This window comes from Humulus lupulus, chromosome 2 (assembly GCF_963169125.1).
Source record: "Humulus lupulus chromosome 2, drHumLupu1.1, whole genome shotgun sequence".
NCBI classification, from domain to species: domain Eukaryota; kingdom Viridiplantae; phylum Streptophyta; class Magnoliopsida; order Rosales; family Cannabaceae; genus Humulus; species Humulus lupulus.
In genome coordinates, this window is record NC_084794.1 from 18,034,720 (window position 1) to 18,106,808 (window position 72,089).

A 72,089-nucleotide genomic window follows, 5' to 3' on the forward strand; every position below is an offset into this window, starting at 1 on the left:
TACGAAAATATAATTAATCAACAACTTCACTAAATTAGGAAACCATTAATATAATACATCTTTTAGTTTCTTATTATTTGAATTTGAATGAATTAAGTGTAATTGAAACTGAGTAGGAAATTGATTTAACCACTATAAATAGTGGTATCATGATGTATTATGAACGACACAATTTTAGTATGCATATTCACACTATTGAAATTTGTATCAGAGAGAAAGCATATTATAAAACATTTTAGTAGATGTAGGCTAATTAACTTGCACAAGGCCAAGCCTCTATGTGATGTACGTCATTTAAACAAGAAGTGTCACGACCCGAGCCTTAGACTGTGGCAGATTTGTAATATCCATAACTTGGGTAGTCAAATGTCAAACTTTGACCCTTGTTGGAAAATAGTCTTTATAAATGATCCTTTAGTTTATATTAAACAGTACTATAATTATAAGTCAAAACAATGGATAACTCCTATAATTATATAAAAAAAATATTAGTGATAAAAGCAAGATCATTTATCATTATACATAGAACAATAATATCCCCACAGTTATGTAGTCACCAAACAATTAAATTTAATAAGTCATAAAACACCCAAAATAATACTTAACATCCATCATTCCTCATTCATAACTATTACATAGCTAATTTAGATATACAAACCATTAGGTTCCAAATTAAATACATATGTAATGTTCAAAAGATAGGACTCTGGCACTAAATAGAACTAGGTTAAACACATTGGCTCCATCAATAATTCATCTTATCCACATTCCCGTCACTAGGTTCTTGGAATGGGAGAGATATTGGGGGTGAGCTTATAAAGCTCAATAGGAAAGCAACTAATATCATAGGGCCCAAAAAGTTTAATAAAACCCTGCATGGTTAGCTTTGAAAACAAAGCATATATCATCATGTATAAACCAAAATAGAGAGAAACCAAAATAATCATAAGAGCATATCTACAAGTGCACATCACATCGTCCACTAGATCCATAATTCCTGTTGCCCACCATAAAAAAACCAACATCCTAAACTGGGTAGTCGGACCTGATAACCACCACAAGGGGGAGGCTCATAACACTTCCTGTATACAGATGCTAGGTTTTTACACCTACAGGTGACTGGACACCTGATCTACCTATGATGACACAAAGACTAGGTGGTGAAACAACAACATCCACAAATCATGATCACTATGGCTCTCATCGGTATAACCAAATGCAGGTAAACATGAAAAGAAATAAACATATTCCCTTTATATTTTAGAAAATTGGGTAGCATAACAGCTCCATTTGAATAAAATCCAAAAATCATAACCTGTATAAATAAGTGAACAAAAATATATTTGGCACTCATTGCCCTTAGAACAGATCAGAAAACATGCAGATTAAGTTTTTAATTTTTTAAACATTTTATAAATATCAAAATTGGAATATTTTTAATGCAATTCAATATGAGTAAAATAAGTCCAATAGTCAAGTTGAGTCCCTACCTCCTTAGAATTTTCAAACCGAGCCCAAAGCGACGCTCCCAAGCTTAGTGATGATCCTAGAATGATTTAGTCCAATTTTAATATCATGCTTTTCCTACATGCACCAAATGAGAAAATGATTATCATCATTGCATTCCTTATTCAAAATCATGTCCAACGACATATAATATGACCATATTTAAAATTTCAAGTTCCGGAACCTCACCCAAGCGGTGCACAGTAGCGGTTGGTGGCGGTAGTGAGCGGTGTACCGGAAACATCGATGAATATATGCATGGCATATATCAAATGATCCATTCAATGAGTACATCAAAATATATGCAACTCATTAGCCCAAACAATTGTCGGTGTCGCCAGACAACGTTTCCAAAGAGGCGGAGATACCCAAAATCTCGCTGGAGAAAAATGACGAGTTGACCGGAATGACTTAGTGGGCGATGGTCCTCTCGCGACGCTGATTCCAACGGTGCCACCCACTCGCCGAACGGTGGTCGGAGTTCGCCGGAAAGTCACCTCAAAGTTTCAACGGCAAAACTTCGGAGTGGACGTATGGGCACGTCCTTGCTCTGATGGTCACCAAATTTTGGGGTTCCTATCTCGCCGGTCAGAGAAGTTGTAGCTCCGGCGCGTGTCAAAAATGGAGCTCCGACGGTGGTCCGACTGGGTTGTGGTCGTGGCTGGTTTGGAGAGAAAACAAAACGAAGAAAAGAAAAAGAAAAAAAAGAGAGAGAGAGAGAAGAAGAAGAAGATTCAGGGAGAGAGAAGGGGAAAAGGGAAAAAAAAAAGAGTCATTTGACTCTATTGACTCAGGTGGGTCCACTTTAAAAAAAATTAAATAATATATTTTTTTCTGAGTCTTTGCAAGAAGAGTTTTGACATTTTCTAAATAGTTTTTTTTTTTTTGGAAATCAAGCGTCAACATATGGGTTTTTCTTAGTTAAATTTATCAAGATTAGTATAATGGAATCTCAATTTTTTTCTAGCAACTCAGTCCTTAAATTTATAAATATCAGCAATTAACCCTACATTGTTAATTTTTTTTGATAATTTAACCCTTTTAATTAATCATTTTTTTTTAGAAATCTACTTTATTTTTTATAAAATATTTTCAAATTTTTTAAATTTTCTTTTGTATTCTGAATTTTAATATGGGGTATCTGTAGAAAAAATAACTAATATTTATCAATGTAGCATTTAACCACTCAAATTTTTTTCACCAGAAAAATACCCCTCTTCGCTACATAAACAGTTAAAAAAATAATATAAAATAATTGTAAAATATATTAAAAAATAACCTAAATTAATTCAAAATAAAATAATTTTTTATTTTAGAATTAATTTAGGTTATTTCTTACTCTCTCAAACTGATTTTCCCTCAAACTGATTTTCTTCTTATGTGAGCATAGAATTTCTTATTTTGGTCAAATGCCACTTATACCCTCTTTTTTTTTTTTTTGGGATAAATGGCTCTTCCAAGCTCTGGGACGAGAGCAACATGCAATAAAGAAAAACAAACCCAATAATAACAAATTGTTTTGCTAAACGCATTTAAACTAGAAAAATGGACAGAAAAAACTCGGAGGGCAGACCACCCACCAAAAAACAAAACAACACAAAAAACAAGAGACAAACAAAAGTTAATAAGAAATTGTAACTGCAAAACAAAGAAAATGGGTCTTCCATAGAGAGTTCACTGCCATTCTAAGCCATCAACAAAGACTCCTTCTCACAGTTAGAAAATTTGGATAGGATCAGTGATGTTTAATCGCAGTACCCACTTAGCGAGGTTGTGAGTGGCGTAGTTCCACCTCCTGTCAATTCAAGAGATTCCCCAGCAGAGTAGATCCTTGACATGGTTGTGGAAGGAGCCCCTAGCCGAAGTCAGCTCAGCAGGGATCTTATGTAAAAGAAGATCTAGAAAATCTTGAGCAACTGTTGTTGAGTCGGTTTGAAACCATTCACTCTTCCACCATTCAGATGTTACAAGTAGTTCAATAGTTTTTGCCACGGCCAAACGCTTTGGCCACTACCGGTTTAGTTTTGGTAGTCCATTCCGACCATCAACCTGCGGCCTGGGCCTTGTGGTCCCTTGTGATAATTGCCAACATTGATCTAGTTTCCTGGATTGCTACATTAGTATTGATTGTATTCCATCCCTCTAGTGAAGGTTTCCAGCCATCCTCTTCATGTTATTGCATTCCCTCATTCTGGTAGTGACACTACTACAAAAAAGGGTTTTTAGGACTCGTGGGACACGAACCCTCTATTTGAGAGCCTTAAAAAGTAAGGATTTTTAAGACACGCGTTGCTAGCCCTAAAAGAATATTTTTAGGGCTCGCATTGCGAGTCTTAAAAAGTTTTATTTTTAATTTTTTAAAAATTAATTGGTAGCCAAAGTTCCTGCCAGAGCTCCGATGATGACAATGGTGTCACTACCCCACGGTGGTGGTTCAGAAAATGATGACTGGGTTTCGAAGCCCAAAGCTCGAAGAATGTCATGGTGGTGGCAATTTATCTTGGAAAGGCCTAGAATGGCTGGATTAGAGCCATGAATTCTCGAATCTCCATGGATTTCGACGAACGTTGATTCCAATTCTGACAACCATTGAGTGTGATCCTTTAGTGGGTTTTGAAGCCCAAAGCACAAGGAATGTAGTGGTGGTGGTCATTTGGCTCGGGGTGGCTCGAGGTGGTCGAAAAATGCCCAAAAATCTTCGGAAACCCACATAGTCACCGAACTTTGGAGGCTTCGTCGAGAGGGCTGTGGGGCACGTGAGGTTAGGGACTCACAGGACTGGGGGTTTCGGGAGCTAGGGAAGAAGCCTAGGCAGCGCGTGTAGGCAGTGGCCGAAGGGTCATTTGTGGTTGGCAATGAGAGAGAGAGAGAATGGGTTGAGTGTTTTTTCTTTTCTTTTCTAATTTAATTTAATATATAATAAAAATTTTGTTAAAAAAATTATTCAAACTTTTAGGACACACATAAGTTTTTAGGGCTCGCACTGAGTGTCCTAAAAGAAATTATTTAAGGACTCTCAATGAGTGTCCTAAAAAGTCCTAGAACTTTTGTTAAAAAACATTCAAACTTTTAGGACATAAATCAGTTTTTAGGGCTCGCACCACGTGTTCTAAAAGAAATTCTTTATGGACTTTCAATGAGTGTCCTAAAAAGTCCAGGAGCTGTTTTTAGGGCGCACATCTAGGCGAGTGCCCTAAAAAAGTGTCCTAAAAGCTTATTTTTGTAGTAGTGTGATACATTCATAGTACCAAGAATTAATGGAAATGTAGCAGCTATGTCAATCTTACTTTCCCTATGGACCACTTGGTTCCTAGTTTTCCAAATGGTATACACAATAATTGATGCTAATGGTGTGTGAATTTGGATAAAGAAAATAGTGATGATTTGTTGTAGTTTAGAATATTTGATGAGTGGTGGTAGTAGCTAGAGTAAGTATAATGGGTTAGGATATTGTAGTTGATGTTGTTGAGTGGACAAGTGAAGGAGTTTGGGTTTGGAATAGTAAGGTTTGATTTTTAGAGAGTAGAGTATAATAGAAACTAGTAGAGTTTTATTGATAGTTTGTTTTATTTTAGTTACACAATTTGCTACCCATGATGGAGTATTTATAGTAGCTAGCCCACTTTACACACTACAAGAAAAATGACTATTGCCGACGCGTTTCGAAAAGCGCAGGCAAAAGTGACTTTTACATATGTGTTTAGACTTTTAGTGGCGCTTTTCGCGAAAAGCGTCGGGAAAATTACTTATAGTAGCGCATTTCGTGAAATGCACTAGGAATAATACTTTCAGCGGCACATTTTGTGAAATGCGCCGGTAAAAGTGTTTGAAAAATTTATAAACTCGATTTGTAATCATCACCGATCTTATCCTGAGGTAGTAGTTTCTGACAACATTGGCTAATTACGAGATATTTCATATCTAATTAACGGTTTGATTGTGCCCGAAATGTTCCAAGATATACAATTTTACTAATAAAGATCGTTCAAGTTGACTGTTGATGGTTAAAGTTTTGATATCGATGTGAATCATAGTCAATATCACCCGTGACATTAGTTTCTTGCAACCAAAGCACAAATTATGGGGTATTTCAAACCTAATCAACAATCTGATTGCCTGCATGATGTTCCAAGATTAACAATTTTACTAACCAATACTAGTCTTCTTGATTGTTAGTGATCAAAGTTCTGCTATTGGTATGAATCATAGTCGATCTCACCCTGGGGTAGTAGTTTCTTGCAACCCTTGGCTAATTATGAAGTATTTCAGACCTAATAATGGTCTGGTTATGACTGATGTGACTCAAGATTAACAAATACACTAACTAAACAAATTACATTAATAGACTTTTAGTGGCGCATTTCACAAAATGCATCGGGAAAAACACTTTCAGCGGCGCATTTCGTGAAATTCACCGGCAAAAGTGCCTGGAAATTTTATAAATTCAATGTGCAATCATCGTCGTTCTTATCCTGAGGTAGTATTTTTTGACAACCTTGGCTAGTTGTGGGATATTTCTGATCTAATCAACGGTTTGATTACGTCCGGGATGTTCCAAGATACACAGTTTTACTAATAAAGATCGTTCAAGTTGATTGTTGATAGTTAAAGCTCTGCTATAGATGTGAATCATAGTCGATCTCACCTTCGGGCATTAGTTTCTTGCAACCAAAGCACAAATTATGAGGTATTTCAAACCTAATTAACAATCTAGTTGCCTGTTGGATGTTCCTAGATAAACATTTTCACTAACAAGATTGTTCTTATAATGACCCACTAATCTAGACTATTTGGACCATTAACGAATCTATACAAAAAACTTACATTTTTGCGGAAATACCATAATTTTATTGAAACTTGTGGAAACAAAGGTTACTTTCATAAAATAAGTAGGATATGGGTACCCATCGTCTTTAAAACAAAAACAACTTAAAGTAAAAAGGGTTACATAGAAAATGCGGAAAATACATCTAAAACCATAAAAAAAACATAGACAAGACCACATCCTCGAATCGAATAATGCTCGGCCCCTTGACTCCATTCACCATCGATACACATCCTCTAAGCGTCACGAATCTTTCCACCTCTAAAGCTTATTTCCTGCACATAAACAGAAAGGAATGAGCCTAATGCCCAGCAAGGAAAAATCTATTACATAGTCATAAACATAATTTCATAAGAAAACATAAAGACATATCATAACACATAATTCACTTATTATAATGGCCATTATTACTTGGGGTTCCATAGGCTAAACAAGCTTATGCCCATGAGATTAGTGGGGTCCTACCATCTAAATAGGCTTATGCCCACAATCTTTTTGGGGTCTTGTTAGTCAAATAGGGCATAAGCCCAAGCCTACAACATACACATCAATAACATATTCATAACAAAAAATAACACATTAATAACATAAAACATATAGATAACATAAGCACATAACATATTAATTCTAGCCTATTTTCCTTACCAAAGTTACCGAGATTATGGACTGAGTTGGGACTGTTGGAACACTCCTAAAACCATAAGAAAGAGTAAGTCTAAAGAAAGGAGATGAAATGAAAGAGATGGAAAGACTAAACCATAGAAAACATACTTACCGACTTATATGCTTAAAAGCTTGGATTCCCTAACCAAAATAAGAATAAGGTTAGGGGACTGAGTAGAAGGTTTTGAGAAAGGAAATAACATAAAATACAGAAAGGAACTAGAGTTTTGGGTTTACCTCAAAGATTGCAAGATCAATCTAACATCCATCGAAATACTATAGCACTCACTTCCCAAAGTGTTTGATAAGCTTATGATGTTTAATCTTATAGTTTTTCCCCAAACCAAGTGTTTATACTCTCACACCCACTTAACACTAGCAGCCTCTGAACTTAGAGCAAATGGTGAATAATGGCTGGGTACTAGGTCCTATTTATAGAGTTTGGGAATGAAAATATCTTGATTTTACTTGAATAAAAATAATGGCTTTTTAAGTGAAAATCATTTGAATAATCGTTCAACAGAGGCTGAAGACTCGTTCAAAAGATGCTGGACTGTTGAAGGAGTTTGAATGGCTGAAGGGAAAAGAATTCAAAAGAGTTTGAATTCATGCTGAAGGAGGCGATATATCGCCCCCTGTAGGCGATATATCGCCTGGGCCAGTATGCCCGAGGCGACCGTGCATCGTTTCGTGTTTTCCGTATCTACGTGCTGCGACATATCGCCCCCTATAGCTGCGATATATCGGCACTCGCTGAATAATTAAACACGAAATTACACATTTTTAGCTAAGTTTGAATGGAGTAAACAGCCTTGACTAAGCCTTTAACGTATTCAAAGCTGCTGACTGACCCTATATCATTCAAACTTTACCTTTATTTAATTTAATCCTCAAAAATACTTAATCCTTAATTACCATTCATAACATGTGCTTAAAATCCCATTGGTTGATGTCTAAACCTTATAATATAATAATATAATCCTTAATATCAGTCACATTAATCAAACCTTAGGTTATACTTAATATTCTTAAACTATAGGTTAAACTTAGAAAATCTATAAGTAGTACTATGAGTGTCCAAATAATTCCCGGTCTGAACCAAAAATCCACAGTAACAAAGATAATGCTATAAATACTATCATACTATTATCTATCTTAGCTAAGTAAAGTTCTTGGACTCTACAATTCTCCCCTACTAAAAAGAATTTCGTCCTCGAAATTTACTTATCACATAACTCCGGATACCGGCCTTGCATGTCTCCTCCAACTCCCACGTTGCCTCGCGTTCAGAACTATTGCTCCATAGGACTTTGACTATAGGAAGGCTCTTAGACCGTAACTACTTCATCCCTCTATCTAGGATGCTAATCGGTCGTTCCTCGTAACTTAAGTCTTTCTGGAGCGCTATCGTATCGTACTTGAGGACGTGAGATGGGTCTGACACAGATTTGCGTAACATCGAGATGTGGAAGACGTTGTGACTATCGGCTAGTGCTGGCGGTAGGGCTAGTCTATACGCAACTGTTCCCATTTTGTCCAATATCTAAAAGGACCTATGAATCGGGGACTAAGCTTGCTTTTCTTTCCGAACCGCTTGACACTTTCATAGGAGATATCTTCAGGAAGACTTGATCTCCAACTTGGAACTCCACATCGCGTCGCTTGGTATCCGCATAGCTCTTCTGACGGCTTTGAGCAGCAAGCATACGCTGTCTAATAAGCGTTTCTGCTTCTTGAGCTTGTCTAACAGCTTCGAGCCTTAGAAGCTGCCTTTCTCCTACCTCGTCCTAGTGCAACGGTGATCGGTACCTTCGTCCATATAGCAACTCATAAGGTGATATTCCGATCGTTGACTGGTAGCTGTTGTTGTACGAGAACTCGATCAGTGGTAAGTACTTGTTCCACGATCCTCCGAAATCAAGTATACACGCGCGTAGCATATCCTCTAAGATCTGAATCGTACGCTTAGACTGCCCATCTGTCTAAGGATGGAAAGTTGTACTAAGGCTTAACTTAGTACCCATAGCTTGCTGTGAGCTTCTCCAAAATCTTGACGTAAATACTGATCCTCTATCTGACACTAACGTCTTGGGGATTCCATGCAATCGTACAATCTCTTGGATGCAGATGTCTGCATATTGGTCTGCCGTGCATGAAGTCTTAACAGGCAGGAAATGAGCCTACTTGGTTAGTCTATCTATTACTATCCAAGCGGAATCATGCTGCTTATTCGTCTTTGGCAGATCCGTCACGAAGTTCATGGTTATGTCGTCCCACTTCCATTCTGGTACGCTAAGCGGTTGCAATAAACCTGCAGGTTGTTGATGCTCCGCTTTCACTTGCTGGCATACCAAACACTTAGATACATGCTCTGCTATGTCCTTTTTCATCCCTGGCCACCAATAGATTGTCTTGATCATCTTGGTAGACCCTGGATGAACTGAGTATGGGGTGTTGTGCGCTTCTTCTAGGATCATCTTCTTAATGCTTCGATCACTTGGCACGCATATCCGATCCTTATATCTCAATAATCCTTGGCTAGATATTGAGAAATCGGTATTCTTGCCTTCTCTGACTGCTTCCATATGTGCTGCTAGCGTGTCATCATGTCTCTGACCAATCCGTATGTCCTCTAGCAGATTCGATTGGATAGACAAGTTAGCCAGCTTGCCTATAATCACATCTATTCCGGCACTGATAAGCTCCTGCTGTAGAGGCTTTTCAATTCCGGATAAGGCTGCTAAGTTCCCATAGCTTTTCCTTACTAAGCGCATTGGCAACTACGTTCGCCTTCCCTGTGTGGTATAGGATTTCGTAGTCGTAATCCTTGACTAATTCTATCCACATGCGCTGCCTCATGTTGAGCTCCTTCTGCGTAAAGAAGTATTTTAAACTCTTGTGGTCCGTATAAATCTCGCACCGTTCTCCGTAAAGATAATGGTGCCAGATTTGCAACGACCACCGCTGCCAACTCCATATCGTGAGTTGGGTAGCGTTGTTCATACTCCTTCAACTGACGTGAGGCGTAGGCTATCACTTTGTCGTTTTTGCATCAACACGCTTCCCAATCCTAGCTTTGATGCATCGCATTAGACAACGAACTTATCGTCGGGTGTCGGTACACTAAGTACTGGTGTTGAGCAAGGCTTATCTTTAAGCAACTGGAAGCTTTCTTCACACTTATCGTTCCAGTTAAACTTTTGTTGCTTCCGGGTCAGGTTGGTGTGTGGAGTGGCTATCTTAGAAAAAGCCCTCTACAACTTTCTATAGTAACCTGCTAGCCCTAAGAAGCTTCTTACTTCTGACGCGTTCTTTGGTCTAGGCCAATCCTTCACGGCCTCTACCTTCGATGGATCTACTGCAACTCCGTCTTTTGATATGATGTGCCCGAGGAACGCCACTTGCGAAAGCCAAAATTCGCATTTCTTTGAACTTGGCGTAAAGTTGATGCTCGTTCGATCGCGTCAAAATCATCCTCAATGTTCCTCGTGCTCTACTTCATCCTTGGAGTATACTAAGATATAGTTGATGAACACAACGACGAATTTATCCAAATAGTCTTTGAAGACCCTATTCATTAAGTCCATAAACGCGGCTGGTGCGTTAGTAAGACCCCAAAGACATAACCAAGAACTCGTAATGTCCATAACGAGTCCTAAAGGTTGTCTTAGGAATATCTTCTCCCTTTACCTTGAGCTGATGATACCGGGACCGTAAATCAATCTTAGAGAATACAGTCGCGCGTCGGAGTTGATCAAAAAAATCATCAATCCGAGGTAGCGGGTACTTGTTCTTAATCATTACTTTGTTCAGCTCATGATAGTCTATGCACATGCGCATACTTCTGTCCTTCTTCTTCACGAATAGTACCGGAGCTCCCCATGGTGAATGGCTTGACCTAATGAACCCAAGTCTAGGAGTTCTTGTAGCTGCGTCTTTAACTCCTTGAGTTCCGTAGGTGCCATCCGGTATGGTGCCTTAGAGATAGGCTCGGTGCCCGGTACTAATTCTATTGTGAAGTCTATTCCTCGATTTGGCGGCAATCCTGGCAAGTCATCGGGAAATACCTCTGGAAATTCTTGTATAACTCGAACATCTCTATCCTTAAGTGGCGTCTCCCTTTTCCACGTTTGTGATGCTGGCTAAGAACGCTTGACATCCTTTCTCTATCCTTTGTTGAGCTTTGAGAGATGACACTAACGGGGTGTGTAATCCTGAAGCTTGTCCTATGAAGCATCGCCGCTGGCCGTCAGGAGTCTCGAACATCACCTTCTTGCGTTTGCTGTCGATCGTTGCGCCATGTCGTGCTAGCCGATCCATGCCTAGTATTACGTCGAAGTCCTTGATCACTAGCTCTATCAGGTCTCCTTCTAGTTCTATGTCCTCAATCTTGATCGGTAAGCCTCGTACTATTCGTGATGATAGAACTACTTTGCCTGAAGGCAACTTGGTTACAAACCTAGTTCTAAATCTTTCACTAGGTTTGTCTAGTTTTTCTATCATTCCTAACGAGATATACGAGTATACTGCTACCAATCAAGCGATACTAGAACATATACTATCGAGGATAGGATCTGACCTGTAAATGCTTGTTACTAGCATGGGTTCCTCCTTGGGTCAAGGCAAAGACTTTGGTCTGGAACCATCGTTTAATCCTTCTTCTCCTTACTATCATCAATCCTTTCTACTTCTATTGCCGTTTCTAGAACATTGGCATAGGTAGTGGTTCCCAGGTTTGCTAACTTAACCCCTAATTCCATCTTTGGTCTAAGTCCTCTAACGAACTTGGTCAACCTCGTAAAGTCGGTTGGGACCAACTCTGGTGCAAACTTGACTAATCTGTTGAACTGACGAGCATATTCTTCTACCATTAGCGATGACTGCCGAGGTGTAATACTTCTTGTGGAACGGCTCCACAAATCTTGTCCATATCATGGTGGTGACATCGTTAGTCTGGTGAACTAAGTCCCACCATATTTTGGCATCCTTCTTGAGTAATGACGAGACGCAGGATATGCGGTCTGCATTACTGAGATTCATGTGCGTAAGAATTGGCTCCACATTCCTTAGCCACTCTTCTGCCTCAAAGGGGTCTATAGTCCCTTCGAAGTTTGGAGCGTGCTGCTTGCGGAACCTCTCATACACTGACTCCATATTCGGTACTGGATGTGGCGCGTAGTTCGTCACTGGCCATCCCCCATATGGACCAACTTGTTGGGGTGCTAGGGCCATTTGTTGTAGCTGCGACTGCGGTTGCGGCGGAGGCTGAGGCTGAGTCGGCGCCTGTTGACGTTGTTGCTGCAAGAGTTCCTCGACTTGTTGTCGCCGTCTAGCGATTTCCGCGGTGTTGTCAGCTGACGGTGTCGGCGCGTTGCGGCTAGTAGTAGCACGCACTCCTCTTCTGCGAACTGGAGGGCATCATTGGTCGTTGGAACAACGTTGGAGGCGTTTCCGTTGGTGCGTGCAGATCTTCGGAGCGGCATCTTCACCAAAAGTTCTAACAGTCGAGAACTTGTTAGAACTTACCCTAATAGGCTCTAAGGCAAAAACTTATTCTAAAACAAACATATCTCGGACCTATTTATTATGACTTCTTATGAAAAATTATATAGGTCTTTATTTATTATTAGAGTGGGTTTCTATACTTAGAAAAACAAGTCATCTTTATTTTCTAAGTGTGTTTCTAATCATCCTATATGACTTAATTCTCAGGCTCGAAACTTATCTTTGTTCCAAAGTTAACCATATTGAGGGAGGGCTGGGATCAGTAAAATCGTTCCCACTACTAAGGCCCCCTAACTCTCAATAAGGAAACTTGGTTCATTGATTTGTATCCACCCTCACTGAACTTAGTCATTATTCATTTTATTTATTACTTATTATGATTGCGAAAATAAAATCAAACTCATACATGATGATAAAATAACATGAAATTAATTTGGAAAAATAATTTTCACTTATTACAATCATAAAATAAAGAAATAAACAAAACAAACAATGAAAAACTAGCTATTCTAAAAATCGGGATCTTCTACATCCGATCCTTCATCTAGCATATCATCATTTATCTCCTTATAATCATCGTTGTCTTGAGCCTCAAAATTTCCTCGGGGAAGATCCAAGAAGATCCTATGTTGTTGCTCATTAGTGAATTGAAACTCTAAATCATAGGTGAACTTAAGTATGAGAGAATAATATCTTAGGGCTGCTTGTAAGTCATCATCATTATTTATATTCTCCCATATATCTTCTAAAGTTAAAATTGCTGAAGGAAAATCTTTTAAAAGCCTAATTACTAGGACATATTGTTCTGCAGCTCTCATCATGATTCGCTTAGACTCTTGAAGATGACCTATCTCTTTGTGGAACAAGATCAATCTTTGAGTGATCCTTTCTAGTGCTCCTACGGTGTTTCTTGGCTCCCTTATTCTTTTTAAAGCCTTAATGGCTCGGATATCCTCATTGCTTAAAGCTCCGTTCATTCTTAACTGAAAACATAAACACTAAAGTGTTAGCTATACACATAAGTAACATAACTAGTAACTTAAACACTTACTTGGCGGTCCGATTCGGAGCTTTGAGCGTGTGTATCGAGGAGAACTTCATGCAAAAGAACCGTTGCTCTGATACCAACTGTAATGACCCACTAATCTAGACTATTTGGACCATTAACGAATCTATACAAAAAACTTACATTTTTGCGGAAATACCATAATTTTATTGAAACTTGTGGAAACAAAGGTTACTTTCATAAAATAAGTAGGATATGGGTACCCATCGTCTTTAAAACAAAAACAACTTAAAGTAAAAAGGGTTACATAGAAAATGCGGAAAATACATCTAAAACCATAAAAAAAACATAGACAAGACCACATCCTCGAATCGAATAACGCTCGGCCCCTTGACTCCATTCACCATCGATACACATCCTCTAAGCGTCACGAATCTTTCCACCTCTAAAGCTTATTTCCTGCACATAAACAGAAAGGAATGAGCCTAATGCCCAGCAAGGAAAAATCTATTACATAGTCATAAACATAATTTCATAAGAAAACATAAAGACATATCATAACACATAATTCACTTATTATAATGGCCATTATTACTTGGGGTCCCATAGACTAAACAAGCTTATGCCCATGAGATTAGTGGGGTCCTACCAGCTACATAGGCTTATGCCCACAATCTTTTTGGGGTCTTGTTAGTCAAATAGGGCATAAGCCCAAGCCTACAACTTACACATCAATAACATATTCATAACAAAACATAACACATTAATAACATAAAACATATAGATAACATAAGCACATAACATATTAATTCTAGCCTATTTTCCTTACCAAAGTTACCGAGATTATGGACTGAGTTGGGACTGTTGGAACACTCCTAAAACCATAAGAAAGAGTAAGTCTAAAGAAAGGAGATGAAATGAAAGAGATGGAAAGACTAAACCATAGAAAACATACTTACCGACTTATATGCTTAAAAGCTTGGATTCCCTAACCAAAATAAGAATAAGGTTAGGGGACTGAGTAGAAGGTTTTGAGAAAGGAAATAACATAAAATACAGAAAGGAACTAGAGTTTTGGGTTTACCTCAAAGATTGCAAGATCAATCTAACATCCACCGAAATACTATAGCACTCACTTCCCAAAGTGTTTGATAAGCTTATGATGTTTAAGCTTATAGTTTTTCCCCAAACCAAGTGTTTATACTCTCACACTCACTTAACACTAGCAGCCTCTGAACTTAGAGCAAATGGTGAATAATGGCTGGGTACTAGGTCCTATTTATAGAGTTTGGGAATGAAAATATCTTGATTTTACTTGAATAAAAATAATGGCTTTTTAAGTGAAAATCATTTGAATAATCGTTCAGCAGAGGCTGAAGACTCGTTCAAAAGATGCTGGACTGTTGAAGAAGTTTGAATGGCTGAAGGGAAAAGAATTCAAAAGAGTTTGAATTCATGCTGAAGGAGGCGATATATCGCCCCCTGTAGGCGATATATCGCATGGGCCAGTATGCCCGAGGCGACCGTGCATCGTTTCGTGTTTTCCGTATCTACGTGCTGCGACATATCGCCCCCTATAGCTGCGATATATCGGCACTCGCTGAATAATTAAACACGAAATTACACATTTTTAGCTAAGTTTGAATGGAGTAAACAGCCTTGACTAAGCCTTTAACGTATTCAAAGCTGCTGACTGACCCTATATCATTCAAATTTTACCTTTATTTAATTTAATCCTCAAAAATACTTAATCCTTAATTACCATTCATAACATGTGCTTAAAATCCCATTGGTTGATGTCTAAACCTTATAATATAATAATATAATCCTTAATATCAGTCACATTAATCAAACCTTAGGTTATACTTAATATTCTTAAACTATAGGTTAAACTTAGAAAATCTATAAGTACTACTATGAGTGTCCAAATAATTCCCGGTCTGAACCAAAAATCCACAGTAACAAAGATAATGCTATAAATACTATCATACTATTATCTATCTTAGCTAAGTAAAGTTCTTGGACTCTACAGTTCTTGTTGAATGTTAGTGGTCAAACTTCTGCTGTTGGTGTTAATCATATTCGATCTCAACCCGGGACAGTAGTTTCTTGCAACCTTGGCAAATTATAGAGTATTTCAGACCTAATCAACAATCTAATTTATCGCGGGATGTTCAAAGATTAACAATTTCACTAACCAAGATTGTTCTTGTTGACTATTAGTTGTCATAGTTCTGTTATCAGTGTGAATCATAGTCGATCTCACCCCGGGTAGTAATGTTTTGCAACCTTGGTTAATTATGGAATATTTCATACCTAATTAATGGTCTAATTATGGCTGATGTGACTCAAGATTAACAATTACACTAATTAAAAAATTACATTAATAGACTTTTAGTGACGCATTTCGTGAAATGCGCTGGCAAAAGTTGAGCCGGAAAATTCCCGCCTTGCCCATTTTGAAACTCATGTGGGAAAGATTTTTTCCAGCGCGTTTCACCTAATGCGTCGGCAAAAGTCCACGTTTTAATTACAGTAGTTGGGTTGACTTTTGTCGGCGCATTTTGTAGCGCCGGCAAAAGTTAAATTTGCACCGGAAAAAGTCTCATTAAATAAAACGATATTGTTTTGAATTAGGGCAGCAGGGGCAACTTTTTTCGGCGCAATTTTTTACTTTTTCCGGCGTAGCTAAATGTGCCGACAAAAGTCTTAGCGATAAACACAGTCGCCCACCCCTTCTTCCTCATTTCGAAATTTTTACACATTTTCTCCTTCTTCCTCTCTCTCTACTCTCTCCCTTTCTCTGGTTTCATGGCCCTCTTCGCCCCTCTCCACCCTACGTATGACCTCCACCACCACCATCCATGGTATTATCTTTTAATTTTCATTTTATTTTAATGGTTTAAATATATTTTTGTTTGCTAAGTTATTTTTTTTAGGGATTGCCAAGAGCCACTGTGAAGAAGCTCCTGAGCACCTCTGCCCCTCTGTCGATCCCCCACTGTAATTTTTTCTATATTTGTTATATTTTTTTTGTCAATTATATATTTTGTAATTTTTTGTTAATATGTACTTTTTATGTGTGTATATATATATGTATATGTTTAAAAAAATCATATTATTTGTGTAGGATGTTTTTGTGTTATTAAAAAAATAGATATTGTATATATTTTTCTTAGGTATATATGTTTATGAAATTTTATTTTTTAGATAAATATGTGCATAGAGCTGTAAATGTGGGTCGCCCGGCCCGGCCCACATTTTTCGTGCCTCCGGTAAATTCGGGCCGGACCTGGCCCATATTCAATTCGTGCCGTGCTCGTGCCGGCCCATTTTTGAAAGAGTAGGCCCAACATGGCCCATGGGCCCGGCCCATGTCGGGCCGGCCCACTTTCCTTATTCGGGTTGGCCCACTTTCTATATTCGGGCCCAAATTTGGGCCCACTTTTTTTTTGCTAAAAATGTGAGGATGGAGAATTGAACCCTCCACCTCCTCTTTAACCATCAATGGACTTACCACCAAACTAAATACATTTCTTTGTTTAAATTATAATTTTAGATATTTTTATATACTTTTTAACAATATTTTACACAAAATTATATCAAAGATAATTATTATAATTTTAATACCTACTAATAAATGCTAAAAATTTAACTAACAAATCTTAAAATAAATTAATATAATTATAAAAATATAAACATTGAAAAAAATAAGACATATATTATCATTTTAATTTATTAATGTAGAGTCCAAGAACTTTACTTAGCTAAGATAGATAATAGTATGATAGTATTTATAGCATTATCCTTGTTACTGTGGATTTTTGGTTCAGACCGGGAATTATTTGGACACTCATAGTAGTACTTATAGATTTTCTAAGTTTAATCTATAGTTTAAGAATATTAAGTTAACCTAAGGTTTGATTAATGTGACTGATATTAAGGATTATATTTATTATACTATAAGGTTTAGATATCAACCAATAGGATTTTAAGCACATGTTATGAATGGTGGTTAAGGATTAAGTATTTTGAGGATTAAATTTAATAAGGAGTAAAGTTTGAATGTTATAGGGTCAGTCAGCAGCTTTGAATACGTTGAGGGCTTAGTCAAGGCTGTTTACCCCATTCAAACTTAGCTAAAATTGTGTAATTTCGTGTTTAAATATTCAGCGTATGCCGATATATCGCAGCTATAGGGGGCGATATATCGCAGCACGTAGATACGGAAAACACGAATCGATGCACGGTCGCCTCGGGAACAGTGGTCCAGGCGATATATCGCCTATAGGGGGCGATATATCGCCTCCACCAGCATGTTTTCAAACTCTTTTGAATTCATTTCCTTTCAGCCATTCAAACTCCTTCAACAGTCCAGCATCTTTTGAACGAGTCTTCAGCCTCTGCTGAACGATTATTCAAATGATTTTCACCTAAAAAGCCATTATTTTTATTCAAGTAAAATCAAGATACTTTCATTCCCAAACTCTATAAATAGGACCTAGTACCCAGCCATTATTCACCTTTTACTCTAAGTTCAGAAGCTGCTAGTGCTAAGTGAGTGTGAGAGTGTAAACACCTGGTTTGGGAAATCATAAGCTTAAACATCATAAGCTTATCAAACACTTTGGGAAGTGAGATTCTATAGTATTTCGGTTGTGGTGTAGATCTATCTTACAAGTCTTTGAGGTAACCAAAACTCTAGTTCATTTCTGTATTATGTTATTTTCTTTCTCATAGTCTTCTACTCAATCTCTAACCTTAATCTTCATTTTGGTTAGGGAATCTAAGTTCTTGAGCACATAAGTTTGGTAAGTGTGACTTTCAATGGTTTAGTCTTCCCATTCCTTTTCATCTCTTTTCCTTCTTTAGACTTACTCTTGTTCATTATGGTTTTAGGAGTGTTCCAAAAGTCCCAACTCAGTCCATCATATCCCGGTAACTTTGGTAAGGAAAATAGGCTAGAATCTATATGTTCATGTTTATGTTATCTTATGTGTTATGTTATGATATGTTATGAATATGTTATACATGTGTTTGTTGTAGGCTTGGGCTTATGCCCTATTTGACTAACAAGACCCCAAAAAGATTGTGGGCATATGCCTATTTAGCTGGTAGGACCCCACTAATCTCATGGGCATAAGCTTGTTTAGTCTATGGGACCCCAAGTAATAATGGCCATTATAATAAGTGTATTATGTGTTATGATATGTCTTTACGTTATTATGAAATTGATGTGTATGACTATGTGTTAGATTTTTCCTTGCTGGGCATTAGGCTCATTCCTTTCTGTTTATGTGCAGGAAATAAGCTTTAGAGGCGGAAAGATTCGTGACGCTTAGAGGATGTGTATCGATGGTGAATGGAGTCAAGGGGCCAAGTGTTATTCGATTCGAGGATGTAGTCTTGTTTATGTTTTTATGGTTTTAAATGTATTTTCCGCATTTTCTATGTAACTCTTTTCACTTAAGTTATTTTTTTTTAAAGACAATGGGTACCCATATCCTACTAAATTTTATGAAAGTAACCTTTGTTTCTACAAGTTTATAATAAATTATGGTATTTTCGCAAATGTATGTTTTAGTAAGACTTTGTATGTATAGTTCGATAATGGTCCAAGAGTCTAGATTAGTGGGTCATTACAATTAATTATTGACAAATAAAAATTTATTATGATTATTAATGTCAAAATATCGGGTTTTTTATCGTGTCGTGCTTTCGGGCTAGTTTGTTCGTGCTTTCGTGTCGTGCCTTCAGGCTTGTCGTGTCGTGCCGTGCTAAGCCCGTGTCGTGTCGTGCCTGGCCCAAGCCCATATTTTTTCGTGTCGTGCCTGGCCCAAGCCCATATTTTTTCGTGCCGTGTCGTGCTCATGCCTCTCGGGCTCGTGCCGGTTTCGTGCCGTGCTCAAAAGCCCGACCCGTATTTACAGCTCTATGTGCATGTATGTGTTTGTATATGTTTTTTTAAGATAAATATGTGTATAATTAATTTTGATAGGGAATTATTATTTGTTATGTTTTTACTTTTTGCATATTCTGGGAATATTCTGGATTTTTGTGTGTAATTTGCAGGTTTAAAAAAAATTTGATAGTTAAAAATATAGCTGTTATACTGCCCAAATTTTTTAGACTTAGAAAAATTAAAATCAATTAGTCATATACTTAATTATTATCCTTAATTATTTTCATCATTTTATTTAAAATAATGTATCATTTTTTAGAGAAAAAAAAAAACCTCTTTTTTTTAACAAAATTTTATATATATTTTTTACGTTAATTTTTTTATTTAAATATTTAAAAATATATTTTTATGTATTTTTTAGAATATGTAATAGAAAAAAAATTAGAAAAAATATAAGCACAAGTTAAATTTTTTTTAACATATATTAATTTTTAAGAAAATGGTGTGTACTAATCAAATTTTGGGGTGCAAATATAATGACAATTAAATAAATAAGTTAAAATTTAATTATTATTAAAAAATTAAAAATAAAAATTAATTTAATTAGTAAATAAATAATTTTAAAATAAAATTTTTATTACTTACTAATTAATAGGTTAATGTAACAAAAGTTTAAGTATAATTAAATATAATTATGATTTAACTAAATAAATTAGTAAAACTTTAATTATAATTAATAAATAATTAAATGATTTTTTAAAATAAGATTGTAATAATTAATAATCAACTAAATTATTAAATAAAAGTTTAATTGTAATATAATATTACTAATTTACTTATAAGGAAAAAAAAAAAATTACATATGACATAATAATTTATTTTTGCATAACACATCATAATTTTATATTTGAAAAATAAAAAATCATAATTAACTACATTTTCTTTGGTAATTTTAAATATTTATTTTTGCAAATATTATTCTCACCTAATGATAATTAGGGAGACAAAGAGTCATGAAATTATGACTATCATTTCCCTCAATTTAAGATAATTATTAATGTTTTCTTAATTACTTTGGTTGAAGATATGGAGCGACAGAAGCTGGATGAGTGCTAGGAATCATTGGTCACCAGTTATTATGAAGATGATGATGATGATGGTGCATTTGACAAAGGCGGGGATGATGAGCACAGCACTACCCATTTGTAGACATTTTTTCTTTATTTCTAGTTTATATTATTATAACACAATATATGTTTTAATTTACTACGCTACTTTAATATTTTTATGTTTAGTGGAGACAATTAACATTAATAATTATAATTTAATTTTTAATTATTACAAATGAATTTTTATTAAATAAATTAATATAATTACTAAATGAATTAAAAATGAATAGAGAATTAATTCAATATAAATTAAAATTATTAAATAAAAATATTTAAATATTTTATAAATACATTTTATTTTATATTTTATAAAAACATTTAAATTTTTCATATTTTAAATAAAATTATTAAATTAAAATATTTACATATTTCATATTTTATTTTATTTTTATTTTATAAAAATAAATATACATTACTTTTCCCGGCGCAAAATTGCGTCGGCAAAAGACTTTATTGGTAAAAATAAATAGACTTTTGCTGGCGCAAAATTGCGCCGCCAAAAGTCTTACCCTTTGTCGGCACAATTTTATGCCGCTAAAAAGTGTCACTTTTGCCTGCGTGAAGGCAAATGCTAGGATTTTTGCCGGCGCAAAGTATTTTTCACAATTTCATGCAAAAAAATTTCTTTGGGGTGACTGTTATTTTGTCAGCGCATTTCATTTTGCGCCGACAAAAGTCTTATTACCGACAGAATTTCGTAGTCAGCATTTGCCGCACGCAAAAATACGTCGGCAAATCCCACACGACTTTTTCCGCGCGCAAAAGGAGACTTTTGCCGGGGCAAAATCGCGCCGGCAAAAGTGATGTTTTTGTAGTGACATTTGTGAATAGATTTATTTGTTATAGATTTTTCTAGTGTATTTGATTCACAAATACAATTTCTAGACTAATCTACACTATTAAGAGACTATACAATTCTTGTTTAAAAAGTATATAGCTTCTAGAAAGTTCTAGAGTATAGAGTATTCTAAAAAATGTCTTTGAAGTCACTACACCAAAAATATCAATTAGTGACATTTTAATACGTGGCATTTGTAAAAAAAATGTCACAATAATATTATTTTAGTAACATTTGATCAAAAATGTCATTAATTTGTGAATATTTATTTTTAGTAACATTCAATAAATGTCACTAAATTATATCAATAGTGACAATGTAAAAATGACAAAAAATATTAGATTAAGTGACATTTTAAGATGTAACTTAAATAAATATTTTCGGTAATATTTGAAAAATTCTTTTAATACTAGTATGATTTCCATGTAGCATTTATAAACTGTATTTTGAGATAATTTTATTGGGGTTTCAAAAATATCCACTAATTTTGTTTTCCTTCTCAATTTTTGATAATATCAATAAATAAATTAGTGGATATCCGCTACCACTAACTAGCTGCACGCACCTCTCACCCTTTCTAACTAGTTGCACTCTTTCGTAGGATTAGTAATTCGTGTAAATGTGTCAGATTCGTGTCAACACGATTAAGGTAAACACGAACATGATACGATTATTAAACGTGTCAAAAACACAAACACGAACACGACACGATTATTAAACGGGTCAAAACGATAAGATAACATGATTATGACATGATTAATGTGTCATGACACAACATGAAATTGACACAATTAATCATAACTATTTGAAAAAATCATAAAACCTATAATAATTATTTGTGTTATTGTGTTGACACGATTATGACACGACACGATTAAGGTAAACACGAACACGACACAATTATTAAACGTGTCAAAAACTCAAACACGAACACGATTATTAAACGTGTCACCCAAACCCATTTATTTTTGTTTCGTGTCGTGTCATTATGTCGTGACCCAAATTGGCACCCTACTCTATCGCGCCTCTTCTCAGAGTTTTTGATGTCGTCGACGCCAGTAGCAATTACGAAGGGGAAAGAAGATGGCGAGGTCTACATTGGGGTCATCGATATCCGCTGCTCCTGTCTCCGGCTCATCCCATTCTTTCAGATCTAGGAATGTGATTTCTGGTCATTTCTTGATATGGGTACTGATTAAATTTTACAAAAATACTGATTACTAATGTATGGTAATCCCACAATCTGGCCGCCAAATGGGCGCTGAGACACTTTCTAGCTTGTTTGCTTTGTTCAATTGGTATGGTGCATTACAGGGAGACATTGAATTTATAGAAAGGGATAACTTGTGAGGGTTCAACTGTAGTTTCCATTCATGAGAGTAATCATGTATATAAAAATTGTAACTTTCTAATTTCATTTTTGGGTTTTAATGAGTCATTTTCTAGATTGGGACACGATGGTATTATGGGATACATACTTGCTAACCTTGTGTCTTTGAGAAATTTGTGAGAAAGCAGATACATTTCCATTATTTTTATTTTATATTCAAGATTGAAGCTATATACTCACTAATTTTGAGGTTTTCTTTTGTTTGCTAGTAATGTGAGTGACAACAACACTCACGATTCAATCCCATATCAATTACTACCAAATCATACGAGCTTGTAATTTTCAACATTTTTCTATTTGCTTTATTTTTTTTTTAATGTTTTTTCCTTGGAGCTTTCACTTTCATGGTTAACCACTCAATAGGAATCTTGCAAAAACAATCTTACTGGGAATCTTTTTTATTCAATTTCTATCATGCCTTCTCTAAATTACTTGTGAGTGATTTTTCTTTCTTGTATAGGTGTTGTTTGGTAACACTTAAATAAATAGTTTTTTTTATTTAATTAATTCAAAATTTGATAATTAAACATAAAATGAGTTTGGTAACTCTATTTTTATTTATTATTTTTTAAAATTTTAATTAAAATTTATTAAATTTTGAAAATAGAATTTTTCACTTTCAAAATTTTTTTAAACAGTTTTCAATTTTTCAATTTTTTTTCTTATCTTCTTCAAATCAACACCTTATATTGTTAAACAAAAAATAAAAATAAAAGTTATCAAACGCATTTATTATTTTTTGTTTTTAAAAATAAAAAACAAAAATAGATATCAAACACATTTTTATTTTTTTTAAAATAAAGAAACAAAAATAAAATAATATTTTTATTTTTATTTTTGTGTTTAAAAAATTCAAAAACAAAAATTTTACTAAACAGACCCATAAGTTTTTCCTTTCGGTGAAATTTAGTTGCGACATCATGTAGCTATCTTTGTTAATTTCTGAATTGTTGGTTTCAGGAATGTTAGTCGTAACTCACTTTCTCGGTCAATTGGGGACATTTATTTTCTAATGAAATGGTAACTTCATTTCTTTTGTATTTAAGACATGTTTTTTGGATGTTGTTTTTAAGGTCGCTAGATTTTTAAATATATATATACATATATATGTTTGTTATGTATTTTTTTAATTATTTGAGGGAATTATTATATATGTTAGATTTGTTAATTTCTGCTTGAATCCCTGACCTCACACACCTCACTTATATCACACTTATGTTTAGTTCTTGCTTTATTTGTTTATATATATAAATATATATATTTATTTATTGAAACTAAGCTCTTCATCTAACTGTACACTTTTAAGAATCAGTAAAGTGTAACGTTTCAATGACTTGTCAATTTTATTTTATATACATATATATGTATAGACCATATGGTTTAATAATTAGCTTTGAGAAGTTTTCTAGTATTTCCAATCCCATATTATAGTTTCTGTTTTTTTTAGCTAGTCTATTATTGGCATGTTCATAGTCTTTATTTACATAGTGACTGTTTTTTCCAAGTTTATTATTTTACTGAAGAGGTGTTTAATATGTTTGTTTATCTATGTGTAGTTTAGCTGTGTTGTTTAATTTTCTTGAATACCTTTTATGTGGATGAACAAATATGTGTAGAACTTAGTATTACTTGCAGATGACTATGATTTATTCTGTTCAGCTACTACACAGTATGCAGATTGGCTATGTGTTTTAATATTTGTGTCTTAACATGAAAATAACACAATAATGGTGTATATGTTAGAATATTTATTTAGATTTGGTATATAAAATCAATTTGTTACAACTAATTGATTTAATATATTAAAGTCAATACTTAATTTATTGAAAAAATATTATAATTAATGGTCAACATTGTTAGTTACCTAATTTTGTTGTTACCCAATTTTTCATATCCCAACTGATTGAGAAAATATCTTAATCTGTGGCAGAGACTCTGATGTTAGGTCTCACTCTATAAGTATAAATATAGAGTACCGGTCCCCAAGCTCACTGCTCATTCTGACTTTCAGTAACTCCATCTAAAAGAGTTAGTGAGAGCTTGGAAGCCCGTGTGCTCGTTCTAACTTCTGTTTCTTTTCTTTTGTAGATCTAAGATTAGATCGAGGTTATCAATTGCAATGGCTGGAGGTATACAATATTCGATCCTCATTTTGTATATGTTCATTCTATATATTAATTCCGCCTACATGTATATATGATTATTCATATGCATACATTTATTTTAATCTAACATTTGGTATCAGTCGCCTAATCTACATCTCTGCCTTGCTAATTTTATCTGCTTTATATATGCCTTTATATTCATATTTATATATATATAAATACATTTTTATGGCCAATCGTGTTGTTCATATAGGTTTGATTAAGATTTGTTTTTCAATATCTTTTGAGATTCTTTTCCTCATGTTTTATTTAATTTCTTATGATTTTAAGAATGAAAAACATTTTTTAAGACCCTTTAAAACAAGCTTTGAAACCTTAAGCACCGGTTTCGTCCGAAATTCGTTTTGAAATCAAAGTTTAGATTTTATTTGTTGTTTATGCATTATAACTACATGAATCTCTTTAGACACGGTTTTCTAATTGATCTGGGTTGAGAGATTAAATTTTCGACGTCAAAATCGTTGTTTTCCATCTGGGTTTCATTCGGACCCGTTTATGGCCAAATTTTTTATTTTTTTTTTGTAATTAAAACCCCATTTTAGTTGTTGTTTAATCAATCTAAAGCCATGAATCTATTTATCTATTCCTTTCCATGAATTTTGGGCTTTGAAACTGGTATTTTGGTCGTCGGAATGCAATTTTATGACCGGGTTTTGAACTGGGTCCGTACGACCCGCACGCAGAAACCGGGTCGATTTTGACCCGGCTGAAGGATCACATAATGGACATAAATTGTGATTAATTAAATAGATATAATAATTTTACCCCACAGGGATTTTATTATATTTATATAATTAATTAAGATAATATATTAAATTAATTTTCTTAATTTACCCACAGGAGTTATGATAATTAATTTAATAGTTTTATCACAAAGTTTAATAAAGATAGAAGTATCAAACCTTTATTTAGCCTAAATAATTCGTATGAATAATCTATCATTCTTTACATCCAATTTTATTAAATTAAAAATTTAGCCCACAGGCAATTTTTGTTTAATAAAATTTCATCATTCAGAATGTTATACGTTGGTAAAAAATGACTTCATTAAAGCCTCAATCTTCAAAATCTAAGTTTGTAATCCTATTCATGCAGCTTCTTCATCATCCTCTAGTTTCGCTGAAATCTTTACCGAAATTCCTGAGCTTAGGGGTGATAATTTCAAAATCTGGAAGGAACGAGTTCTTCTTCATTTAGGCTGCGCCGACATGGACTACGCAATAAGGAAGGACGAACCTGCTGCAATCACTGCGACTAGCACTGCTGCTCAGATCGCACTATATGAAAAATGGGAGCGATCCAATCGCCTCAGCATCATGTTCATCATGTCCAAGATCCCTCTGGGAATGCGTGGATCAGTGGAGCAACCTGAGAAAGTCAAAGACTTGATCAAACTGATCGATGAGCAGTTCGACACTTCAGACAAACTACTTTACAACAACCTCATCCACCAGTTCTCATCCACAAAACTCACTGGTGTCAAAGGAGTTAGAGAACATATTTCAAAGATGAGGGACATTTTTTGTAACGCCCCAACTCCAGGGACCGTTACGGTGTGCCTTGTAAACAGTGCTAAACTCGCTAATCGAGTCATTTGGCCAAAATCGTGAACTAAGTATGATTAGCGGTTTAGGGATTAAAATTTTGGGATTAAGATGTAACGTTTCACTAGAACGTTTAATATATACATTGGGATCCCGAAAATAAAGCTTAAGAGTTTATTACAGAAAATATTTACAACAGGCCATTCTAAGCGGCAAAACAGGGTTCAACCCTAGTTCCACTTTAAACCTCGGCCGTGGCGGACGAGCAGCTGCATATGTACACATCATCACCTAAGCTCTCCAACTCAAGGATGGTCCAGCTTCCTCTTGCCTTTACCTGCACCACGTAGCACCCGTGAGCCGAAGCCCAGCAAGAAAACACAGTATAACATGATATAATATCAACAATAACCAAAGTAACCCTTCAGAACCAACGGTCCATACAGATAGGTGACAATAGCCAAAAGTCACAATATTGAGCATCGCTCCCTCTAGCCATGTGACGATAGGGCACTAGGGCTTAATCGATAAGTGATTCTTTCTTAAGTTTGATTAGGACAGGTGCAAGGTGATTAGTCACCAACATAACCTTCCTCACGACTCTAGAGTCGAAACTATGGACAACGTCCCTTAGCCATGTGACAACCAGTCACCGGGGTCATATACCTTGGCTATAGTCATCTGGTCGTAAACCAGGCAAGCGCTTATAGTTCTCATTGACCTTCCGGTCGGTCCAGCATTAATACCCCATATGAGTCATTCAATGCCGACCTTGATTGGATCCAATCTTTATTTGGCCCGGCGTTCACAACGCACTGCCACTTCTAACCCTTGGGTCGGTGAAACACGACCAGTGCTCAGCCCGTGGTGAACCTAACTAATAAGTCACAGCTTCACAGACGGATCTGACACCATTGTCGATTCTGACTAATAAGTCAGCGCCATACACAGGTAAGCCATGCCACCAAACATATATCACATGTCTATTATCCATAAACAAGGTATTCAGCATGCTTACTTAACAGGTATTAGTAAAATTAGGACTATGCGTTAACACAGAGGCTCAAGCTCTGAACGATATCACACCCAGTATACAAAGCATGTCCTAATCACATGTTTCTCATGCAATATATCCAACAGTCCAACATGCATCAATAACAGCCATGCATGTCACGTTTAATAGTCAACCAACATGCATCAAGAATAGCCATGCATGTCACACATAATAATCAACCGATATGCATCAATAATAGCCATGCATGTCATACTCAATAATCAACCAACATGCATCATTAATAGCCATGCATGTCACATATACATAGGGTGCAGTTTTCTCACCTCAGATTCGAGCTAGAACGAATATAAGAACGACCCTTGAGAACGATCAACCTTTAAGCCCCTTAACGATCACCTAGTCATAATCAAATATAAAACCTTATCAAAATAAGTAATTAAATACTTCCAAACCCAACCCAAGCCTCCGGAACATCGAATCCCACTCAACTAAGTAGTAGGATCGATTCTAGGCCCTTAGAGTTAAGTTCCCATCACAAAAACCACCATTTAGTATTTTTTTTTCCCTTAAGGGCCGCGGCCCTACATGGACCATGTCGCGGCGCGCCCCCCTGACAGAGCCTCCACCACCTTCTTCAAGCTAGGGTCGCGGCGCCCAAGAACAGGGCTGCGGCCCAACTTCGCACCAGCCATTTTTTTCGTTTTTCCACTTCTAAAACCTTCCAAGAAACCATCTAAACATCTCCAAATCATCAAATCAATGTTACCAAACTTCTCAATGGTCCAAAACCACCAAAACCTGAAGCTCAAACCAACCAAAAACATAACAATTCACAAAGTCCAATCCTAAGCTTAAAAACTTAAGAGACTCACAACTTAACTCAAAAAACAGAGCACACCTTAAATTCATAACTGGAACTCACCTTAAACACGGTTTTGAATCCCCTTTAATGGCTGTGACAAGTTCCCTAGCTTCCACCTTTGATTTCCTAGCTCAAAACCCCAAAGTGGCTCTCAAAATTTGGAAGAGAGATGGAGGAGAGTTTTGTACGGGAGAGAGAGGAGGAGAGGATGAGGATGGCTCTGTTTTAACTCTATTTTCCACAGCCTACTAAACCTCATGTATATCCAAGCCAAATGACCTAAATGCCCCTAGGTCATTTAAAGGCTTCTAAGCACTCCCAAGGGTAAAATCGTCCTTTTCAACCTATACCGTTAATCATAATTAACGCTCTCCAATTCCCGCTATTCTCAATATTCTCACATTCCATTAAATCATATCCCGTTACCCTAAAATCCCCGGTAACGCTCTAATCATTAAATTCACCCCGAGACTCACCCCGAGCCCCGAACTTAAACCCGTTATGACTAGATCGAACACCTACATCCCATGATCGTCTCATGTCGATTAGCTCGAACCAATCCACCTTATAATGTGGCTATATTAATTAATCACATTCATACACCCAACACATACAATTACGCCCACAGTGTCCAAATTACCAAAATGCCCTTACATTATAAATATGAGCCCATATGCATGCATTCACCATCATATAATAATATAATTCACATAAACATGCATATAATCATTAAATATCATAATAAATCATTTATGGCCCTCCCGGCCTCCTAATCAAGGTCCTAAACCTTATTAGGAAATTTGGGGCATTACATTTTTGCGCAACTGAAGAAACTCGATGTAGTCATTCCTGAAACCTTCCTGGTCCACTACATCCTTAACCATCTTCCACCTCAATACAGGCCTTTCAAAATTTCCTACAACACACATAAGGACAAATGGAGTATCAATGAACTGATAACCATGTGTGCTCAAGAAGAAGCAAGGCTCCTGCAGGAACAAGGTGAAAGTGTTCACATGGACACCCAAGGCAAGAAACGTAAACCATCCAAGAAGGACAAGGGGAAAAATAAAGTGCCTCCCCAAGGCGATATAAAGAAGGATTCCATCAAGTGTTTCTTCTGCAAAAAGAAGGGACATGCGAAAAAGGAATGCGCCAAGTTCAAGAAATGGATGGATGACAAAGGTAATCCAATTTCATTCGTATGTTATGAATCTAATATGGCTAATGCTAATATTAACACATGGTGGATTGATTCTGGATCAACAATTCACATTTCAAATTCCTTGCAGGGTTTACAAAACCTAAGGAAGCCAGTGGGAAGTGAGCAAACCATCTTATCCGGAAACAAGATGGGCTCACATGTGGAGGCTATTGGAACGTGCCATTTAGTTTTAAGTAGCGGTTTTGTTTTAAAGTTAGAAAAGACATTTTATGTACCAAGTTTCTCTAGAAACTTGATTTCCATTTCAAGACTTGTACCTTTTGGTTTTTCCTTTACATTTTCAGACAAATATTTTAATTTATATAATAAATCTGAATGTGTTGGAAATGATATTTTGTCTAATGGTCTTTACTGCCTTAATTTACAAAATAATACCGCTTATAATACTGTGCACGTTCACGGTGGCAATAAAAGATGTGTTATGAATGAGAATTCCTCTACATTATGGCACCGGAGATTGGGACATATCTCTATTGATAGAATTAGAAGGATAGTAAAAGATGGGGTACTCAATACCTTAGATTTTACTGATTTTGATACTTGTGTGGATTGCATTAAGGGAAAGCATACCTCCAAGTCTAAGAAAAATGGTGTCCATAGGAGTTCTGTAATGCCCCGGATTCCCTAATATGGTTTGATGGCTGGATTAGTAAGCCGGGAGGGCCATAACTGTTTAATTATGCCATTATATGAATTTATGCATGTTTATGAGAATTATATTATAATATGATGTTAAATGCATGCATGTGGGTCCACATTTGTTTACAGGGGTGTTTTGGTAATTTGGCCCGTTGAGGGCATAATTGTATATTTGTTTGCATGTCAATGATATATTGTGAGGCCACATTATAATGTGGATTGGTTTGAGTTATTCGGCATGAGACGATCTTTAAGTATAATTTATCGGGTTGGTCATAACAGGCTTAAGCTCGGGGCTCGGGGTGAGTCTCGGGGTGTTTTTAATGATTAGAGCGTTACCGGGAATTATAGGGTAACGGGATGTGAATTATTGGTGGTTGAGACTATTGAGATTAGCGGGAATTGGAGAGTGTTAATTATGATTAACAAGATAGGTGGAAAGTACCAATTTTACCCTTGGGAAGGCTTTAGAAACTTTTAAAGACCTAGGGGTATTTAGGTCATTTGGTTTGGATGTATATGACCTTTAGATGGCTGTAGAAAAACAGAACAAAAACAGGGTTTTTCCTTCTCCTTCCCGTGCATCATTCTCTTCCATTTCCTCTTTGGAGTTTTTGAGCTCAAAGTGAGGTTTCAAGCTAGGAAATCAAGGGGCTGGGTTTGTAGACTTGGTTCAGCCATTGAAGGAGGTCTAATCTCGGATTTGAGGTGAGTTTTAGCCATTGGTTTCTGGTTTTACTCTGTTTTAGTTTTGAGTTTTTAGTTTGTAATTCTCTTGATGGATAGTTGAATTGATGGAAGTTTGAATGATGTTTAACTTGGGTTTTGATGAGGGTTTGATATGGGTGATGTTTAGGGGTTGGATTGAGTGTTTGGGGGAGGTTTGGAACTGGTTTGAAGGTTTGGTTCCAAGGGAAAACGCAGGGGAAGTTGAGCTGGTGCGTGCTGGTTTTTGGCTGATTTGCATAATGAGCCGCGGCATGGCTGTGGTGCGCCGCGGCCCATGGTGCTTGATAGGAAAAGGCCGCCTCTGTTTGAGGGGCGCGCCGCGATGTAGCTAGGGAGGGTCGCGGCCCTTAGGGAAATTTTGGCCAGAATTGCGTTTTTAGCTTGGGGATTCAAGCCTTAGGCCTCGGGATCGATTCTACTACCCAGTTTAGTGGGAATCGATGTCTCAGAGGCTAGGTTTTGGTTTGGGAACCTTTGTTTATCATTTTCATTGATGAATCCTATATTTTGGTTATGACTAGGTGACCGTCAAGGAATTTAAAAGATTGATCGTTCTCAGGGGTCGTTCTTATAATAATTTTCACTCGAACCAGAGGTAAGAAAACAGTGTATGAATACAGTTGCACTCTGTATATGTATATGACATGCGTGGTTAGTTATTGAAGCATGTTGATTGATATATGTGGACATGGATTGCATATTAAATGCTAGTGAATGTTGATTACTTGTATATGGCACTGACTAGTCAGGGACACTGACCTAAAGGTCAGAAACGGCATAAGCACTCTAAATGCGGGGCCGAATGAAGATTAGATCTAATCAATATCAGCTTTGAATGGCTATATGGCATTAATGCTGGACCGACCCTAAGGTCGATGAACTTATAAGCGCTTGACTAGTCTAAGACTAGTACTCAGAGCCAGGGCATAAAGCCCCGATGATTGTTGTCACATGGCTAGGGAACGATGTTCCAAGGTTATGACTCTATGGTCATGAGGAAGGTTATGTTGGTGATCATTCACCATACACCTATCCTGATCAAACTTATGAAATGATAACTTATCAGTTAAGCCCTGGTGACCCTATCGTCACATGGCTAAAGGGAGCTGTACCCACTTTTGTGACTTTTGCTACTGTCACCTATCTGTTTTGGACTGTTAGTCCTGAATGATTATTATGGTCATTGTTGATATTATATCATGATTTATTATGTTTTCTTGCTGGGTCTTGGCTCATGGGTGCTATGTGATGTAGGTAAAGGAAAAGAGAAGCTCACCCAACCTTGAGTGGAGAGCTTAGGTGGTGTTGTGTACATATTTGGCCGCTTGACCACCACGGTCAGGGAGTTCTCAAAGGGACTAGGGGTTTACCCTATTTTTTCCGCTTAGGTCGGCGGGGATTGTAAATTTGAAACAGTAGTGACCATTTTGTACTGTAAACAACTTGTGAACGTTTTGAATGGCTCATGAGCAGTTTATTTACTTAATGAAATGTATCATTTCCTTTTTGCTGGTTTTTCACCTTAACATGGTAATAACACTTAAATCACGTTTTTAACCAAAGGACTCAGGTAGCGGGTCAAATTTCTGGTTCACTGTTCACCGTAACTGTTCTGGGGTAACCAGGGCGTTACAAGTTCTGACCTATTAGAAATCATACATACTGATATATGTAGTCTAGACATGGACTCATTTGGTCAGAAATACTTCATCTCTTTCGTAGATGATTACTCACGCTACATGTATATCTACTTACTTCATAACAAAAGCGAAGCGTTAGATGTCTTTAAGATATTTAAAGCTGAAGTAGAGAAACAATGCAACAAGAAAATTAAGATAGTGAGATAAGATAGAGGTGGAGAATATTATGGTAGATACACTGAAGATGGACAAGCACCTGGTCCTTTTGCAAAGTTTCTTCAAGAAAATGGGATTGTTGCCCAATATACCATGCCCGGTACACCCGAGCAAAATGGTGTTGCAGAAAGGAGAAACCGAACATTGATGGACATGGTGCGAAGTATGCTTAGCAGCAACCCTAAACTTCCTACATCCTTGTGGACTGAAGCTCTAAAGACATCCGTGTACATAGTAAATCGAGTTCCAACCAAGGCAGTCTCCAAAACTCCTTTTGAATTATGGAAAGTGTTGACCGTGTTTTTGGCCAACGACGTGAGAACGTCAAAAACGATAAAGCCTTCAAGAGAAATTAAACGACACAGACAATTTTGAACAGAAAGTAAATAACACACGCAATTTTTATAGTGGTTCAACCCCAATATGTTGGTAATAGCCTAATCCACTTAGAATTGTGATTATAGATCTGTACTCAAGATCAGATGAACTGAGCCAACTGAGTTTCTTCAGTACAGATTACAAGAATACAAGAATTCTTTCAGATACAAGCACTTTCTCTCTCTAGAAAATTCAGACCCAAAATTTCCAAAAGTCCAAAAAGAAGAACCCTTTTCTAATCCCAAAAGCCATATATTTATAGGCTTAGGATCATACATCTGCTATCCCCTAGAATCGGGATATTTCATTATATTTATTATATTTAAATTACAAAAATATTCAAAATGTAACAGAACACCAAATTTGTGGGAAAAATGAGAGATTCACGCGTATGCCAAGACCGATTCTTGTTGAAGCCATTTCTGGGAACCTTGACGTAGTCTGTTCTATCTGGTTGATGAATATCACCTTCTGGTCGGCCATACCTCTACTGGGCAGTCATGCACTTAGCTGGTAGGACATGCACTTGACTGGTAGGACATGCACTTACCTTTACTGGGCAGTCATGCACTTAGCTGGTAGGACATGCACTTGGCTGGTCGGACATGTGCATGACCAATCAGCCAAGTTCATTCCTGGGCAACAAAGTCATTACTGGGCAGGAAAGTCAATCCCTGGGCAGCAATGTCATTCCTGGGCAGACAAGTCACTCCTGGTCGGTCATGCACTTCTCTGGTCTAACACGACACATATCTGGTCTAGCATGACACATCTCTGGTCTAGCATGACACTTCTCAAGCCAGATCACTTTATCATAACTCTGAGAAGCCAATATATTTATTGACTTATTAATGTGTCTTTTATGGACCATGTACTGCTACTTGTCACCTCTATTGCCACGTCATCGATCTCCAATTTTTGGGGATAACAGAAAGGTTGGAAACCGAGTTTGCAACATGTACGCATTTGGGGATGCCCATCTGAAGTTAGGGTATACAATCCACAAGAAAATAAACTGGACCCAAGGACCATAAGTGGATACTTTATTGGTTACGCTGAAAGGTATAAAGGTTACAAGTTTTATTGTCCATCTAATAGCACTAGGATTGTGGAATCAAGGAATGCAAAATTTCTTGAAAATGCCTTGATTAGTGGGAGTGATCAATCCAAGGACTTAGGTTCTGAGAAAGATCCTTCAGAACCCTCCACCTCAAGAGCAAGATTGATTGTGGTTAATAACACCCCTGCAGTCCAAATGGATGTTGAACCACCACAACCAATTGTTGAAGTTCAAATGGATCAAGTTGTTCAGGAGTTGCCTATAATTGTTGAACAACAAGCTGAACCACCCGCTCCCCAAGAGCCTACTGGTGTAGCCTTAAGAAGATCCACTAGGGCGACAAAATCGGAAATACCTAGTGACTACATTGTGTATTTGCAAGAATCTGACTACAATATTGGAGCCGAAAATGATCCAGAAACGTTTTCACAAGCTATGAATAGCAAAGAATCGGAACTGTGGTACAATGCCATGAATGAAGAAATGAATTCTATGAAGAGCAACGAAGTCTGGGATCTTGTTGAGTTTCCTAATGGGGCGAGGGTTATTGGGTGTAAATGGGTCTTCAAAACAAAGAAAGACTCATTAGGCAACATTGAGAGACACAAAGCGAGACTCGTTGCTAAGGGATTCACTCAAAAAGAAGGAATTGACTACACGGAGACCTTTTCTCCGGTATCTAAGAAAGATTCCCTCAGAGTTATCCTGGCATTAGTTGATCATTTCGATTTAGAGCTGCAGCAAATGGATGTGAAAACTGCCTTCCTAAATGGTGACCTAGAGGAGGAGGTATACATGAAACAACCAGAAGGATTCTCCTCTAGTGATGGTGAGCATTTGGTGTGCAAGCTTAAGAAGTCCATCTATGGTTTAAAACAAGCGTCCCGCCAATGGTATTTAAAATTCCATGATGTCATCTCTTCTTTTGGATTTGAAGAGAATGTCATGGATCAATATATATACCAGAAGGTCAGTGGGAGTAAGATTTGTTTTCTTGTTTTATATGTGGACGATATTCTTCTTGCAACCAATGATAAGGGCATGCTACATGAGGTGAAACAACTTCTCTCAAAGAACTTTGAGATAAAGGATATGGGTGATGCGTCTTATGTCATTGGCATTAAGATCCATCGAGATAGATTCAAAGGTATCTTAGGTCTATCTCAAGAAACCTACATTAACAAAGTTTTAGAGAGATTTCGGATGAAAGATTGTTCACCAAGTGTTGCTTCTATCGTTAAGGGTGATAAATTAAATTTGATCCAGTGTCCAAAGAATGATTTTGAAAAGGAAGAAATGAAGAACATCCCATATGCTTCTGCTGTTGGAAGCTTAATGTATGCTCAGGTGTACACACGACCTGACATTGCCTTTGTTTTCGGGATGCTAGGAAGATTTCAGAGTAACCCGGGATTAGACCACTGGAAAGCTGCAAAGAAAGTTATGAGGTATCTCAGGGTACTAAGGATTACAAACTCATGTTCAAACGAACCAACAACCTAGAAGTAGTTGGCTACTCAGATTCAGACTTTGCTGGTTGTACTAATTCACGTAAATCAACCTCTGGTTACGTGTTTATGTTTGCCGGTGGAGCTATATCATGGAGGAGTAACAAACAGACCTTGACTGCTACTTCTACTATGGAAGCTGAGTTCGTTTCGTGTTTTGAGACTACATCGCATGGTGTATGGCTAAAGAGTTTCATTTCAGGCCTTAGAGTTGTAGATTCTATATCTAGGCCATTGAGAATGTTCTGCGACAATTCAGTTGTTGTATTCATGGCTAAGAACAACAAGCGTGGTAGTCGAAGCAAGCACATCGACATCAAGTACTTAGCCGTGAGAGAACGTGTTAAAGAAAATAAAGTGGTCATTCAACACATTAGCATTGAATTGATGATTGCTGATCCTATGACGAAAGGCTTGCCACCTCATAAATTCAAGGATCATGTAGTGAACATGGGACTTGGTTCCCTTATGTAAATTTATTGTACAAACTGAAGTTATTATCAATGAAACTCTTATTTTGATGTTTTCTCATATTTATGCGTATCTTAATTTTATTTGAGAAAATTTTATCTTCATAGGACCTGAATAAACATAAGGTTTATTCATTTAAGTACATAGCCACATAAATTACATTGTTATGTAATAAATATATTGTAATACATGGAAGATAATACTCGTCATAAAAAGATGACCTATCGCCATGATTCATGTGTTTATTATCTAACAGGGATGATCGTCGGGCTTAAGTAATACATTAATTTAAATGCTGACCAAGTGGGAGAATGTTAGAATATTTATTTAGATTTGGTATATAAAATCAATTTGTTACAACTAATTGATTTAATATATTAAAGTCAATATTTAATTTATTGACAAAATATTCTAATTAATGGTCAACATTGTTAGTTACCTGATTTTGTTGTTACCCGATTTTTCATATCCTAACTGATTGAGAAAATATCTCAATCTGTGGCAGAGACTCTGATGGTAGGTCTCACTCTATAAATATAGAGTACCGGTCCCCAAGCTCACTACTCATTCTGACTTTCAGTAACTCCATCTAAAAGAGTTAGTGAGAGCTTGGAAGCCCGTGTACTCGTTCTAACTTCTGTTTCTTTTCTTTTGTAGATCTAAGATTAGATCAAGGTTATCAATTGCAATGGCTGGAGGTATACAATATTCGATCCTCATTTTGTATATGTTCATTCTATATATTAATTCCGCCTACATGTATATATGATTATTCATATGCATACATTTATTTTAATCTAACAGTATATTGATAGTTGATTCTAGGATGGAAAGGTTTGTTTATAAATGGTAACCTCTGATTTTAGCGACAGAAAAAGAGAAGATGGTATTTGAACTGGACCGAAAAGTTGCATCTTTTTTTTACAATAGTTATTATTGTCTTTCAAAACTCAGAATCGTGTAAATATTTTATTTTCATTGGTGCTATGCGGATAATTTGTATATATAAATATTATTGTTGTTATTGTAGGATTTTTATACTGATAGTGATTTGACCCTACACCAACTCAGAAGATCAATTTAAAATACCAAGATCAAAATGACCTTTCCCAAGACTAAATACACTGCTCAATAAAGTGGCACGTTACACACAAATCAATAATACCCTATTATTTAATATTGCCTTTTTTTGTATTCAAATACTATATTAGATCTTTTTCTTTTTCTTCTTTCCTTAACACAAAAACGTATTCTGAACTTTAGGGTTAGGGAAAAACCAGAGAACAATATATTCAGAGAAAAGAAAAAACAAATCAGAGATGCAAGATGAGAGTGGAGGGAAAATGAAAAACAAACACAGTGATTTATCGAGGTTCGCCCCAAATCTGGACTACTTCCTTGTTGAGCTCGCCTCAGGGATGCAACTCTGTTCTTTCACTAGTCAATCAAAGGTTCTGTACAGCAATGGAGGATCCAAGTCACAGATTGACTGGTAAGCCTCAATACCCTTCTCTTCTTTACTTTTGTTTCTCAGTTTATCAACTTTTTCTCACTGAAACTAACTATCTCTCTTTTCTTTCTTTACATGAACACCTCACGAGGTTCTTTCTTTCTCTCTCAAGATCTGGAAACACTCTATTGGAACAGGAGCTTATCTCTCTAAGATCTAGCCTTATCTTTTGGATGATATGATTTTCTGAACCCCTTTCCTCTTATTTATATATTTCTGTAGAGATGCATATCTGTGAGAAGTTTGTTTAGACTGTTGTATTGTTCTGTTTATAAATTTGTTGAGTCTGCTGTGTTGAGCTGAGTTTCTGGTAAAATAATCTTGCCTTGTTGTAATTATCTTGATTTGAGTAACTATGTTCTTGATTTTTTGTAACCGAAACTTTGTATGAAAGCTTATAAGGGGATTTAAAATAACAAATTCCACCTAAATTCACTTATAAGTTTTTCTAAGCATAGTGAAACACTTCCCTGAGGGTCCTTACTTTATTAGTAATGGTTAGCCTCCATTACTAATTCCCAGCAAGCTTATACAGTGTCTGAACTTAGCTAGGTTTATTATCTTAGTACCCATATCAGTAGGATTCTCTTCTGTAGGTACCTTTTCTATATTGACCACTCCTTGAGTTACCTAATCCCTAATAAAATGATACTTAATTCCCACATGTTTAGTTCTATCATGAAATACAGGATTCTTACACAAATGTATACAACTCTAGCTATCTGAGTAGACAGTAAGGATTTCCTTTAGCAGCTTTAGCTCTTCCATTATACCCTTGATCCAAATAGCTTCCTTTATAGCTTCAATAATAGCCACATATTCTAACTCAGTTGTAGATAAAGCCACTATAGGTTGTAGTTGAACTCTCCAGCTGACACAGTTGCTTCCCACTAGGAAATAGTAAGCTGATGTAGACTTCCTGTGATCTCTGTCCCCAGCAAAATCAGCATCACTATAACCGTCTATTAGATTACTGTTAGAATACTTAGTAAACTTTAGGCCAATGTCAGTAGTGCCCAATAGGTACCTGAATACCCATTTCATTACCCTACAATGCTCTAACCCAGGATTTTCCATATACTTACTGAGAACACTTATAGAATAAGCTAGATCAGGTCTTGTACATACCATGAGATACATAATAGAGCCAACTACATTTGAGTAGGGTACCTTACTCATTTCTTCTATTTCTGCTTGTGTTTTAGGGCATTGCTCCTTGCTTAGACAGTGTTGGTTAGTCATAGGTCGTTTGGTTGTCTTTGATCCTTTCATTGCAAACTTCTCTATGATTTTCTGTATGTAATCTTTTTGAGTTAGGGTTAGGACTCCTTTTTCTCTATTCCTCTTTATACATATCCCTAGGATCTTAGTTGATTCTCCTAGATCCTTCATTTCGAATTCTGACTTGAGCCATCCCTTCATGAGTTATACTTTGTATCTCTCTTTACTGATAATGAGCATGTCATCTACATAGAGCAGTAAGTAAATAAGTTCTTCAATTTTATTCCCTTTGTAGTATAGGCAGGTATCATAAAAGCTCCTGTTGAATCCTTTCTTACTCATAAATTCATCAAACCTTTTATTCCATTGCCTAGGTGATTGCTTGAGATCATATAGGGATTTAATTAGTTTGCATACTGGTTTTCCTTTCCTTTAACTTCAAAACCTTTAGGATGTTCCATATATGTGTCCTCTTCTAGCTCACCATGTAAGAAATCTGTAGTGACATCTATCTGATCCACTTCCAGATTGTATTGAGTAGCTAATCCCAACATAATCCTTATAGTCTTGTACTTAACTACTGGAGAAAAAATTTATGTAAAGTCTATCCCTTCCTTTTGGGTAAATCCTTTAGCCACCAGTCTTGCCTTGTACTTTATAAGATTGCTTTCATCTCTGCCTTCTTTCAACTTGTACAACCATTTCTAGGTCTGGTTCTTTATTAGTGAAGCCATTTCCTCATTCATAGCCTTGATCCAATGTCTAGAGTCCTTGTATTTTATAGCTTCTTCATAGGTAGTTGGTTCTGTTCTATCTATCCCTGTAGCACTCATAAAAGCATAAGCTAGAACTTCCTCCCAGGCATTGAAACTGAATTTCTAGTTTGGCTTAGATGTCCTCTTAGCTCTATCTCGGGTTAGTTGATAATCTGCAAGGGATTCTCCTTCTCTTCATTGTTTGGTTCCACTTGATCTGTGTCTTCGGGTACTGTTTCTTCTTGTACTGGTTCATTTTGTGTAGTTGTTTCCTGCATATTTTCCACCTGATCAGTGTTGGATTCTTGTGTTCTAACTTGTGCATGATCTGTCTTTGATTGGTAATTTATAGTGGTACCTGCATGGTTAGTATTTAAAGACATATCTGCACTAGAAACAGAGTTAGTAACACATGGAAAAATGTCTTCTTTGAAAATAACATCTCTACTAATAATAGTTTTAAAACCAAAATTTTCTTTAACCCATAGCTGATACCCTTTAGTGCCCTCATGATACCCTAGGAAGACACACTTTAAAGCCCTAGGCTCTAACTTGCCCACACTTTGGTGTGCATAGGCCGCACAACCAAATACTTTAAGGTTAGACAGATTTGGTGGCTTTCCCGACCACATTTCCTCTGGGGTTTTACATTCTATTGCCCTTGATGGACACCTGTTTACTAAATATGCAGCAGTTATAACAGCTTCCCCCCAAAAACTTTTGGCTAACCCTGATTGTTGTAATAAACATCTTACTTTGTTCATTAAGGTTCTATTCATCCTCTCAGCAACACCATTTTGCTGAGGGGTTAACCTAACAGTTCTATGCCTTTGGATACCCACTTCTCTACAATATGAATCAAATTGGTCATTGCAGTATTCTAGGCCATTATCTGTTCTTAGGGTTTTAACTTTGTGATTTGTGAGGTTTTCTATGAGTGTTTTCCACTTAATAAACTTTTGAAAAGCTTCACTCTTATGTTTGAGTAGAAAAACCCACACTTTCCTAGAACAGTCATCTATTATAGACATAAAGTAAGAACAACCCTCATGTGTAGAAATCTTTTCTGGACCCCATAAATCTGAATGCACATATTCTAAAATTTCTTTTGTTTTGTGTGTGCCAATGCTAAATTTTAGCCTATGATGCTTACCAAGAATACATGATTCACAGAAGTCAAAACTACTCACTTTATCCTTACCAAACAAGTTTTGCTTACTCAGAATTTGTAGCCCTTTTTCACTGATATGCCCAAGTCGCCTATGCCACAGTATAGCTTTTTGATCTTCATTTGCTTGAGCTATTGTGTTATTGCACTGAGTTACTAGTTCCCTTTGTAAGTAGTACAAACCTTCATGTTTGTGTCCCTTTATGATGGTCATGGCTCCTTTACTTAGCCTCATGGTACCTGCCTCAATTTTGCTTACAATACCCATGTCATCTAGAACACTTATTGAAATTAAGTTTCTAGCAAGGTTAGGAACGTACCTTACACCTGTTAGTGATCTAGTGACCCCATCAAACATCCTGAAACTTACTGTTCCTGATCCTTCAATTTGACATGTTTGATTTTTTCCTATAATGACTTTTCCACCTGATGAGTCCCTATAATCAGTTAAAAATTGTTTAGAATTAGTCATATGGAAAGTACAACCTGAGTCTAGGATCCCATCATCTCTGAATGTTGTAGCGGCTACATAGACTTCACCACTGTCATATCCCTCACTTAAATTTGTAGATTGGTGTTCTGTCGTGTGTTTAGATGAATGGTAATCTGACTTGTTTGATTCAGAATCTTGTCCTTCTAATCTGCACTTGTTCTTTCTTTGCCAAATGTAGCAGTCCTTTTTCATATGTCCCAGCTTTCCACAATGGAAACACCCTTTAGGATCAGATGGCCCTCTTGAACTAGATCTGCCTCTGTTATTGTTTGGCCCTTTAGAGTATCCTCTGTGTTGACTTCTGCCTCGATTATGACTATGATATGACTTCTTGTGCTGAGGTTTTCCTTGACTAGAGTTTAATTCCCCATGTGATGAACCCATCTTTTCATTCTTCATCTCTAGGTCTTTAGATTTAAGGGCTGAGATGACTTCTTCAAGGGTAATTTCTATCCTCCCATATTTAATTGATGTTTTCACTTCCCTGTAAGAATCTGGCAGTGAGTTAAGTATGATAATAGCTTGATTTTCATCACTTAGGGATTCATTCTCTCCTGAGTTAGCCAGCTCAATATGCATTCTTAGGAATTCATCTAGGTTTTGATCCAATGTCTTTGAATGACTCATCCTGTAGCCAAATATCTTTTCCTTCAGAAAAATCTTATTAGTTAGGGATTTCTGTTGAAATTGCTCTTCAAGTTTCTTCCATATTTTTGCTGGGGTTTCTTCTTTGTCCACCAATCTGATAATAGCATCTAACAGATTGAAAATTATAATCCCAATAGCAATTTCTAGAAATTCTTCTTGTTGAATCTTTGATGTGTTTTCTGGCCATTCAATAGGATCTTCAAGAACCCTCAATAGTTTCTGTTGTGCAAGCAGTGGCCTTATCTTTCTCCTCCAGATCCTATAGTCACCTGAACCATCAAACTTGTCAATATCAATTTTAATATTACTCATGTTAGAAAATTCTAAGTTCAAAATAGGTAAATCTGGAAGGTGTTCAACCGGATTATCCAAAGGGATATCCACAAAGCTTCATGTGTCGAACTCTATCTTTGGAGGATCATCTTCCTCCAGTCTTGATAGCTTTCTTGATCACACCTTGAGTTGAATCTTCCAGCCAAGAACCTGGCTCTGATACCACTGTAGGATTTTTACTGATAGTGATTTGACCCTACACCAACTCAGAAGATCAATTTAAAATACCAATGTCAAAATGACATTTCCCAAGACTAAATACACTGCTCAATAAAGTAGCATGTTACACACAAATCAATAATACCCTATTATTTAATATTGCTTTTTTTGTATTCAGATACTATATTAGATCTTTTTCTTTTTCTTTTTCTTCTTTCCTTAACACAAAAACGTATTATGAACTTTAGGGTTAGGGAAAAACCAGAGAACAATATATTCAGAGAAAAGAAAAAACAAATCAGAGATGCAAGATGAGAGTGGAGGGAAAATGAAAAACAAACACAGTGATTTATCGAGGTTCGCCCCAAATCTGGACTACTTCCCCGTTGAGCTCGCCTCAGGGATGCAGCTCTGTTCTTTCACTAGTCAATCAAAGGTTCTGTACAGCAATGGAGGATCCAAGTCACAGATTGACTGGTAAGCCTCAATACCCTTCTCTTCCTTACTTTTGTTTCTCAGTTTATCAACTTTTTCTCACTGAAACTAACTATCTCTCTTTTCTTTCTTTACATGAACACCTCACGAGGTTCTTTCTTTCTCTCTCAAGATCTGGAAACATTCTACTGGAATAGGAGCTTCTCTCTCTAAGATCTAGCCTTATCTTTTGGATGATATGATTTTCTGAACCCCTTTCCTCTTATTTATATATTTCTGTAGAGATGCATATCTGTGAGAAGTTTGTTGAGACTGTTATATTGTTTTGTTTATAAATTTGTTGAGTCTGTTGTGTTGAGCTGAGTTTCTGGTAAAATAATCTTGCCTTGTTGTAATTATCTTGATTTGAGTAACTATGTTCTTGATTTGTTGTAACTGAAACTTTGTATAAAAACTTATAAGGGGATTTAAAATAACAGTTATGTTAGGAAAATTTTATGTTATTGGAAATATTTATCAGACTACATTTATTATTAAGGATGTCATTATGAATAATAAGTTAAATATGCATTGAAATATTTGAAATGAATAATTTTTTTGATATATGGAAAAAAGATGACATTTTTATTGTGAATATATGTGTCGAATATTCTATTAAATATTACAAATTTAATAACAAAAATATATATTTTAGTGACTAAAATTATTTTTTAATGTAAAAAAAATGAAGGATTTAGTGACATTTTCAAATGCAATCTTGGTTAGAAATGAATGTCACTAAATGTAAATAATAATGACATTTTGAAGTGTTACTAATAATTTAATACTTTGGTGTAGTGAAATCTTCTATTTTACAAATATCTAGAAAGTTCTCAAGTAAAGTATTCTACAAATGTCTAAAATATTCTAGAGTATTCAAGAAATGTTTAGTAACCTTTAATAGATGCAACTATCACAAACTCCTCCAAAGATTTGAAGGTCTTTTACCTGGGTTTTTGAAGTAAACCTGAACCAGTTTTTCCAGGTAGTAAACCTGAATGCTTTACAGTTGGGACAGCATTGAACCCTTGTAGAAAAGGTAAAATTTATTATCTCTCGTCTTCTGGAGATAGTTTTCCACCATATTTACTTAAAACGATTGTGGATTTTGGCTCCCCACAACATTTTCCAGGTGATTATTTGGGCATTGTTCGATTCCTCTATGGTTCCTAGGGATCGCACAACTAACTGATTGTCAACTTCTTCTATATGTGAGCATGCACAATACATACAGCCACACAGACCTTGAGTATAGATAGGCCGAACTTGCAGTTGGAGTTCCCAACTAAAATTATTCCAAATTTAGAAAAATACCATAATTTACCAATACAGAAAACTCCCTATTAAAAAAATACTATTATTTACATTTTATTTAGAAAAATATCATATTTTTTGTTGGGCATTTATTATCGCACTGTTTTCATAAGATTATGTCATTGCTATTTTTTTATTGGTGGCTGGTAGTAGCTAGGTTGTATTGGTACTTGGCTATCTTTAATTGAAGATGTTCATATATATTGTTGGGAACTTGGGAGAATGAAGAATGTTTATTTACTTAAATGAACTTTTACTTAAATTTGATTGAGGTAATCGTTTAGTTGGAGATGTGTATTAAAAAAAGACTTCATTACTAATTAATATACCAAAATTGCTTGGTAAACTAGTACACTACCAATTACTAATACCCAAAAATTAATTCTTGAGTTTTTTGTTATTTGTATTTTTAGAAGTTTGTGCAAAATTCTTAAAATTCTGTTGCAGAAGTTAATCGTGGTTTGATATGATTAAACTTCACAATCAACGCATTTAAGAGCATGAATACTTAATTTTATCGACTCTTTTTTAGTTCTAAATAACATCAAATATCCTATTTGGATGCAAAAACATCAATTAATTAAAAATTGAGAAATTATTTCCCAATATTAATAAGCTTACCATTTCTATAAGAGGAACTAATAATTCTTAGAATTCTTGATCACATATATATATATATATGAACTTCGTATTCCCAATCCAATTGGTTATTATGGGAGAAAATATATGTACATATATGTGTGTCTTTTTTGGGAAATGAATGTATATATGTACCATACATCTACAACCCTCGCTAATAAAAAACAGAAAAGAAAATTAACTAATATCACTACGGCTAACTTGATGATTATACAAATATCATTCAGGTTTAGAAACAAATTAAAACAAAATCAATTTGTATCCAGATACATTTGTGATATTATTCTTGAATATTTACACTTTCTCTTTTATGAATTTTTTTTCTCCAATTAATAACAAGCCAAAGAAATAATTTACAACTAAAACCAAGGAATAATAGACTGAAAAAAGTACAACAAACAAATCCGAATATCAAATTAGCAAAGATCACTTCACTGACAATCCTTTTCCTTTTGCCCATCCCAACACAAACCCACCACCCTTACCCCTTTGCCAAATCCAACCAAACCCTTTAAATTAATTCATACAAAATACAAATTAAAGAATCAATGTGCAAGAAGAAAAATATATAAATTAAAAGAATCAACCACACCCCTCCCCCTAATCAGTTAATAAAGCTAGCTAGCTAACAAAGACAATCTTTTTTTATATATATATATAATAATAATTTTTTTTTTTTTTAAAAAACACTCAACTACTACTGCATGCACATGTTCTTTCCTGTAATCCAATCATGTAATCACCAAGTGGTCCCTTCTTAAAAGGTAAAAACATATCACGTGATGGCACAGGTCAACAGCAGAGAGCACCCAAGTTCATGTGTCTGTTCTTTGGTGTCTGATTAGGTAAGGTACACTTTCAACTCTTTCTTTCTCTCTCTCTCTTCACATTGTTCAGATCAGGAAAACTGGCTAATAATAAGCAATTCTTCTGAATCAAACACTTGTTGCTGTTGCTGTTGCTGTTGCAGCAGTAGTATATACTTTACTAAATCTACTGAGAAAATCATCGAAATTGATGATCACTTGCTTCACTTTCCCCCCCACTTTTAGTGTATAAAAGTTCTAACTTATCCATACGTAGCTTTTGAGTTTTGACCATAATAATAACGATAATACAGTAGAAGGTTATGAAGAAACATTGAGAAGCTGCTGATCATTTTTATCAATTGGAGATTTGGTAGTGTCCCCCATTGACGATTGTGATTGACCAACATTATTTTCCATCTTCTTCATATTTTGTTGGTGATATACTTGCCTCAGTCTCTCTATTTCCCTCTTTAGTGCTTCTTGATGAGCTGCATTACACAAATATATATATACATATATATGTTATTACCAAAGAGAAAAAATTAATATATAAACACATGTATAAACGTGACACGATATCATGTATATACTATATTATATGTAATTTGTGACAACCCACATTTTAATAAGTGCACATGTTCTCAGATGCGGCATTGTCCAAACAAGGACACATATGGGCACACATGTTTGTATGAAAATTAAATTCATTTATATCCCATCAATCATCAACTTTCTTTTGATGCCTCCAATAATAAAGTAGTGTAAATGGACAAAGCTTAACAAGGTCTATCGATAGATAGACCTAGCTAGCTTTGTATAACAGATTTCGATCATACCAATAAAAGAAATTTATTTAGGTCTTCAGTGTAGTGCTGTGCTGTAATGGGTTCCCACTTTCAAATGGTACTTTCATTAAATAAGAAACAGTGTGTAGTCACATACATATATAAATAGAGATTACAAGAAAAGAGCTCTCACATGAAGCCTTTCTTTTATTTTCATTATCACACTCTTGAGCTACCATGTGATTGACCCTATTATAAGACCTCTTGTGCATTGAATGTTGGTAGATAAAAAAACAAATGAAATTTTTGAAGCTAAAAAACTTTGTGATATCAACATCAATATGAGAAAATGGGAAGTAGTGTACATGGTCCCAAAATTTATTAGATTTCATTGGGTAGCTAGATTAATCATTTGGGTTGGTTGAGTTTGAGTAGTTAGGTGATATTTTCTCCCTTATTAGTCATTAATAAACCAAATTCTCATAGCTAATTCTCTTTGTCCAATCATAATATACACTACACAGAAGGTAGAGCAATGCAACTATGCAATGATTCATTCTATTCTATTCTATTCAACTAAATTTAATTATTTGATGAGAAGCAATTGTAGCTATTCTCAATCTTGCATTCTCATATGATCAATTCATCATGTAGAGTGCTACTTCAGCAAAAATGATATAAAATTATATTAAATAAAAGAAAATAATTCAGAAGAATAAACAAATAAAATTACCATCATCTTCACAATTTTATTATCGATCAACTAAATTATTTTTGCATTCTATGTGTGAATAAGACCACAAAATAATTCTAGTATAATGAAATCCAAATTAAACCCCAAATACCAGCTGAATTATTATTAATTTCATGTATGGATCAATATAGAATAATAGAGTAATAATATAGGGATGATAATGAATCCTAATTGATAGTTTAGATAATTAATGAAGGGATTAAATAAGCACTAACCATCTTTGAAAATCTTATCCTGAGCCAAAGCAGCGATTCTTTGTTTAAGAGCACTGTTGTCAACATTAAGAAGCAAGCGTTGATGATCCAAAAACGCAACTCGCGGTGAAAGTACTGAAACTTCAGCCTACAATATCATGCAAATTACGAAAATATATATTATATAATTAATTAAAACTACTAATTCAGACTCAATTTTAATTAGACCACATATAATAACATTAACGTAACATTAATGATTCAACACAAAATTAATAATAACAAATAAACATACTTGCAAGGAAGTAACACTGCGTTCAAGCTCTGAGATGTACTGTAGCTTTCTGACCCGTGATCTCTGTGCGGATTGTCTGTTCGCCAAGATTCTAGTAATGCAAAAACATATTAATAAAAAAAAGAGTTTATTGAATAATTAAGTTAAATGATTAATAAAAAAATGTAATAATTATAAGTGTAGTACCTCTTGACCCTTTTAGGATCAATTACTCTGTCGTTTGCAGCGTTGGTTGTCGTTGTCCCAGTCGGGTTGGGTTGCGAGTCGGAGTTGCATTGGCTATCAACTTCTTCCGATTCATTCTTGACCTGCTGTTGCTTACTACTACTCCGATCCAGCTGCATTTCCTTCTCGTCGTTGATGCTGTTATGATCGGACGGCGTCGAAGGGTTCGAGGACGACACGTTGGGCCCCGCCACGGCCATCGAAGCCATTTCGTCGTTGAACATCGACATGAACTGTTCGTCGTCAAATCTATCGAACTCTCCATGATCATTGTTATTGCCACCACTACCACCACCGCCGCCACTTCCGGGAAGCGTTGCTCTTCCCTGCGGCGGCGCAGCCCCCGAGCCGCCTCCTCCGCCGCCACGGCACTCGTCCAGCATTGGCGTCTCAAGAAAAGTGATGGAATCGCTTACCGATCTCCTGTGGGAGCCTCGCCTGGCCGTGGAGAAATCTAGGAATTCGTCAACCCAAGATGGATTCGTGGCTAAAGATGGAAGCTTCCCGTGCGAAACGACGTCGGGCCAATTGGGTAATGTCATGTTTGGAATTTTAGGTGGTAACTGTGCCATCACTACAATAATAGACAGAACCGGAAAAAAAAAATAAAGAAGAAGATGAAGATGATGATGATGATAAAAATTCAAACTTGAACCAACCCAGAAGCTATAAAAATATCTACAAGAAGACCCAGTTCTCCAGAAATATTGTATAGTAGCTATAGACGTACAGTTTCGAGAAGAAGAAGCAATAACAAAGATTAGAAACTTGTGAGAAAGGGTGTTATAAATATTAATAACAAGGGAATGAAGAGGATAGTGAAACCAAGAGAGAGTTGGGAAATGAGAACAAACAAACAAACACAATGGGAACGACAAGAACATTGATCATTTACAGATCCCAATAATAAATAATAATAGTTTAAGGCAATAATAATAATATTATTATTGTTTTAGATATAACTATATCTATACATCTATCTATATCTATGGGTTTGTGCAGTGTGGGGTCACATGGGGGAAGGGATTGGACAGCTATGTACAGGCTGTGGCTTGAGAGGAGGTTGGAACTCAACGGTATTACAGGAAAGTCGCCAGTAGTTTAATATAACTAGCAAGGGAATCGCCCACCACGTGCCCTTGTAACCTTAATTATAATAATAGTATGTATATATAAATCTTCTTCTTCTTTATCATATTTAGCTACTTATTAACCCCACTAGTTTTGGACCGTCCGATCAATCTTTTGATTGTGTTCTTTTTATCTTTTATATATTTCTATATATGGGTTTATGGATATGTGATGGGTTTTCCATCGCTCCGAGTTATGTAGTTAATTTACTACTCTTTTGTTCATGGCCGTGGGAATTTTCTAATTTGTTATAGGCTAAATATGGTTGATTGATCAATACTAGATGAGTTTGATCCTTTGAGTTACGTATAATGAGTTATTATGACTACTCTAGATGACTACAAGTTATTAAGGATAAGATTTTATGTAGATTATATATCCAATATTGGCAAAAACATGTTGAGATGTTCTAGGGAATTTAGTTGAGTTGTGATATTTATATATTTTCAATTATTTAAAAAATGTATTACTATATATATTGCAATATACACTCACTTATAAATTACTAATTTTAAAAAAAAAAAAAAAATTTAGAGTACGTACCTGTTACAATCGTTTTTATTCTGTATACCTAGATTCGACGTGGCTAAAAAAATCGTCATACAATTGATGTACGTATTCAAGATATTGTTGGTATAAAAATAAATGAATATTTGATATCTCTCTAATATTACTCAAACATTAACGACAATTAATTATTGGCAATTATTATATTGTCGTGCAATTATATAAAAATATTTTGTAAATTTACATAAAAAGAATAGAAACCCTAATGGGCTCTCGAAGACGCTAACTAGAAAAACTCATCGAGTACATATATATATTTCTCAGTTGCTAATCCCATTATTGTGTATTATAGAAGCTTTTAGGTACGAATTCTTATATACATATTGGATGCCCCAATACCAAAATCACTATATATATATAACTAATAATATTTGGACTCCACAAGTTAAGTAGAAGCATTTGGAGGTATATATATATATAATATTGTATAATATATTGTTGGATTTGGGGGCATTGAGCTGTGAAGGAAAGTAAGGATTTTTATACATTAAAGAATAATCATGTACTCGTGCCCCCATGTGAAATGTTCGCACGCTCTAAGTAACTTTGCTTTGTCCCCAAACCACACCCACATGTAGGGTACTCTCTTATTACTCTCTCTCTCTCTCTCTCTCTCTCTCTCTCTCTATATATATATATATATGTATATGTATATGTATATGGTTCTTGGTTACTTCCATCAGTAGGACTTAAATCTGGAATTTATGTTGTTTATATATATATAAATAAAACATATATTAATAAAAAGTGATTGGGAAGCACTAATCATGATTAGCCAAAGATAATGTTGTGTTTAAATAATAATAATTGTATTATGTAGAGTACATATGTAGTTGCCGTAGTCTTCTCTTTCTCTATACGTATTGTCAAAGAAGTGCCTGCCAATTAATGAATCTTCACGGACGTACTTCATTTTCAGAAAATGGCACATGTGGTGGGCATATTTGTAGTATTATTGTATATGTATATGTATATGTATATATATATATATAAATTATTTTATTTTTTTTCTTTGCTATCATTATTACTCTTTTGACAGGAAACAATATGCTGTCCTCCAAAAACTAATTTTTATAATTACGTCCCATGCTTGAAGGGTTAATGTCTTATTTAAAAGAGTGAGAGAGAGCACGTAATATATGAACTAATTATAAGCTTGTTAATTTGTCAGCTAGGAATATTGATATGATATACCTATACAAATAAAGTTACCCTTTAAATGTGCCATGTGAATAGATATATATTTGGTCGAATTATTTTAATTCATTCCTGATTCCTTCCTTCTTGTTAATTATTATTCTATTCAAGTTTACTTTAAATTCTTCTCGAATTTGTTACAAATAATTAGTACATGCATGTATAGTTTAGCGACTGTATTTATTTACTTGTTAAAAAACTCCAAACTAAGCATTCAATCTATGCATATACATAAACCTATATTCCCTCTATTTTCATATACCATATTGAGAACAATTATACAGGGAGAAAAATATAAATAATAACTGATCCAATAAAAAAAATCTATTAATTAACTTGATAAGTCAGAAAACAAGCTCTATTAACTAAACGAACTCATATATATATATATTGCTTTATTAAATTTGTTTGGCTCAGCATAGCTTAGTTTTAGGAAAGAAAGGGATATATTGTACTTGTTATTAATGTGTTTGGTGTCTTTTCTTTATTTTCATTTTTAGCTGATCGAATGACAATAATAAAAGGAGGACAAGAACCGAAATGGATCTCTCTTAAAAAAGGATATCAATCTCTTTATTTATTATTTTTTAAAACAACAAAAAATATTTATAAGAAGAAGTCTTAAATACTATAATAATTTAACTAGCTGCAGCTAGTTGAAAATGCTTAAAATATATACCGTCGTGAGAAACATAACACCTAAAATGTCATCATCAACATCAACCTCTACTCGGTTTCAAAAGAAGTACTTTCATCATAAAACGCTGCATTGTATTATATATATACAAGAGTCAGTTCAATATTGTCATTACTTTTTTTCTTTTCTTTTTTATTATAGAAGTGTCTGATTGAGATCTTACTTTGTCAGATATCTAATTGAACTAATTTGACTCGTTTGTTTTGGTCCCTAGCTATATACATAGCTAGCTGCTATAGTAGTAGTGCCGCTATCAAATAATTATGTTTTATAACGAAAATTTGAGTATGTATATATACTTAGGAAAAAGATTAATAACCAAACAGTACATAACACAGAAACTGATCAAAGCAAAAAACAAACCAAAACCCTCTCAATATACCTCTCTGTGGTCTACATTGGTATATATTTTGTCCCATTTCACTGACTGATCTCTTCTCTCTAGATAAGAGTGCTATAGAACAATATTTTAATAAGGGTATAACTCTCAGCTAGACCCACCATATGACATAATTCCATGTGCACTGCTAGCTAGCTTTTTTTCCTCACTATGATCTCCACAATGACTAGCTTTTCATAGACACATTTTCAACAACAAAAAATATGTATATATATATATACATTTTTCTTATAAAAGAGAAAAAAGAAATCTCCTTTTTTTATTATATATAATTATTATTATTTTTAATTAATTGGGTGCTATTACAGTTGGAGCATGGGGCACATGCTATGGCCAGGCAAAAAGATTCTTGCCTGCAAAAAGTACCATATTCACAGATTCTAAATTAATCGCAGTAGTAGTATAGTAGTACTACTGCCCTATACTTCTGCTATTTCTAAGTAAATAGTGGCACTGTGGCATGTATCTGCAAAGTGCACTGATCTTCATATTCTTTTAACTTCTGGGGGCAGTGGCCCTTTATCAGTTCAGCTAGTTTAGATGGGCCTAGCTCTTAATCATTTTAGAAATATATGATGGGTCCAACCCAACCATCTCTAAGACAGACCAATTCTAATACTAATAAGTCCTATAATTACATTATACAACAAGAACCTACCTCTATTATTATTTTTATTGTCAAACTGGTAAAAATAAATGTCTTTTATGCTGTATTTATTTATTTAAAAAATTTTAATATATATTTGGTATATGTTCTGTATATGTGCGTTTGATATTAGATTATTTTGTTATTATCTCCAATAAATTATTTTATTGCCACCAAAAAAAAAACATAGAAATAAGATATATTAGTGAGTTGAGTTGTTCTCAATGATAATTCAGAATTTTTCAGCTTGACCATTTTGCTATTTAGTTTTTTTTTCTTCTTTTTTTTTTATCAAATGTCTAATTATTCCATGCAATAAAAATGTAGTTCTGTTAGTCCGTTAAGACTTTCTTTTTCCTTTTTGTATATGTTCAATATAATTGTGTTTTATGTAATTAAGGTAAGCTAGTCAAGTTTTGGAAAGCTAAAGTACTAATAACGTACAATACAAGGCTAATTATTAGCCCTAAAAATTCATTTCCAAAAGTTCCCAACTTAAATAAGTAAAAATATTTATAAAAGTTAATGAACATAACAAAATAGACATATGATTACATCATTGTCCTACGGAAGAAAATGACCACTCGAGTGCGTTTCTTATCCCTTTTGTATGATCTTTGGTGAGTTGCTCAATATATTTTTCTTTGGTTATGTAATCTTCATCATCACTATTACAAAAATTGGCTTTTATGACACTTTTTTAGGGCACTCACCTAGATACGAGCTCTAAAAACATCTTCTAGACTTTTTACTCAGTGAGAGTCCTTAAAAAATATAATTTACGACACGCAATGTAAGCCCTAATTAATGATGTGGATCCTAAAAGTTTTATTAATTTTTTTTAGCAAAAGTTTTATTATTAATTAAACAAGAAAAAGAAAATAAAAACACTCAGCCCTCACTTTTCCCTCTCTCTTCCTCGGATTCCCTCTCTCTTCCCCCAATTCTCTTTCCCTCTCTCTCCCGCCTGCGTCACTACAAGGCCCGACCGCCGTCATCCAATGTTGACACGCGCCAGACCAGGCGATGCAAAAGGTCGCCAACCTTCGACCCCCGCGAGCCCAACCCCACAAGCGTCCTCCTCCACTGCGTAGAGCCGTTCGAAGTCACGATGGTTCTAAGTTTCTCAAACACTTATGAGTGTTTTCTGACCGCCTCGAGCCACCCCAACCCAAATGACCACCACCACTGCATTCATTGTGCTTTGGGCGTCAAAACCCACTAAAGGATCGGACTTAACAGCCATCAAAATTGGAATTCGATGTTCACCAGAATCCATGGAGGTCGGAGAAATCATAGTGCAAATCTGGCCATTCTAGGTCATTTCAAGAAGAACCAACACCACCACGACGCTCTCTGAGACTTAGGCTTCAAAGCCTAATCGTTGTCTTTCCGACCCACCACCGTGGAGTGGTAGCTCCACCGCTGACGTCAACCATTCTTTTAGGGCTCACAATGCGCGCCCTAAAAAGATTCTAAGAATCTCACTTTTTAAGGCTTTCAAATAGATGACTCACGGGAGGTGTGCCCTAAAATGCCTTTTTTGCAGTAGTGCCTCTTGGCGAACTTATCGCCCTTAATTCTTGACCTTGAGATGGATATCGAAGCTTTCCCTAAGCCTTTTAGATATATTGATGCTTGAGTACAAGATCCAAGTTGCATGAAGGTTATTTAGTAGGCTTGGAATGTGCATGTTTAGGGTTTTAATAGCTTTCGCCTTGTTTACAAGCTTCACAATATGAAATGTGCCCTAAACAAGTGGAATAGGGAGGTCTTTGATTTTTGTTGTGATATATTATATTTCCTCAATTTTCTTCTTGTTGAGGTCAAATTAAGACAGATTTCAAATGACAATGTTCACTATAAGAAAAATTAGTTTTAGGGTCGACATTATTAGGGGCAACATGTTTGCACTGGTAATAAGACATTTATTAGCAGCAACTATGCTTTTTCAGCACTGATAATTGTTGCAATTAAAAATTTAATTTAAAAGTCCTGTTACTATTAGAGATATTGTCGTTGATAAACATTGCATTTAAATTTGTAATTTAAAATATTATTAGCGGCGACACGTTGCCACTAATATTAGAAATATTTTTGTGTGAAAATTTTGGTGGGAATCATTGGCGGTCAAATTTTTGCTAGAGCATGTGCGATGAAAAATGTACTATTATTAGTGGCGATAAAGGCACCGCTAAAATTTTTAAGATGTCAATTTTTTAAAAAAGAAACGTTGTCGTTTTCATATTAGCATCGACCCATTGGATTAGTAGCGGCGACAAACCTCTCAATATATTAGGAAAATGCATTTTCTTCCTTCTTCATTTTCTACAAAGGTGTCGCACCAACACCATACCCAAATCCCCTCCCTAACGAACCCAACAACCACCACCCCAAATCCCTCTCCCTTACTCCCTGTGTTTCCCCTCTCCCCTACTCCTTGCCTTTCCCCTCTCCCACTCTCCTTGCCTTTCCATCAAATCAGACCCGAAATGCCCTAAATTTGGAAAAGAAAAAAAATCTTCACATTCCCATAAACACCATCGTCCCCACCTCCACCACCATTGCTCTATACTCTTTGCGTGTCTCTCTCTCTGTCCATAATCAGGTTTGTTTTTAGTTTTTTCAAGTTTTTTTAATTATTTCGATTTGGTATATATATGTGTATGTGTGTGTATATATGTGTATAAATTTCTTATTTTCTTTTGATTTACTAATTTTTGTTTTTGTTTGTGGAAGGAGAAAATAGAAGGTCTCCCTTTGTCTCTCTCTATTCGGGTCTCTTCCTCTGTGTTCAACTTTCTCTCTCTCATATATACCAAGGTTAATTTTTTTTAAAAAATTCTCATTGTTGTGCATTTTAATATGATATATATATGTGTGTTTGTGTGTGTGTGTGTATGTATCAATTTTTATTAGATTTTTATGTGCATGTAGGTTTTAATCAATTGACATTGTACGTATGTGTTAGTGTTGTTTGTTTGTATTGGAAATATTAGCAAAATTTGGGTGTATGTATTTGTATTTGATATTGGAGATTTTACAAATATTAGGTGTATGTGTATTTAATATGTGAACTTGAAAGGTAATTAGTGTTTGAATTTGGTTAATAATATATGTTTATGGTGTATATGGTGAAAATTTTATTATTATTAATATGTGTTTATGTGTATGGTATGTTAGTGTTTGAATTTCACTCATAATATGTGTCACGACTCGAGCCCTAGGCAGTGTCAGATGTGTAATATCCATAATTTGGGTGGTCAACAGTCAAACTTTGACCCTTGTTAGAAAATGATACTTATAAGCGATCATTTAGTTTATACCATAAATTGTAGTAATCATAAGTCCAAAATACTAGAATAAATCCTATTATTATATAGAAAATAATAGTAATAAAATTATGATTACTCTCATGATATATACGTTAAAAGTAATATTTCCACAGTTATGTGATCACCAAATAGTTAAATTTACTAGGTTACAAATCACAAAAATATACTTAGCATCCGTAATTCCTCAAGACTAAATAACACAGCTAAATTCCAATTCATATACCTTACTAGAATCATGAATAATTCACAAGTCATACACTTCGTCTTGAACATGAAACCTTAAAGAAAACTAGAGTAATAAACTAGGAGAAATCTGAACTTCGGATCCCCACCCATCTTGGTATCCATCAATCTCAAATTGAGCGTTTTTCTTGAAGGAATAAATAGGGGTAAGCTTATAAAGCCCAGTAGGAAAACAACTAATCACAAAGGGCACATAGTTTTAATAAAAACTCCTACATAGGTAGAGTATCCCAAATTTCATAATAAGGCTTAGGGCCTTGATTATGGGGTCAGGATGGCAAATTATGGAATTATGTGATTATGTGATATATATGAGCATCATTATGTGATTATGTGAGTTATACTATAATATGACTTAATATGCACATTTTTGTGTATTAAATATGCATGTGGGCTCATTTATGATTAATTGGGAAATTGCTATAATTTGGCTTGTTATGGGTATATTTGGCATATATGTGGTATGTGTGTGGTACTATATTACTATGTGGATATGTTTGGGTGACTCGGCACGAGACGATCCTAGGGAGTAAGCTAATGGGAAAGTCACAACAGGACCCATACTTGACTCGGAGTGAGTCAAGGGGTATATTGGGTATTTAGCACATTACCAGGATATTGGGTAATGGGAATGATTATTTGATGATATATTGGGAGTTAGTGAGATCAGGAGGGAATTCTGGGAATTTTGACTATTTTACCCCGAGGGACGTTTTTGGGACCCCGAGCATTAGGATTTGCTTGAGGTTACTTAAGCTTGGAGTAACCTGTCAGAAACATAAAAAGAACGTTCAGTACATTCTCTCTCTCCTGTTATCCCTTTTTGACACCGTTTTCATTTTCGAAAGAAACTCGAGTTTTATGACTTAGATTCAGGCAAGGATCAAGGCATAGCGATTTTAGGAAATATTAGAATTTTATTAGCCGAATGATTTAGCTGGGAAACGACTCAATCAGAGGTAATCCAAGTTTTAAGTTTTCGAGTTTTTAAGCTTTGATTGGATTTTACGTTTTGATGAGTTTTTGAGTTGATTGAGACTTGGGATTTTATGGTTTTTGGCCATTTAGATGTTTGGGAATTTTGATATTTGGATAAGTTTTTGGAAGGTTTTTAAGTGGAGAAAACGTAGAAAATGGCTGGGTTCGAGGTTGGGTCGCGACCTTGTTCTAGGAAGTTACGACCTGAGTAAACCCAGAACTAGGAGGGTTCTGCCTGGGGGGGCGCCGCGACTCTAGAGAGCCAAGTTGCGGCCCGCACCATGAAGCCCGGACAGAGGGCTCTCTGTCGGGGAGGCGCACCGCGACCCCCAAGGCCAAGTTGCGACCCGCCTGTGCATTTTTGGCCAGGTTTGGTTTTTAGCCGTGGGAACTTAACTCTAAGGGCTCGGCCGGGATTGATCCTACTACCCGGTTTGGTAGGTTTCGACGTCCCAGAGGCTAGGACTTGGTCCAAAAGTCTTTATTTACTCTTTTTGATGAGATTTTATATTATGGTTGTGACTAGGTGATTGCTAGGGTTTCAAAACCAGGATCATGCTCGAGGGTCGTTTATTGGTAACCTGTGCTTGGACCAAAGGTAAGAAAATTGCATCCAGTATGTGATGCATGTGAATATGGTATGGCCTGACTATTGAATATGGAATTGATCAGAGCTTGAGTCTCTGTAAATGTGCATGATCATAATTATGCTGGTGATTGTTGATGAAGCATGTCGAGTGCTCTATATTTGGATATATGTTGCATTGTGAATGTTGAAATACATTGTTTATCTGTGCTATGCACTAACTTGTAGGGCCAGTCGTCATTCCAGGAAGCAGCCATAGTGACGTGGGCCGTTACAAAAGATTGGTTAGCCAAGTTTGGGGCAATAATAGATTGCAAGGAAAGGATGGTAACTCTTGGGCTTGAGGTTGAGAAACACTTGTATTTGTTGGCACTGTGCATGGACCCTATATTATATTTTAATATAATGTTTGATTGATTAAATAAGTGTTACAAAAAGTGATTATTTAATCTAGTGGGGGAATATTATATTATTTCATATAATACAATATTATATTAAATAATGTGACAAAATATTATTTGTCACACAAATGTGATTTGTCATACCTTGTAACATATTATTGAGAGTCACAAAATTGGACACATGTGTGTGCCCAAATGTGACATATTTTGGAGTTACAAAATCAGTTACAAATTTGTAACTCCTAAATATCACCCAATAATGTGTATATTATATGTTACACATTTTGGATTGGATTTCATAAAGCCATTATGAAATATGGTTGTTGGAGATATGATTTAACCCCAATAATGTGTTTTGGGAGTTACAAAATCATTTGGGAGGGTTTGGAACCGTTTGGAAAAACAACACATTTTCAAGTGTTGAAAATGGGCTATGGCCGCGGCCTGGGGGACAGAGAGCAGTGGCCGCGGCCACTGATGTCCCTGGCCGCGGCCACAGGTGCATTTCAGGCCAAATTTTCAGTTTTTTCCAAATGTGTTGACGGTTCTAAAAACCCAAATAACTCTCAAATCTCAATTTTAATTCCATATTAATCCAATTAAACATTGGTAACAGCCATGGGGGTTGGTGGAATTTGAAATCCAAAGGGTATCTCAAACTCTATAAATAGGAGCCTAATGCTCACTTGTAAGACACACCATTTTTCATCCACAAAGCACTTGGCTGAAAAATACACCTTGAAGCTTGATTATTCCAGAGAGCTATTTCCTTGAGAGATCCCTTAGTGCTTAGAGAATAGGGAGAAATAAGCTTTTGGACAAAGGTCTTGAACCTTGTTCAAGTTGGTGATCCCCACTACTCTACACTTTAGTTGTGTGAAAGTTTCTTTGTGTTTTCATTCTTTTGATCTTGTTGATCTTATTTACTTGTATTATTATTGTTTTGAGCTTGTAATCTTCTTCTCCTACATCTTTCTAGTTACTTGTATTTTGAGCAATTGAGTTGTAATATTTATTTAATCAATTACATTGTCTATTGTATTTTTGCATAGAGTTGTATTTTTGGTTTTTCCACTTTTCCATTGAGCAATAAAATAATATTCTCTAATACCCTACATACTTATGACATCTGTATTTAGAGCTGGAGACCCATTGCTGGAGGATGCATAGGACTCTTGGTTAGAGTGATGGATACAACTTAGGTCGTACCAGTGGGACCAGGACAGGCTGGATTAGTCTGTGAGTTTCTGAATGTGTTCTAGGGGATTTTCCAGGGTTACCTTTACACAAAGGGGGAGAATGGTGATTAGGTTGGTGCCAGGGATGGAACCAGGTCTAGGATATTGTATTGAACTGCTTCAGCAGAGCTGTTGGAACTAAAGGTTCAGTGTTTGAGTGAGATGGTATTCCTTAAAGTGGATCTTCGATCTGGTTATTACCAGCTAAAGATCAGGGATAAGGGTAAGTAGAAGACTGTCTTTTGTATCAGTTATGGGCACTAGGAGTGCTGAGTTATGTCTTGTGGATTCAATTGATGCTCTTGTTGTTTTGATAGATCAGATGAACAGGGTATTCAAAGATTATTTGAATTGGTTTATGATTGTCTTGATCAATGATATTGTGGTATACTCTCAGTCAGAGATTGGCCAATGCCAAGGAACCCTCAGGGGTCAGGAGTTTCCTTGGATGGGTAGGATATTACATGGGTTTTGTGAAAGAATTCTTGAGGATTGTTATCTCATTGACAGAAAAGGAATTTTTCTATGCATCATGTTAGTTGAAGGATATGACTAGAACTGGAGTAGAGTTACTGGTGGGCCATTTGGACAATATTACGCTTCAGTTTACTCTTTTAGAGAGGATCAAAGGAAAACATTTGAGTGACCCACATATGGGAAGAATTGAGGGGAATATCTTAGCTGGATTAGCTAAGGACTATGCAATGTCAGATATGAGTTTATGGAGGTATAGGAATCGGACTTGGAATCCGATGGACACTAGGATTAAACGGGAGATTATGGATGAATCTCATACTACCCATTATTCTTTTCATCCAGGCACCATGAAGATGTACCAATATATGAAAGCTTTATATTGGTGATCTTGATGGAAAGGGACGTAACTGAATACGTGGCAAAGTGCCTACTTGGTTAGCAGGTCAAGACAGAGTATCAGAAATTAGTAAGGCTAATACAGCCTTTGTGTATTCCATAGTGGAAGTAAGGAAGCATCACGATGGATTTCGCGGTGGGGCTACCCAGAATAGTGGGCTAGCATGATTCGATTCGGGTCATTATGGACCAGTATACAAAGTCAGGTTGCTTTTATCAGTAAGGATACATAATACAGTTGACCAGTATGTAGATCTCACTGTGAAAGAGAGATAGTACGCCTTCTTGGGACTTTGAGGTCTACCCTGATGGATAGGGACCCTACATTTACTTCCAAGTTTTGGGGGGAGGTTACAGAAGGCGATGAATATACAGTTGGAGTTCAATACAACTTATTATCCTCAGATGGATTGTAACGACCTCCTTTCTTACCATACATATATATAGTGTAAAAACAAAGTTTAACCTGAATATAACAATACTGAAATTCTGAATTTACAAAAACTTTATTAAACAATACATAACTAATGTTCATAACCTCAAACCATACAAATACTCACAACTAAATAAAAATTTTATCTTACATACAAATCTTAATACTTTTATAAATAATTTTCGTGGCGTTACTACACCTTAACGTAGAAATGAAGATGTATCCAACTGATAAATTGAAAAGCTTTATGTAAATTACAACGTTCATGAAATACTTTTAAAGCTTTAAGTAAATTATAAAGTTCAAAAAATACTTTTAATGAAATATAATTATAAAATCAAGTTTCTCGTTTATTTATAAAATAGCATAGCAGAACTCCACTCCCTTCAGGTCAGCCCCATATGTACAGTCATGTTGGCTCCACGTATACTCATCAACAATTTATATTTGGGGCCTCTTACCTACAATACAAAACATTATCTGATGAGCTAAGGCTCAGTAAGTAGAATAACTACCTCATATGCATTAAAATAAACGTGCAACATGCTATGTATTTTCTTTTTTTCTTTCTTTCACTTTCCTTTCTTTTGGGCCCTAGAGGATGTTGCTGCCGGCATTACATAGAGAATCAAATTCCCACCTGAACATAAACATGATAATAGGGAATTTCTCCCTCATAAACATTCATCATATATAGGGAAGTACATCTCCCTCCTTACTTATTTGGGACTTAGGTCTCCCAAGCAGCACCTCTACTTTAACGCTTTCAATAACTTGTTTGTGAACATTAAGCGTGCTTATGCATAATAAATATAACATTCTTGAAAATAACTTATGCATAAGAACATGGCAGTATATCATATAAAGCATATAAATGCACATAAAACACATAAAAGACTTGTATTGTAGATGAGGATTCTACTTACCTTGCGTCTTGATAAAACAACTGAAATTGTTAGCTTCTTGATAAAAATTCAAACTATTAACTTTCATAAAATCTACATGATGTAATTTTAGTTTATAGTTGTTGTTATTCTATTTTTTTTCTTATTTTATTGTTTATTTTATGTCCAAGCATATGGTCATACTATAATTGTCCATGGCAAGATCCCGGTCTAAAAGTCATGGTCATGGTCATACGGAAATGTCCAGGTCATAGTATCAGTCCATAATAATAGGGAATAAGGTTATATAATAAAAGTCCAAATAGTCCAAAGTGTGACCATAGCCTATATAAGTTTAGTATTATAACGATACATAAAAAAAAATAGTTTATATTTCAATTTTTTGGAATTGTAAAATATGAAGACATGGTAAAATAATCCATATATAAATTTTAGCATTTTAATGGCATAGTAATGTAATCTATATAACTTTTGGCATTATAACGGCATGGTAACATAATCCATATATAAATTTTGGCATTATAGTAAAATAATCTATATATAAATTTTGGCATTATAACGGCATAGTAAAATAATCTATATATAACTTTTGGAATTATAACGGCATAGTAAAATAATCTATATATAACTTTTGGCATTATAACGGCATAGTAAATTAATCTATATATAAATTTTTGCATTATAACGGCATAGTAAAATAATCTATATATAACTTTTGGCATTATAACGGCATAGTAAATTAATCTATATATAAATTTTGGCATTATAACGACATAGTAAAATAATCTATACATATATAATAACTAAATAACTGAAATGAAAGGCTCGGGAAAGGGCTTACCTAAAAAGTTTTTGTAGGCTAGCGTTATGAACAGAACTTCGCCTAGATCTTCGAGGTTTAGAACTTTAGAAGGGAGTGTAAGAAGATTTTTGGGTAGAGTAAGAGAAAGAAAATGAGGTTTTTGTGATTCAATATGAGTTTTGGAATGGCTATTTATAGGAAAATTTTGGGTTACTATGCTAATAAAATATTTAAAATATAAGCATAGTGGAAAAATAAAATATTCAAAATATAAACATGGTGGTTTGCTAAAGCCATCATTATATCACTACTGCATCATCATGTGGGAACCATGGGGTGGACCCCGCTGTGGGACCCATGTGGACCCTACTGTGGGACCCACTATGAATAGTACCCGGTGAATAGTAAAAAATGAAAATTTCTCAATCTTCTTATATTACTTAGTTTAACATTTTTTACTCACAAAATTTTCTGAAAATGTTTCTCTAACATCCATAAATTAATTATTCTCACCTGTTGGTTACTTCAACAACTTAGAATTGTTAAAATCCCATAATAGAAAACAACTATATCCCCAACGGTCAGGATCACTATTCACCAACGGTCATAAACGGCTAGTTTTTGTCCTGTAAATACTTGTTCCTTCAACCATTTACTTACAACAAATTCTTCATTCCTTACCCCTTCTAGATAAAATTCATCATCTAATCATGAATTTATCTTTATTGTTCATAACTTTAGTGATTGTTTGCTTGTACATTGCATCATTCTATGGGTATTATACTAATGAAATGTCCATGGATATTATAGTTGCGTATTCATTAGTTATTCTTCCACTTTACTTAATAGCTCTAGCCTTTGATTAGCATTGTAATGCATTCAAAAGTATAAATAAAAATATCTTCTCTTATTTTTCATAATTGTTGTAATGTATTTGTAAAAGGAAATGGGAGTTACAGTACACCTCGTACTATCTGTGATGATAGAACTACTTTGCCCGAAGGCAACTCGGTTACAAACCTAGTTCTAAATTTTTCACAAGGTTTGTCTAGTCTTTCTATCATTCCTAACAAGATATACGAATGAGTGGCTCCCGAATCAAACAATACAGAGCATAAGTTATTGAGGATAGAAACCTGACCTGTGACCACCTTATTGCTAGCATCAGCCTCTCCTTGGGTTAAAGTAAATACCCTAGCAGGAACCATCTTGTCGTTTTTCTTTCCTTCTGGCTTGCGCTGAGGACAATCTCTTTTCCGGTGTCCTTCCTGACCACATCTAAAACATTCCTTTGTGTTTGCGCGGCATTCTCCAGGATGCTTCTTCTGACACTTAGCACATATCGGGTATTCCACATAACCCGGCCTATTTCCCCCATTATTCGTACGTGCCCTTTTATCGCTGTCAGATTGCTTGTTGTCAGGATGCCTTCTCTTCTGACCGTTACCGTTGTTGCCTGACTGATTGTTGCCATTATAGTTGTTGTTCCGACTGGTCTGAGGTTGACTCTGCTGTCTAGGTTCAGGCTTACCGGCTTCCTCTTTACTTACATTAGCCTGCAACCTTTCTACTTCTATTGCCGTCTCAAGAACGTCGGCATATGTAGTATTTCTCGGGTTTTCTAACTTAACCCCCATCTCAATTTTTGGTCGAAGTCCTCTAACAAATTTGTTCACCCTCAGAAAATCGGTTGGAACCATCTCAGATGCGAATTTAGCTAAGCGATCGAACTGACGAGCGTACTCTGCCACCGATAAATTCCCTTGCTTCAAATTGGCAAACTCCTCAACTCTGGAAGTGAGTACAGTTGAATTATAGTACTTTTTGTGGAACAGCTCCACAAATCGAGTCCATGTCATGGTGGCAACATCATGTGATTGCTAAACCAAGTCCCACCATATCCTGGCATCCTTCTTGAGCAATGACGAGACGCAGGATATGCGGTCCGCATTACTGAGATTCATGTGCGTCAGAATCGGCTCCACGTTCCTTAGCCACTTTTCTGCCTCAAAGGGGTCTATAGTCCCTTCGAAGTTTGGAGCGTGCTGTTTCTGGAACCTCTCATACACTGGCTCCATATTCGGTACTGGATATGGTGCGTAGTTCGCCACTGGCCATCCCCCATATGGACCAACTTGTTGGGGTGCTGGGGCCATTTGTTGTGGCTGCGGCTGCGGCGGAGGCTGAGGCTGAGTCTGCGCCTGTTGACATTGTTGCTACAAAAGTTCATCGACTTGTTGTCACAGTCTGGCGATCTCCACAGTGTTGTCAGCTGGCGGTGCCAGCGCGTTGCGGCGGGCAATAGCACGCACTCCCCTTCTGCGAACTGGATGGGCATCATTGTTCGCTGGAATAGCATTGGAGGCGTTTCCGTTGGTGCGTGCAGATCTTCGGAGCGACATCGTAGCAGAGTTCTAACAGTTGAATGGAACATGTTAGAACTTTACCTAATAGGCTCTAAGGCAAAAAATTATTCTAAAACAAACATATCTCGGACCTATTTATTATGACTTCTTATGAAAAATTATATAAGTCTTTATTTATTATTTAGAGTGGGTTTCTATACTTAGAAAAACAAGCCATCTTTATTTCCTAAGTCTGTTTCTAATTATCCTATATGATTTAATTCTCAGGCTCGAAACTCATCTTTGTTCCAAAGTTAACCATATTGAGGGAGGGCTGGGATCAGTAAAATCGTTCCCACTACTATGGCCCCCTAACTCTCAATAAGGAAACTTGGTTCATTGATTTGTATCCACCCTCACCGAACTTAGTCATTATTCATTTTATTTATTATTTATTATGATTGCAAAAATAAAACCAAACTCATACATGATAATAAAATAACATGATATTAATTTGGAAAAAATAGTTTTTCACTTATTACAATCATAAAATAAAGAAATAAATAAAACAAACAATGAAAAACTAACTATTCTAAAAATCAGGATCTTCTACATCCAATCCTTCATCTAGCATGTCGTCATCTATCTCCTCATAATCGTCGTTATCATGTGCATCAAAATTTCCTCTAGGAAGGTTTGTGAAAATCCTATGTTTTTGCTCATTTGTAAACTGAAACTCTAAATTATAGGTGAACTTAAGTATGAGAGAATAATATCTTAGGGCTACTTGTAAGTCATCATCATTATTTATAGTCTCCCATATTTCTTCTAAAGTTGAAATTACTGAAGGAAAATCTTTTAAAAGCCTAATTACTAGAACATATTGTTCTGCAGCTCTCATCATGATTTGCTTAGATTCTTGAAGGTGACCTATCTCTTTGTGGAACAAAAGCAATCTTCGAGTAATTCTTTCTAGTGCTCCTACGATGTTTCTTGGTTCCCTTATTCTTTTTAAAGCCTTAATGGCTCGGATATCATCATTTCTTAATGCTCTGTTCATACTTAACTGAAAACATAAATACTAAAATTGTTAGCTATACACATAGGAAAAATAACTATAACTTAAATACTTACTTGGCGGTCAGATTCGGAGCTTTTGAGTGTGTGTATCAAGGAGAACTTCATGTGAAGGAACCGTTTGCTCTGATACCAACTGTAATGACCCAACTACTCTAGACTTTTGGACCATTAACGAAAACTATACATAAACATTAATTCTTAATAACACTTACAAGTGATAAGACCATAACTTTATTAAAACTTAAAAAAAAACAAAGGGTCAAACTTACATAAAATTTAAGTTAGGATATGGGATCCCATTGTTTTAAAACCAAAACATGACATAATGATAATTAAAAAGAGATTACATAATAAAATGCGGAAAAATACATATAAAAACCATAAGAAACAAAAAAAACTACATCCTCGAATCGAAACTCTCGGCTCTTTGAATCCATTCCGCCTCGATACACATTCCCCAAGCTGCCAAGAACCTTACCCGCCACTAAAACTATTTTCCTGCACATATAAACAAAAAGGAGTGAGCCTAATGTCCAGCAAGGAAAATCTAACATATAGCCATATACATAAAAATTCATAATGCAACATAAAAACATACCATAACACTTATGTCACATACATACTATAATGACCATTATTACTCGGGGTCCCATAAACTAAACAAGTCATATGCCCATTAGATTAGCGGGGTCTTGCTAGCTAAGCAAGTCATATGCCCATAATCTATTTGGGGCTTGTTAGTTGTATAGGTCATATGCCCAAGTCTACAAACATACTTAACATAGCATTTTTCATAACACATATTCATAAGATAACATATAAAAATCATATATCACACATAAATCCTATCCTATTTTCCTTACCAAAATAACCGGGATATGAGAACTGATTTGGGACCTTGGAACACTCCTAAAAACCATTTAAAATATGGTGAGTATATTAAAGAAAAGGGATGAAAGTGAAGAAGGATCTATGCTATATACTTACCAAAAACCTTGTGCTTAAGAACTTGGATTTCCTAATCAAGAATAAGAATAAGGTTAGAATGAGTAGAAGACTATGAGAACTTTAAAGAATATAATACAGAAATGGATTAGAGTTTGGAAATACCTTGAAGACTTATATGACCAATCTAAACCTTGAACCGAAATGTGAATAACCTTACTTCCCCAAGTGTTTGATAAGCTTATAGTGATCAAGTTTATAATTCCCAACCCAAGTGTTTGCACTCTCACACTCACCTAGCAACTTGCAACCTCTGAACTTAGAGTAATAGATGAATAAATGGCTGGGTACTAGGTCCTATTTATAGAGTTTAGGGATGAAAAGATCTTCATTTAACTTGAATAAAAATAATGGCTTTTTAAGTGAAAATAATTTGAATTATCGTTCAACAGAGGCTGAAGACTCATTCAAAAAGATGCTGGACTCATCAAGAGGTTGAAGGTTTGAATGGAGAACGTTTTTTAAAAATTTCAAAATATGCTGAGAGGGGCAATATATCGTCCCCTGTAGGCGATATATCGCCTGGGCCAGTATGCCCGAGGCAATCGTGCAACGTTTCGTGTTTTTCGTATCTTTGTGCTGTGATATATCGCCTCCTATAGCTGCGATATATCGGCATACGCTGATTATTTAAACACAAAATTACACATTTTTAGCTTAATTTAAATTGAGTAAACAGCCTTGACTAAGCCCTCTAACGTTTTCAAAGTTGCTGACTAGCCTTAGGGTATTCAAATTTTAACCTTAATAAATTTAATCCTCAAAATACTTAATCATTAATAAACCCATACATAACATGTGCTATAATCTAATTGGTTCTTATCTAAACCTTATAGTATATTAAATATTATCATCAATATCAGTCATATTAATCAAACCTTAGGTTAAAATTAATATTCCTAAACTATAGGTTAAACTTAGAAAATCTACAAGTACTACTATGAGTGTCCAAATAAATCCCGGTCTCAACCAAAAATCCACAGTCATAAAGATAATGCTATTATTACTATTATACTACTATCTAACTTAGCTAAGTAAAGTTCTTGGACTCTACAGATATATTGGGAGTTAGTGAGATCAGGAGGGAATTCTGGAAATTTTGACTATTTTACCCCGGGGGCGTTTTTGGGACCCCGAGCATTAGGATTTGCTAGAGGTTACTTAAGTTTGAAGTAACCTATCAGAAACATAAAAATAATTTTCACTACGTTCTCTCTCTCGCGTTATCCCTTTTTGACATCGTTTGCATTTTCAAAGGAAACTCGCGATTTAGGACTCGGATTCAGGCAACAATCGAGGCATAGCGATTCTAGGGAAGATTAGAAGTTTATTAGCTAGAGGATTTAGCTGGGAAACGACTCAATCGGAGGTAATCCAAGTTTTAAGTTTTGAGTTTTTGAGTTTTTAAGCTTTGATTGGATTTTACGTTTTGATGAGTTTTTGAGTTGATTGAGACTTGAGATTTTATGGTTTGGGGCCGTTGATTTGTTTGGGAACTTTGCTTTTTGGATTTGGATATGTTTTGATAGGTTTTTGGAAGGTTTTTAAGTGGAAAAAACATAGAAAATGGCTGGGTTTGAGGTTGGGTCGCGACCTTGTTCTAGGAAGTCGCGACCTGAATAAACCCAGAACTAGAAGGGTTCTGCCTAGGAAGCATGCCATGACTCTAGAGGGCCAAGTCGCGGCCCGCACCCTAAAGCCCAGGCAGAGGGCTCTCTGTCAGGGAGGCACACCGCGACCCACAGGGCCAAGTCGTGGCCCGCTTGTCCATTTTTGGCCAGGTTTGGTTTTTAGCCGTGGGAACTTAACTCTAAGGGCTCGGGATCGATCCTACTACCTGGTTTGGTAGGTTTCAACATCCCGGAGTCTAGGACTTAGTCCAAAAGTCTTTATTTACTCGTTTTTGACGAGATTTTATATTATGGTTGTGACTAGGTGATTGCTAGGGGTTCAGAAGCAGGATTGTGCTCGAGGGTCGTTAAGAAAATTGTACCCAGTATGTGATGCATGTGAATATGGTATGGCTTGACTGTTGAATATGGAATTGATAAGAGATTGAGTCTTTGTAAATGTGCATGATCATAATTATGCTAGTGATTGTTGATGAAGCATGTCGAGTGCCCTATATTTGGATATTCGTTGCATTGTGAATGCTTAAATGCATTGTTTATATGAGCTACACACTAACTTATTAGTAAAAAACGACAATGGTGTTTAGTGCTGGTCAAGAAGCTCTGACTTATCAGTCATGATCGGCAATAGTAATGAGCGCTGGTCATATGGAATTGACTTATGAGTCAAGAGCGGCAATAGCGCATTGAACGCTGGTCGATATGATTAGATCTAATCAACTAGAGCATTATATGCTCGTCCGACCTATTGGTCGAAGAAAACTAAAGCACTTGGCTAGTCTAAGGCTAGTTACTCAGATCCAGGACTAAAAGGCTCAGGTGACTGGAACGTCACATGGCTTAGGGCGCAAGACCCCAGAGTGACTTAATAGTCAACTATTCAGGGCTCAGGACCCCAAATTGACTTAATAGTCATATATTCAGGACGCAGAACCCCAGATTGACTTAATAGTCATCTATACAGGGCGCAGGACCCCAGAGTGACTTAATAGTCATCTATTCAGGGCGCAGGACCGCAGATTGACTTAATAGTCATCTATTCAGGGCGCGGAACCCCAGATTGACTTAATAGTCATCTATTCAGAGCGCAGGACCCCAGAGTGACTTAATAGTCATCTATTCAGGGCGCGGGACCCCAGATTTACTTAACAGTCATCTACTCAGGGCGCAAAACCCTATAATCATTTATTTGTACTTTCCTGCATGCATAAATAGGGTTATTACTGCTAGGCATGCTTATTATGATTTGATGACATGTTATTAACTTCTTATGAGCATGTTCAAGTTTTCTTGCTGAGCCTCGGCTCACGGGTGCTATGTGGCGCAAGTACAAGTAAAAGAAAGTTGGACCATCTTTGAGTTGGAGAGCTTAGGTGACGATGTGTACATATGCAGCTGCTCGACCACCACAGCCGAGGTTTAAAGGGGAACTAGGGTTAAACCCTATTTTTCCGCTTAGGTCGGCTGGTTGTAAATCTTTTATTGTAATCAATCTTTTAAATGTATTTTGGGATCCCAATGTATACAGTAAACGTTTTAGTGAAATTTGTATCCTTGACCAAAAATTTTAACCCTAAAATGTTAATCACATTTAGTTACACGATTATGGCCAAATGTCTCGTTTAGCGAGTTTAGCACTATTTAAAATACACAGTGTAACGGTCCCTGGGTAGTAGGGCGTTACAGGTAGCTTTTAAAACAAAACACTTCATCGTCGTGTGTAAACAAAAATAGACAGACCACAAATAATCACAAGAGGCAAATAGGGGTAAGCTTATAAAGCCCAGTAGGAAAACAACTAATCACAAAGGACCCATAGTTTTAATAAAACCCATGCATGGGTAGCTTTTAAAACAAAACATTTCATCATCATGTGTAAATAAAAATAGAGAGACCAGAAATAATCACAAGAGACAAACTACATGTGCACATCACACCGTCCACTAGATCCCTAGTTCCTAATACCCATCATAGAAAAACGACATCCTAAACTGAGTAGTCGTGCATGATAACCTCTTACGAGGGGTGGCTCAGATCACATCCTGTACATGTCCTAGGTCTTTACACCTACAAATGAGTGAACACCTGACCTACCTATGATGACACGGAGACTAGGTCGTGAAACAATAATATGCACAAATCATGATCAATATGACTCTCATCAGTATAACCAAATGCAGGCAAATAATATAACAAAATAACATATTCCCTTTATTTTAGAAAATTGGGCAGTATAACAATTGCGTGTGAATTAAACCCAAAAATCATAACCTGCATATAAAAGTGTACAAAAATATATTTGGCACTTAGTGCCCTCAGAACAGTCCTAAAAAGCATGAAGATTAAGTTTTCAATTATTCAAACATTTTATAAATCATAAAATTGGAATATGTCTAATGATATTCGATACATATAAAACAAGTCCAATTACTAAGTTGAGTCCCTACCTCATTAGAATTGTCAATCCGAGTTCAAAGCGACGCTCCTAAGCTTAACGATTTTAGAGTGATTTAGTCCAATTTTAATATCACGTTTTTTCTACGTGCATCAAATGAGAAACTGATTATCATCATTGCATTCCTTATTCAAAATCGTCTCCAACGACATATAATATGACTATATTTGAAGTTTGAAGTACTGAAGCCTTACTAAGTCAAAAATAGTAGTCATTGATGGCGACAATGAAGGGTGTACCGACAACGTTGACGAGTGTAGGCTTGTAATATATCAAAATGATTCCCTCGATGAGTAGATCACGATTATACAATCCATTAGTCCGAACAACCACCGATGTCGCTGGAAAACGCTTTCAAAAGGGAGGAGATACCCAAAATCTCACCAGAGAAAAATGACGAGTTGACCAAAATGACTTATTGGGCAACTTTCCTTTCTCCATGTTGGTTCCAACGGTACCAACCATTCATCGTGTGGTGGCCGAAGCTGGGCGGAAACTTGTTCAAACTTTCGATGGTGAAACTTCAGCGTGTTCGTATGGGAGCGTTCTTACTCCAATTGCCACCAAATTTTGGGGTTGTCGTCACCGTCAGCCGGTGGTGCTGCAGCTTCGATGCGTATCAGAGATGGTGGTCCGGTGGTGGTTGCTCTGTGTCCTTATTGTGGCTATCATGGCAGAGAGAAATAGAAGAAAAGAAACAGAAAGAGAAGAAGAAGAGTCGGGGGAGGGAGAAGAAAAAGAATAACCAAATTTTAGTGGACCCCACCACTTTTATAAAGACGATATAATATTCATTAAAAAATGTGGGTTTTACAATATGTATATTGTGAAATATTCTGGGAATTTCTAAGTGCTAATTGTAGGGTTTAAAACTTTAGGACATGTTAGAATACAATTATTATGTTGTCCAAATTTTAGTAGAGTTGGGAGAAATCATTATAATACTAAGTGATAATAAATAATTATTTAAATTTTAGTTTATCATTATTAAATAAATAAATGAAGAAATATATTAAGAATTAAATTAAACTTTATAAAATATAAAATGATGAATAAATTTGATATTTAATTGAAAAAAAAATTGAATTAAGTTAAGCATTAATAAAAAT

At 35.7% G+C, this 72,089-nt stretch overlaps 2 protein-coding genes across 3 annotated transcripts; both read right to left on the reverse strand.

Annotated features, from left to right (window-relative positions):
• Window positions 1-38,480: 38,480 nt before the first annotated feature.
• On the reverse strand, window positions 38,481-39,188 carry LOC133813993 (secreted RxLR effector protein 161-like). The gene has a single exon (XM_062247016.1). It carries the CDS (start codon window positions 39,186-39,188, stop codon window positions 38,481-38,483), a length of 708 nt encoding a protein of 235 aa, XP_062103000.1.
• Window positions 39,189-45,467: 6,279 nt separating this feature from the next.
• Window positions 45,468-49,074, reverse strand: LOC133817404 (basic leucine zipper 61-like). 2 transcript variants are annotated; one of them, XM_062249913.1, is made up of 4 exons: window positions 47,994-49,066; window positions 47,808-47,898; window positions 47,534-47,660; window positions 45,468-46,267 (listed from the first exon to the last, which is right to left on the reverse strand). In XM_062249913.1, exons 1-4 carry the CDS (start codon window positions 48,914-48,916, stop codon window positions 46,098-46,100), a joined length of 1,311 nt encoding a protein of 436 aa, XP_062105897.1. In that variant the 5' UTR covers window positions 48,917-49,066; the 3' UTR covers window positions 45,468-46,097. The 2 variants fall into 2 exon arrangements, with proteins under 2 accessions (XP_062105897.1, XP_062105898.1); XM_062249914.1 differs by lacking the exon at window positions 45,468-46,267 and having other exon boundaries at window positions 47,529-47,660; window positions 47,994-49,074.
• Between the last annotated feature and the right edge of the window lie 23,015 nt (window positions 49,075-72,089).

Excerpts from the sequence above, each read along its gene's own strand:
- LOC133817404 (XM_062249913.1), bottom strand. The coding sequence starts at position 48,916 with ATGTTCTTGTCGTTCCCATTGTGTTTGTTTGTTTGTTCTCATTTCCCA. Across the intron at positions 47,899-47,993 it reads GATCCTAAAAGGGTCAAGAG|AATCTTGGCGAACAGACAAT; the intron begins GTACTACACTTA and ends TTGCATTACTAG. Across the intron at positions 46,268-47,533 it reads GGATAAGATTTTCAAAGATG|CTCATCAAGAAGCACTAAAG; the intron begins GTTAGTGCTTAT and ends TGTGTAATGCAG.
- LOC133813993 (XM_062247016.1), bottom strand. The coding sequence starts at position 39,188 with ATGAAGGGATGGCTCAAGTCAGAATTCGAAATGAAGGATCTAGGAGAA.